Below are 72,089 nucleotides of genomic sequence, written 5' to 3' on the forward strand. Positions count from 1 at the left end.
CACTTGAAGTAGAAAAAAAGTTCTCTCCCTCATCAATTGATTTAAAAGCTTCCAGCAATCAGGTTCTATTACATCTATTACAAAGTGCATGATAAATAAAGATATTGTTTCTAAAAAGAAAGAGTCGACTCTGAACCGCTTTAACGAGTCATCTTATTTTTGAATCTTGTGCCTGTTACTTATATACGTCACAGGGTAACACATTTAAATATTAGATGCATTTATCCTGTTGTAGGGGACTCCAACACAACATTAGGACATTCTGCTCAGAACAGAACCTTTGATATGGATGAAGCTGCATGCATGTGCATTAACTGATCCAGGTTTTCTTGTAAACACTCTCTGATAATGCTGTAGATTCAGAGAGCTCATGATTACAGCTGATGAGACATGTACTGAATGAAAAGAGTATCAGAACATCCCACATATGCAGACAACAGATCCATAAATGCACCAAAAATGCATGCAACAACTCCACACATGCTTAATTCACAAATCTACACACCAGATGAATGCACTTTATTAGCTCCCAACAATACAGTCTTAAAATTCAAAAGCTATGTGTAATTCAATGTATGAATTAATGCAGCGCCATTTGTTTTTAACTCAAAATCAGCTAAAGGATGATTAAACTGAACGATTTCTTTTGAAAAAATTGAAGATATGAGTCAAGTTTTATCAACATTTTATTAAACTCTGATTAAAGCATTAATCTTTTGAACAAATGAGAACATTTTATTTTAAATAAAAATCTAAATTCAAGTTCAGTAGTTTATATTACATCAACATGTGAGAGTTTAATTAGACTATAGGGATTCATCACAAGCTCACTCACGTAACAGTTAATCTACTGCCAAAATTATAAAAAATTATAAAAAAATTTTTTTTAAATGTTAAGAAAGAAATATTTAAATTATTCACATTAGGAATGTCAGAATAAGAATGTGTAGTATGCACATAAAAAAATACTTGGTGAAACTCTGCTTCTCGTAAATATTACAGTGTATTGTGCACATTATTATTTGACAGTCATTGATGTGATATTCGAAATCTGAAAACAGATGGGTCGTAAGGTAATAATTATAATTATTTCATGGAAACGACACTATATGTAAAATTGATGCATACAGTTAAAAAATGAACCTCAGTCTTTTACCATTTTCTCTCTTGTAAATGTGTATCCATCAGCTGTAGTTTTGTTGAGAGTGAAGCGGGCTCCATGATATGGGCAAATGGTTTCTCTTTTTTTTCATCAGGCAAATGGGATTAACTGCTAAATGAATGAATGACTAAATGACAAAAAAATAGACATTAAAATTAACATCAGATATAATGATTCTCTAATGTAACTAATGCACTCCCAGTAATAATATCAGACAATGCTGTATCACATCAGATATGGTATCTACATTTTGTTTAAATTAAGTTCCACAAGTTTGTTAGCCCCAGAGAATGAATGTAAACCTGTGGATTTCTTTGCCAGCATATATTCAGTGAAGTGATTTATGTGTGTTATGGTGATGATTTCAGTTCAAATGTTCCCTCCGACAGTCAGCTTAGGTTTCTGACTCCCGTGATAACATGCATGTGTGAACTTGATTTTGGAGTATTGTTAAACAAGCTTTTTATATATATATATATATATATATATATAGAATTAAGTTTATTTCTTGTCTTAAATAAATTACTTTGCTTTTGACAGTCAAGTAAAATTTGTATTTATTTATTTATTTTTTTACCAGGAAAGGTTTTGTTGCACAAAGTTGTTTTTTATTAATTCTCATAACAATGTTTAGTATTTTAGTCCATTAAAAATGTAGATCCCATTGTAAATATTAGTGAAAAATCACTATTAATTTTCTTTTTTTTTTTTTTTCATTATTACCGCTTAGCAGATTTTTATATTTATGTTCTAAAATCTTGACATGTACATGCAAAGACCCATTTGTCAGATGCTGGGGTGTGAAAGCAAATGCTGGGATACAAAGTCAAAATGTAGATATTTTCAACTATATGCAGTGCTAAGCATCACAACCAGTGTCTGTCCTGAAGTAGCGTGTGTTTGTTAGAAATTCTGTCCGTCCTGAAACAGTGTCAGTGCTGAGTCACTAGCTATGTTGCATGCAACCAAATAATTTTTTAATAATCATGTTTATCAATGGCTTAACCGAAAAGCCTTCATGCAAACACCTCAGTTGGTCTGACTCATGTTGATCTGATGTGGTCTGATTGAAACAGCTGCTGTAGATATGAAATAATCTGTTCAAGAGGAAATCATTATCAATGTAAATCTTTGAATCGGATTATTTTCTCAGTCAGACTCAAATATACCTCGCAGTACTTGCTATAACGTTTTTCAGATATATATTTTTACAAATGTCAGCAAGGGAAAATGCAGATTATGCGCATTATAGCAAATGTGATGTCATCAAAGTACTGCAAGAGCGATTCAAGAGCATGAGGTTCAGAAACTGTTGTGCAAAAAATACTAATGTTATTAACTAAGGCTTCGGTGACATGAGAATAAAGGATGCTGTCTATGTATGGTCTGACTTTATAAAGTGGATGGCAAACATCATCCTAAAATACACAGTAAAATACAAAAGAACTACAAAATAAATTATTAATCACAAAATTGATGCAACCCGGCAACTTACAATGTCAGCTCAGTGACTGTTTCCCAGGATGCAGCCTGGCTGTAAGTGACTTGGTCGTCATGGAAACGACACTATATGTAAAATTGATGCATACAGTTGAGAGTGAAGTGGGCTCGATGATGTGGGCAAATGTTTTTTTTTTTTTTTTTCATCAGGCAAATGGGAGAAATTTCTCACTCTTAAGTCTCGTTGGATAAAAGCATCTGCGAAACGAAGGAATGACTAAATGACTTAAACAATAGACATTCAAATTAACTTCGAAATAATGATAATCTAAAGTAATCATATCAGACAATGCTGTATCACATCAGATTTGGTATCTACATTTTGTTTTAAATTAAACAAAAAATTAAACTTTAAAAAATTAAAGTTTCACAAGTTTGTTAGCCCCAAAGAATGAATGTAAAATGAGTTTTTTTTTTTTTAGGGCTCCATGAAATGCATTTAATTTTCCCCAAATTCTGTGTAAAAAAAAAAAAAAAAAAAAAAGTGATTCTGTGTTTTATAATTTAATTATTGTGCCGTCAATCGATTTATTTATTGTTTTTACAAATGAATCACACATTTTCCCCCCTGAAATGAATCACGATTAATAATTTAATCGTGATTAATGCTACCTAACATCAACAATTTTAAATATATATTTCATCATTTCATTCAGGATTTAGATTGGAATTAAAAACATTGTAAGATTAGATAATTTGGGACTCTTTTAGATGCCACTGGTCCTAACCTGTCCCTAATGAGGCACTTTGGATAAACTGTGTATCATTTCTTCTCTATTATTCCATGAATATAGAGAATAAGACAGACATCATTAAATCCACAAGCAGAGGAATTCCTACTAATAGCAATAGAAGGCCATCTCAGTATCTATATACATAAAAACGCTGCAATACTTGCATTTGAACGAATGGATTTCAACTGAATGCAAATAAAAAGAAGTACTATAGGCATGGTTTTATCTGAGAGTATTTAAAATAGCTATTTTTGACATCTCTTCATGCAGTATCTGCAGACTGCTGTGAAGTAACAGTGTGATGCACACTGAAGGTGTGTGGGTGTGTTTTACTGTCTGCATGGCTTCATGTGTGTGAGCATGTGAGGAGAGGAGGAGGATGCGGCTGCCATGGTAACGAGGGCTGTGTATGGAGGACAGCAACCAGTCGCAGACAGCCACAAAAAGAGCTATCCTTTTTTCCTCATTCCACTTCCACTTTTCCGATATAGAAAACGATCTCCGGAGCAAGCGTTCGATCGCGCTCCTGTCCCTCCTGCCTGACGTTTCAAACGCTTCACCTCACAACACTCTCATCAGACGCTGGAAACGCACACACTTCCAGAATGGCAACCATCACCTGCACGCGCTTCACAGAGGAATACCAGCTGTTTGAGGAACTGGGAAAGTAAGTTCTAATAGCTGCATTTCTTTGAATTGATGTGAAGGTATGTTTGAGCTGCACAATGGACCGAGATTTTATTTTCATCACAATGCAATGCTTTTTTAAGATATCAGCTCATGTTAAGAGTGTTAACTGTCAGACAGCTTGTTCATTAAAGAACAACGTAGCTGGAAAACATCCCCGAAAGACAGAACCGCAAATCCACTTTGAGTTTCGTTTGAAACAGGGTGCGAGGCAAATCTGGTAGTGGTTGGTTTGAATGTAGCATATTATGAAATCACTGCAATCAGGATGTGTAGAAGGATCAGTATGTACTAACTTGAGAATGCACAGAACGCATCTCGCATTACATAAGAAGCAGATACTGGGTGGAGGAGATCCACAGAGGAAACCACTTAAAAGTTAAGTGGCGAGATCTGAAGAGTGTTTCCAACATTATGCCATTAACGGTGCATTAAAATGATCTCAGGCTTTCAGAGCAATAATTAAAAAAAAAAAAACACAATGTTAAGTGTTAACACAATAATGTTGTAATTTAAATATAGTCTAAGCTTAGTTTGCAGACAACGACCCAAATGGATTTTGCTAAATTCCCTGTAAGAAGATACATTAGATATGTGTGTGTGTGTGTGTGTGTGTGTGTGTGTGTGTGTGTGTGTGTGTGTGTGTGTGTGTGTGTATATATATATATATATATATATATATATATATATATATATATATATATATATATATATACATATACAGTATATGCATCACAAGACACCTTACAGTACAATACAATGAAATGAGCCAGCTTATAATTACATTCATGAACATTAATGAGTGTAATTTAGATACCTGTACGTTGATGCATATAGTGCCAGTAACAATGCTGTGAAATGTTGAGGCAGAAGTAAAAAAAAAAATCAGCTTGCTTCCCTCTTTCCATCCACCCACTCTGTACTACAGCAGTTTTTTTCTTTTTTTCGAGCGAGTGCACTGTATACTTGTTTTCTTGATTTGAGAGCATGTAACACCTCTACAGAGATGGGTCTTCAACTCCATCTGGCCTTGTGCCCACTGCTGTACTCCCACACACACCCTCATACTGAACACACACACACACACACACATATACAAGTCTTTTTCTGTGGGCAGTCAAACCGCTTACATAATTGCATTTGTGGGTGGCAATTCAATTCAGACATTGAAATATTGCATAATCCAATGTATTACTGCCTGCCTAGCAGGTAAACCTCCATCTTTTTCTTGAAGTTTATATTCACAGTGCAATTCTACACTGAATGTCCCACATTACAGACATTGCTTCCATGTTCTTCTGGTTTTTAGGGGAGCCTTTTCTGTGGTGCGGAGATGTGTGAAAGTTCTCTCAGGGCAGGAGTATGCTGCAAAGATCATCAACACAAAGAAGCTGTCTACTCGGGGTAGGTGCACGGATCAGTCCAACAAACAGTTCACATGCTATAACAGCATCAAAGTTCAGGATCTGAAGCAATCATTAGGAACGACAGAAGATCAGCAGTGGACTGATGTTCATACTTTTAACATCATTTTTACCTTATAACAATCACTCACTCTCATTTGTGACAAATACCTGGACACTTTTAGATATGACATTCACTTGTGACGACTAGGGAATGCTGTGTAGGGTCAAGTGCAAAATCAGTATTAAACCCCTAAGTGGCCAAATACATCCGTCATGCCATTATAACATCTGACATATTAGATTATATAATCAGGAACAGTCAGGGACGAGGCTGAATTTCAATTTTTCATCAGTTTAATCAAACGTTAGAAAATTGTTATTTTTGCTATATGCTGTTTCATTTCTTATTGTGATTGGAAAATAACAGAACTGGATTGTTCATATATGTGTATATATATGATTTAATTATGATGGACTGTAGTTCCTGGATTACTATATATGCATTTATCTTCTTTTATATTTTATTATTTTAAGAAATGTCCTTACAATTGGTGATTGTGGTATGATTATCATAGCTGAAAAAGGAAGGCTTTTTTCCTGGAAGCTGATACTGTAAAAGCTGAAAGTCAAGTAGAGCAGTAGGAGGCAGTGATATACCCTGAAGGCAGCCGCACACCTCCTACACCGTGTTGCCAAGCACACACCATGTTATATGCTTCAAATAGTAGCTACTGTACTTGCATTGTTGTTTTAATGGGTTTTTAGACAATGCAGTGTGCATGCGATCCATCATCGCAGCTAACACTTTTTCTATCAGTCTCCAAGAGCCAACCAATTCAAACACATTAAATGTATTATATTACTTCATAATGCAGTAATAAAATAAGTGAAAAAAAAGTGATGCACATTCTGAGAGAAGACATTCTATTCTATTCTATTCTATTCTATTCTATTCTAATAGATCAGTTTGTGTGTGTGTGAAAACAGAGGAAGTAACATTTGGTGAGAAAATTATGTGAGATTTCCTTTTGTTTTTCTGTTCAGTACATGGCAGTGGTGGCTAAAGATATTGACATTTTTCAAATAATACACAATTTCTTCCAAAATAATGTTGGAATAAAAACTGTATGGGAAAATATTTTTTTATATGTGCAGATGAACACAGCAAAATGATCTCTTTCCAAAGAGAAATCCTAAAGTGGCATGGTCAATATTACTGACACCTTCTAGAGATAGTTAAAAAAAGTTTTTCTATTTATTTATTTACTTTGCAACTGAACCTTCTTATGGTGAGATGAAAGTGCCTGCAGTATAATAATCATGCATTCAACCAGTTTGATTAGAGAAAATGACTCATTCTCCTGTTTGTGTTACAGAAGGTCCAGAAAAGTATGAAAATCATCGTCAGAATAGTCCATCTGCGATCAGTGATTCAACCGTAACGTTATGAAGCGATGAGAATACGTTTTGTACTCGGATAAAACAAAAATAACAACTTTATTCAACAATATGTCTCTCGTCTGTGTCTCTACACATCACCATAGCGCCGTTTTGAAGAATATTTGCAAAGACTATAAAATACCTAATATTCTCCAAAACGGCGCAACAGTGATGTGGAGTGACACAGAGGAGACAAATTATTGAATAAAGTCGTTATTTTTCTTTTATTCATGTACAAAAATCACTGTTTGCACAAGAGGAGTGGGTCAAACTTACAGTACAGAGGCACAGAAAGCATGTTGATGGTTTTAGGTAGTGCCTGACTGTATTTAAATTGCTGTTCTATCAGTTAATATAACATAATATAAGTCTACAGTGTCAATCATTTTCTCAATGCCATTTATGTTCTTTTTATTATTTTTTATTTTTTTAACAGATATATCAAGTTCTGAACTAAAAACAGTTCCTGTAATATTGACAGTGAAATAAAAAGCTAATATTTTTTCAAATTTCAAATAATTTTTAGGTAAAAATGTGGGTTATTGGGAAAAAAAGTGCAAGGGTGACAATATTTCAGTACATTTTTCTAATTTTTCTAATTTTTCTATTTTGACCACAATGCTCTGTGGTCTGGTCATACATTGATCGGCACCCTGTATCGTGGCCTTTAGTTGTTCTTCTACTTTTGTTAGGTGGAAGGAATGCTACCATGACTGTCCATATCCAGTTATGCAGTCAATGCATTTCTCAATGAACATCAGTCTCCCGAACAAAGCCAAAACAAGGAAATTCTAGGTTAATGGGGGTCTAATATTGGAAGCAACTGGCATATTTGATGGTGTCCCTTCATTCTCTGAAGAGGCTGCTACAAATGGAAAATGGATCACTGGGGTGCAGGTTTTCCTGAGATGAGCCACTTCTTATTCTAAATGTTCTATTCTAAAAACTCCTTGCTCTAATTTGACCAATGATCTGTGCTTAAATGTTTTCTGACTTTTAGGGTCCAAGATAGCACAACACTGCACAGGACAAGCGGCTCAGATAATGGATGGATTTAATTGTAATTAATATTGGAATGGTATAATCATGAGACTGTACAACATATGGCAATCAACTCTAAAAGGTTTTTGTGTAGCACTTTATTTTGATAGTTCACTTTAGATACTCAACTAACTAACGGTAACTTTGCAACTCCATGTCGACTAGCAGTCATAAGAGTATTAGTATTATTTTGATGGTTCCCAACACAGTCTACTGACTATAAGTAACTTTGCAAGTACATGTCAACTTATTCTCCTAATAAGTCTACTAGTACTCTAATAAGTGTTAGATGCAAAGTTACTTATAGTTAGGAGAATGTCTGAATTCTTGAATTAGGTGTAACCGATTTTTGTACTTGTAGATTATTCTGATAGAGGATCAGTGAAAATGTTGCATCTGACTGACCGTGTAATTTTGAGAGGATATAGATAGATAGCAAATTTATTTTCAAGTGACTGAGAGCTATAGTCACACTTTATTTTGGGGACCAGTTCTCACTGTTAACTAACTATTAACTATGACTTTTGCCTCAGTAAACTAATAATTTGCTAATAATTTTTTATAAAGTGTGTTTTATATGCAACAGAATGGAGTTGAGTCAAAAGTTTATGTTGGAATGTATTCTAACTATTCTAACTCTGTCTACTGTCACATCATATCAAAAGCAAATAGAGCCCATTGAAATCAAAAGACACCGTCTACACCGATTAATTCACATCAAACTGTTGACAGTAAACCGGAAGCTGTGTATCTGGCACAGAAATACTCTAGCATATATCGAACTAGCTCTTTGAAACTTTGGCCATGATTAGCATGAGAATCCAATTCTTGAACAGTGTAAATAACTCAGAATGCACAAAATTCTGGCTAAATTTAATTCTCCAGAGAGTTTTGCATTTGTGCATCATCCAAATGAGTGGGCCGACTGAAAGCTGGGATTTCAGCATGCTCAGGGTGCATCAAAATGAGAGGAAATTACCTTAACAAGCCCACCCAAAACAAAGTTTGGTTCCGGAGTAGAGATATCAGAATAGTCTTCCAAAAAGCTGGTATTATTAATCTAAGCACTCATATTATGGTTTTACCTAAACTGAAAAGTGTGAAAAGTACTGTAAACTACAATCATCCACTTCCAAATAACCGGAAATCCCACACATTCGAGCAACTCCAAATAAAAAGTAAAATAACTATAACAAACATGCATGCATACAGTACATTTGCTTTATTTCAGAAGATATGTAATTGGAGAAAATAACAGAGAAAATACAGATTGCCAGAAAATTCCATCAATACTAAGAAAAGTGTTAAAGTCGGCATGAACAGAAAGTAGCGTTTGTCTATTTTTCCCTACTGTGACGTCTATCCGAGAGAAACTGCATATGAAATGAGAGGGTGGGGCTTGAGTTCATCCTTCAGAAATTGATAGGATCATTGGAAGTTGGGGCATTACTTACCAAATGGAGGGAGATCTGAATGCCAGTTTGCAGTTAGTTGTGAGGGAATTTCTCTCCACTGGATTCACCGGCGACACCCTAACATAAAGATTTTTATTATTATTATTAATTTTAATTTATTTTGAGGAAGACAACGACAATCAATGGTACAAAACATACCTAACAGCATGCGCAAAGAGTGAGAGAACGAGAGAAAGAGAGAGTGGCTGCCTCCATCAACTCATATTCAGAAACAAATAAGTTTGCAATGTCCTAAGAGTAATTTAGTGGTAATATCGTAATATCATAATATCATTTTGGATATCCCTTTGTGGCTTTTGTCAGCACTGGTCAATGCATTTATTTCTCTAAAGTGAAGCATCAGCTTCAGCTTTTCACTCTGTTGTTTATCCGAGCGTTTACCCCTCACGTCACTAGCTGTGGAAGAGAAGATGAGTCGTTTTGAGGAGAGAGGGGAGGTTAACATTTTTTTATTTAAGATTACTAGGGCACATGAATAAAAAAAAATAATGAAGTGAACTGATAAATTATTTTTACTAAACACTACAGTATTCCATAATTATTTTTTTTTAATCATTTTTGATTGGTGACTTTAAGGCCAGGACACACCAAGCCGATTTCAAAGATCTAGCGGTGCCGAAAGCATTGTTATCGTGTATGAAAGGTGTTGTTTGGTCGGTTGCATCTGGACCAAGCGGCAACCTCCCGCTTTCTCTCATGAAGCCCATAAGGAAGTGATTTAAACTGTAATTCATAGACTGAACGCTAGTGGCTGGCTGCAAAAGGGAGTCAATCCCATAGACTCCCTATGTTAAAACGGTCAACTTTACAGAAAAAAAAAAAACAAAAAAAAAAAAACGTTTACAGCCTGGTTCAATAAATTATTTTGGTCTATATAGCTTATTTTGACCATTCATGACAACTGTGAGGGGTAAATTTTCCATTTTCCGAACTCATCCGTTTAAATTATATTAAGCCTTAAAGTTTTGCATAATTAAGGGCGTGGCCACTTGAGTGACATGTGGATTGCTCTGCTGTCACCGCCGTCAAACTAGGTGGCCGTGGTTTCAATAAACCAGCTCCAGCCTTTTTGCTCAATTTCGATTATCCGGTAGTGACATACTGCCAAGATGGCGACGGCAGCCTCCACCCGCTTTTGGCTTCAAAAATGCTCTTCAGAAACCAATGGGTGACAACACAGAAACTATGTCCATGTTTTCATAAAGTCTATGGTCTGGACCAAACATCAGGACTTGAACACACTGCACAGACTACAGCTGATTGCAAAATAGCATGTGCGTTCTGCGCCTGCAACATAACTGTCTTTATTAGCAGCTATCAGTAGTGTATATTAGTCATTCAAGGGAGAAACCAAAATAAGGATATAGGAGATATATGAAACTTAAACAAAATAGCACTTGCTTACCGATTGGACTATCAGTTATGTTGATAACTTTCTTCATTTTAAGCAGCTCATGTTGTTTTAAAAATATTCATGTATTGGAACGCTCCAGTAAGATAACGTAACATTAGAACAGCTTTCTGTCTGTGCCGTCTTTCGCTTTAATTCTCCCGCACTGACTCATTCACTAAACTGAACATCCAATCAGAGTTCTCACACGTGAACAGTGTCACCATGTTACATGTCCGCGGGTTTAAGTGACCCTAATAACGTGATATTTAGACCCTAAAATGTGAATTTTACATAGACTGTATAAAAACATGGACGTAGTGTCCATGAGCATTTTTGAAGCTATAAGTGGGTAGAGGTGGCCATTGCTATCTTGGCAGCGGGTCAACGTGCATCACTCCCAGATAATCAAAAATGGGTAAAGAGGCAGGAGCTGGTTGCTGAAACCACGCCCACCTAGCTAGACGGCAGTGTCACTCAAGTGGCCACGCCCTTACTTATACAGAACTTTAAGGCTTAATATAATTTAAACAGATGAGTAATACCCCCCACACACACATACACACATTTTTCATGAAGGGCGAAATTATATATATAGACCAAAATATATATATTTTTTTACCAGGCTGTAATGTTTTTATATTTTCTGTTGTTAAAATTTTCTGCAATTTAACATGGGGCGTCTATGGGATTGACTCCCTTTTGCAGCCAGCCTCTAGCGGCCAGTTGTTGAGTTACAGTACAGCACTTCCTTGTTGGCTTCACGAGAGAGAGCAGGAGATTACCGCTTGTAATTTTACCAGTGCAACCCCACCAAAACGTGTATTTTGTGTATTATAGAGGATCCCCCTCAAAACATAATTGGGCCAGTTCTGGGCTAGTTTTGAGTAGCGATTGGGCAGGTTTTGTTGTGGAAACCTGGCAACCCTGCACAAGAACCAACACGTGGAACACACAATGAAGACTAGACTGAAAGACGGTCGCTGACGACCGGCGACTGACAATATCTTTGCGTGTCCTGTCCTTTAAGGGTCACTTACCCTAATAAAAATATGACACAAGGTCACTGGTCCAGGGTTAATATCTAATGTTATGTTGACCCAAATTATTCAGGGGTGTGTTTCCCAAAAGCGTTCGCCAACTATGTTTTATCACCACCAACATAATTGTATTATTTCTTTCCTTTAAAACAAAACATTCACAAATAGTCTGCCAGAGGGAAAGAAAGTGTCACGATATGTCAGTGAGAAACGATGAACAATGGACTTGGAAGTTTGAACAATGGAAGTTTGTACTGATGTAACAATACTGTATACTGGTGCTAAATGTCATGTGAAAAAACATTCAGCCTGTTAAATTCTGAGTGAGAGTTTGAGTGGTAAAATGTGACGTTGTGAAGTCCTGGTGGTCATTTAGATTGCTTGGCCAAATTCTAGTGAGCACAACATGCAAAGGATGTTTGTACACATTCCCAGTGTAAGTCATCTGTGAACAAAGTGTGAATAACTTGCTAAACTGAGCCACAGCATCCACAACGGAGCTTGTTAAATGCAATTTGGTGAGCCCAGAGCTCTTAAAACAGAGCCAGTTAAAGGAAAGCGCACGGCCATATGCGCTGCACAGACTCCCTACAGGCTGGCACACACAAATGATGCCACAGCCAAAACACTGCAGGTTTGAAGTTAAATTAAACACTTCACTACTGTAAGTTCTTCCGAACACTGAGAAAAATAATAGACAAGCTAACTGGTGCAGCACTGTTTTGATGCTGCCTCAGGTATTTGACACACTCCTTTTAAATGAGCAAGATTTTCTATTGTTTTAGTGAGGACATTTGGCCTTTATAAGTACACACCTGTTTACTTAGAGGAATAGTTTTGAGGTATACAAGTGTGGGTATACAATTACAGTTTTTTATTATTATTATTATTATTCCAGAAATTCCAGCAAGTCTAGCAAAACATTTTTGGACATTTTAAGAATTGGCTTATATATGATTCTGGTGGTGATTCTGATGCCCAAGGAAAGATAACATGACTTAAAAATTATCTTCTGAAATCATTCTATGATTATATACGGCGCCGTAAAAACAGTTAGCATACCTCATGGAACCTTTTGACCGTCAACTGCATATTTTGATACTGAAACCAACACATTAAAAAAAAATGCATAATATTAGACAGGTTATCTCCTAGCTGTAAACAAGCAAGCTCATAGATTATAATGGGAAAGAAATACAATTTGAACGGTTAAGTTTATAGCTTGAAAACTTCAGACACAAGATGATGGGTCAGGTAAATATAGTAAAAGGCATATGAAGAAACATTGCTCTCCGCATGCATCCTGTTTATTCCCTTAATAGACTTGACATTCTGATGGCAGAAGCTCTGTGGCTATAATGAATAGCAAAGGGCTTACGGGACATCCTCCATGTTTTATTCATGGCTGCAGATGTGGAAGAATACAGTGGGAGAATCCTGGAATTAAAATTTGGGCCAAAACCAAATAAAACTCTATTATATGTTGTATTTGATAGATTTGAGAATATATATGTTTTGACATTTAATAGAGAAATAGGTCTTAGGAGATTCAATCTAGTTCATCTTTGCCTGGCTTCAGGAAAAGTGTAATGAGAGGCTTGATAGCAATTCTGATTGTTCATAAAAATAATTAAACGATAATAAGCCGTGAGGTCATTTGTGATGAGAACATTTTGTAGAACTCGACATAGAAACGTCTGACCCTGGGGCCTAGTTATTCTGCATATAGCTATAATCAGATTATAGTCAATTTTTATAGATTACATTATTACATATTATTCACAAAATAGCAGTAAACTGATTGATTCACTCCATTTTTTTTTTTTTTTTTTACATTTTAATTGTTAATAAACCTACCATATACTTGAGACTAATAATTAAGCAAGTTACTAAACATTGCCAATGCGTAGCTGTGAAATACTAAGTTTTCATTATATACACCAACTCCACTAATTATTCATATTGGACATCCTGACAAAAAAAATAACTTTCAAACCTGGAAGATTTTGGCCATGTAATGTCGAGTTTTCATGCTTATTAATGTTTGTTCATTTAATGTAAGGATCCCTGAGCTTTTTTGTTAGCCGTACCTCATTGATCTACAATATTTATTCAAAGTCTCACTGAGATTTCAACAACAGAACAACATAACTGCATGCTTACATTGTCACAATGGTCACATTGACAATGTTTAATTCATTTTAATTTGGCATATTTATGATTATATTTCATTAATTATAAACTTTTCATCAACACCTTACAATTTTTATTAATGAACCCCAATATGATACCATTCAGATCTAAATGATAAATGAGTTATGTCAAAACTAAGTAATCTAAAAGTAATCAAAATGTAGTCTAAATTAATAAGTAACATTTTTGTCATGTAATTTGTAATCAGTAACGGACTACAATATGTAAGTAATCTACCCAGCACTGACCCCCTTAAATAAATGTGTTTTTCTCTATGTACCAAGCGTGTTTCAGTACATATAAGCTGTGAATGCTCTGCAATAACAATCCATTTAGGAGAATGAGTTCGCAGACTGGCTAATTATTATTAACTTTAATTTCCCATGTCATTTGAGGTGTTACATAATAAAACATTAAAACTATGAATGTAACTGTAAACGTAAATTGGGTCAGTTGATCCACAAGAGCCCTGGGCGCCTGTGCTGTGTTGCAATTATTTTGTCATTATTGCTCCGCGTTATTATTGGTTTGTTGGCCACATTTAATGGATAGGATCTGTGAACTGCTCGTCCCTAGTAGAAGAATGTGCAGCTGCTGGCAGATCTCCATTACTGAAAATCACATTTGGCATAAGCAAAGAAATGTTTTCGATAATGTTGAAACCTGTGCTGCATTTAAGATGTTTCGATTTTATTTTACATATTGTGATATGGATTTTAAAGCTTAAAAAGGGGCTTTGATATGAAATAAGTCATAGTGGAAGCGGGGAAGTATGTCATTTCTGCCATACTAGTGTAATTATTAAAATAAATAAATGGTGTGCACTTGGTGATTTTAAACAAGAATTTCTGATCATTTAAGCAGAGAACATTACAAAAGAGACATTTCCAACTGTCATTTGTTTACTTATTTTGCCTTTTATCTGTTGATATTGGTGAAGGCCATAGCCTTGTGGTCAGTAATCCAAAAAAGTAACTTTTAAAATTAAGAAACTGCATTTTGATGGGTTGTACTTTTTTCCACAGCATAGTAAAAATAGCTGTTTGCTCATGTACCATCTGTATTTTCCATTTTGGATGTTGAAAAATCTGTTATTTTATATATTCTAGATCACCAGAAGCTGGACAGGGAGGCTAGGATCTGCAGACTGCTGAAGCACTCCAATATTGGTAAGTTCACTACACACACACACACACACACACACACACACACACACACACACACACACACACACACAATGTTTACTTAGCTGTCTAAATGAGGTGAACTTGTGTTTATATAAAGCTAATTATAAATATAACTGTCATTAAGGAACAAAGCAATCTAGTGACTAGTTGTATTATTTTATGCCAAACTATTTAGACATTATAAGCCATTTTTCTGGTTTAATTTCACTAGACTAAAAAGGCTCAGATACTCTCTGGGTATGGCCAAGTTTCAATATGCCAAAGTCTTGCCAAACTTGGATTGGTGTGCCCACCATCTAGAAATTGAGGAAATATACAAAACCAGCGTGTGTTTGAATGTAACTCACTGATTAACCATAATATGATGCATCGTTGAAGAAACTAACCAACTAGTCACAACTGTCTCCTGAAACCATTTAGTAACATGACTGCACTCGCTCCACACTGGTTCAATTATAAAGGATGATCGTCAATGACGCCACACGCAGGTTGTGAAGTAATAACTTTATTAACTATTTACTATTAACTTATCGATTCATTACCTCTGATATGCTGCTGTATTGAACATGACACACGATGACTACTTCATTTTTTTTGGTGCCCTGTCATTATGCTTTATTTAATGTTTGATTCATTAATTGAAATATATATACAGTATATTCAAATGTAAAGAAGGATAAAGATGGTACTGCATGTTAGTTTGTTCACTGAGCCCAAGAGCATGATCTTTGTAAGTCTACATGTTTTACTATCAAGAAACTAATCGCAGGTCAAAATATTTAGCTCCAACCTTGTATGCTTGTGATGCTGTTCGCGAATGTGCAGTTTCAGGAAACACAGAATTGTTCAATTATGTTAGCAACAATGGAACTTCCAACCATAGTTAGCTATCAATGCTTTTGGGAAACATAGCCCTGTTTGGTAAATTATAAAAGCTTTTGATATCTTTTGGTCAGCATGGTCTGAACCATATTCAGTTTTGAGCCAAAGCTGTTGACAATCTGAGGAATTCTCTAGGAGGAAAATGACAATGTGCTGTAGTAGCATCAACAACATCAACCCCACCTTTTGACACTAAAATTGATCAAGTTCAAAGAAACCCTCCTTAATCAATGTGCCAAGCTTTTACCATACATTTCAGTGGACTACCATATATTGCAATGCACAAATAATGGGATAATAATAACAACAACTAGATACAGCAAAGGAAGAAATTGTGAGTTGTGCATGACAGAATTTGCTTCAAATTCATACTATATAGAATTTTTTAATGGTCACGAAGTAAATTCAGATTCAAATCAGAGAGTACATGATTTTGGACACACAGCATGCTTCTATGATATTCGGTTGCCGAGATATAGCTGGGTCATGTTATGCAGTTGCTAGTGTGCTCTGAATGGTTGCTAGAGCGTAGCTATGCAGTTTCCATGGTGATACTGGCTACTTGCTTACTTGAGTGAATAGAGTGAAATCTAGTCTCCATGGCACCGTAATCTGAAGATATTTCTCTGATCCATTTTCAGTGGATGAATGTATAGGGAAACAGTTGCTATAGGTGTAGCAGCCATGTTCCCACCTCTTAAAAAACATACACTTTTTTCAGCCCATATCTGTTAAAGCCCATTTCCACCACAGAAAAATAATAATAATAATAAAATAAAGATAAAATAAATAAAGGTAATTGTGACTTTTTATCTCACAATTCTGACTTTTTTCCTCGGAATTGCATGAAATACAATTGGTATTGTGAGAAAAGAAATAAAAATTGTGATATATAAATTCACAGGTCTTAGGGAAAAAAAGTAATCACAACTGGATTTTATATCTCACAATTGCGATGAAAAAAGAAATGAAAAAGTCAGAATTGTGAGATATAAACACAATTGCAAGCAAAAAAAGAACTGTGAGATTTTTATTCAGTGGCGGAAATGGTCTTTGATATATATCTGATCATCTATTAAATTAATAATATTTATTTAGCAATTTTTTTCCCATGAGCCTTTTGAGGTTCATACTAATCAGGCAAATGACTTAAAGCTTAAAGCTCTGTTCTCAGGCCAGAGGTGAATCTGTGCTCTTATTTGAAACATTTTGGAAAAAAAGTTTGTAGCAAATCTGTTGGGAATAACAATCCCAGAAACAATTAAAATGTATACTTGTACAATTACAATGGACTGTAAGTGTAAGAAAACATTTTTAATAATCATGTTATCTCTTTGTTTCTTCTCCATCCAGTGCGTCTGCATGACAGCATCTCTGAGGAAGGTCACCATTACCTCATCTTTGACTTGTAAGTTTCTCTGAACAACCAGACCAGATAAAAAGCAACTTACTGTACTGTACTATATTACTGTACAAACCATAAACTGAAATACTGCTCTAGGTTAACAAAGGCCCGAGTGATTGAAAAACATGATTTGGTTTAGAAATGGATAAATATTTTAGCTTTTCTGCTAATGTCAGGTTTTGTGGGGGAAAGGATAATAAAGGGTAATTTTTGTGCAATAGTGTGGGTGGATACAATAGATATCTTCTTATTGAAATAATTAAAGTACCTACTGTATGACACCTTCATAAAACCACTGTCTTCTTAAAATTGCTAGATGTTGAAAAGAAGTATAAGTATAAGTATAAGTATAAGTATAAGTATAAGTATAAGTATAAGTACAACTTCAAGCATTTTAGTCTCCAAGGGATTTTTATTAAAACTAATAGATTTCTGCTTCTGGTGAAACTTTATTTTAATGTGTATTTGCTACAGATAAGGTTAAGAGTTTTTAGCCTTGGAATAACACAATTCACTGTTAATACTGTAGTAAATATATTTAATATATTTAACAAAGATGCATTAAAATAAAGTGTTAGGTGTTGAAATGAATTTACTTTCATTGTATGAATAAAAAGATACACTGAGACATTAATGCATTAACAAGTCTCATGATTTAGTTATATTGCCACTTATTTGTCGAAAGTAGCAATAATAATTGTAAGTAATTCTGCTTCTGTTTTATTTATTTCTGTACTATCAATTTTTTTTGGGAGGCACTGCCTCCCTTGCCTCCTCACAGAAAACACTCTTGCTATGTACTGTTGGAAATTGTTAGGGGACAGACAACTAGTGAGACGGAAAGTGAAAAGTTCACAGAAACGGAAGTGCCTACAGTTGAAGAAACTCCCATAAATAGACTGCTGTCTCAAGTCAATTAATACTTTAATTAGTGCCATTACTTGCTCATTCTTGCTTATCCGTGTGGTTCAGAGTAACAGGTGGTGAGCTGTTTGAAGACATTGTTGCCAGGGAATATTACAGCGAAGCAGATGCCAGGTAGGTGGGCTATCAGCACAACACAAATGGACTGTATGTATACAAGCATAACACAAATAATGGACAATATGCAAATACATAAAAGCACACTAAATTAAATAGTCCAAAGTTAAGTTTCTATGCTTTGACAAGAGCCAGATAACTCACTAATTTGCCAAAACTAGGCAAAACTTTCATTTTTAATTTTAATCAGACTGCTTAACATTCACTTTAGTGATGCAGATAATAGTTTTTATTAATATTATTATTATTCTACAGCAAGCAAAGGAAAAAAAATGGAATGCTTACAACTGACGTTAAAATGTGTTTAAATCCTGTGTCATGTGTTGAAATTGTGTGGATACTGGACAGTATATTCCAATGTATTTGAGTAAAAGTTTGTTTTTTGTTTGTTTGTTTGTTTGCTTTTCTTCCCATGAAGCCATTGCATCCAGCAGATTTTGGAGGCAGTACTTCATTGCCATCAGATGGGCGTCGTGCACAGAGACTTAAAGGTATTTCATTATAATTGTTGTTAAATCTCTGTCTCTCTATATATAATGCAATGCTGAAATATCCAATTATTGTAAATGCATCCAGCTTGCCGTAGGGAGAAGTGCACCAGACTGTTATTTTTTACATGTACTGTGTGAGCAGCATTTTTTAGTGTCCTTATTAACAGTTTACCACATTCAAACTGGAAGAGAGCTACACAATGAGAGCCCACAAGTGGCGGAGTTTTGGTGTAGAGTATTATTTTTTGCGATACAACTTATGCCAAATCCAGCCACTCAAAACACTGTAGAACAAAATCCAGGAAACGACAATAGATGCAAAAGTAATTCGAAAACATTTTAACTCTGAATATAAAATGTAGAATCAATACTGCAGATTGGTGGTCTCTGTAGCAAGGACTATATTTCTGAAAAGTGGTAAAAAACCAATTACTTATGTAATAAAATGCAATACAATGCATTTGTAATACTAATACAATTAAATTTGCAATAAAAAAATGAACAAACTTGCGTAATCTTGCAAGAAAATGATAATGAGTTTCTCATATGCACATCTTTGATGTGTTCTTCTGAAATGAGAAGAGATAATAGTTAGTGTTAAGAAAGGGCAACACATGTAGCTTTTGTGGAATTTCTTAAAAGCCTCAACAGAAGCATTTTGGCCAGTCCTGTATTTTGGTACTCTGCTCAAGTACAGGGCATTTCAGTATCAGATAGAATGAAATGAAATGCATGTATACTTTTCTCCAAATTGTTAAAAGGAAGGACAGATTTCAGTTTTGATATTTTGAAAAAATTTTAACACTGGAGTGCTTATTACCACTGGAGAGACCCAAAACTCTCAGTAACACCGTTGTTACCACATAGATTTCAACCAAAAATATTGTCTTCTACTCATTTAGCCAAATGGTCAAAAAGGGATTAAACAAAACATGATCATTATGCGTCATTTTTTTTTAAATTATTGCCTCAAATTACAGCATAAATAAAAAGAATACAACAGGTCCTAAAACAGAGCCTTGGGGCACCCCATATCTGACATGGTCAGGACAATATTTGTGTTGTAATATGATGGGAAAAAAACAACAACAAAATGATCATTAACATTTTATCCATGCATCTTTTTTCCTTTTTTGTCCCGTTTGCTTCCATGTTTCTAGCCAGAAAACCTGCTTCTGGCTTCAAAGTCCAAAGGTGCAGCTGTAAAGTTAGCAGACTTTGGGCTTGCCATTGAGGTTGAAGGGGAACAACAGGCTTGGTTTGGTAATGACCCATTTATTATACCACCAACTATCATTGATATAGAATTGCACAAATCGTAGATTTACAGTCGAAATATATTTTCACATAATATTAAGGGTAACACTTTAGTTTGGGAAACAAAATTATTAGTACTATTTACTAACTAATAACTTTTGGCTCAATAAACTCCTAATTTGCTGCTTAATAATAGTTAGTAAGGAAGTTGTTAAGTTTAGGTATGAGGTAGGATTAAGGGATCGCCCTTATGGTCATGCAGATTAAGACATTAATATGTGCTTTATAAGTACTAATGAACAGCCAATATGCTAGTAATATGCATGCTAATAATCAACTTGATTCCTAAACTAAAGTATTACAATATTTAGTATATTAAATGCAGTGCTGTTGATTCTTAATATTTTAATATTTGTTTTGGTTCTGATTTTAATCTTTATGCATTTGTCAAACAAACACACACACACACACACGCACACACACAACATATGAATTTATGTTCTCTTCCATATTAGTCACTTCAGTGCTGTATCAACAGATAGGGTATGTGAACTTAAGCTCTGCCCCTCTGGATGTATTTTGTTGTACATACCGTTGGGCCTTAGTGCCATCTTGTTCAGATTTCAGTGGGTTTCAACATGCCTCACACACTTTCACACATAATGGGCAAAAAACATCCCTCAAGCAATATATTAACTTTCATGTTCTGAATAGGTTCATTTCTGAATAAGTTCACATATGAGCTAGGCTAAGGGGTAACCCCACTAGACCAGCGATTCCATCACTCATGCTGTCAAATGTTCGCTCTTTGGAAAATAAACTCGACTCGAAAGGGATAGCTCACTCAAAAATGAAAATTTTATGTTTATCTGTTCAGTAGAACACAAACAAAGATTTTGAACTCAAACCATTGCAGTATGTCAGTCTTATAATGGAGGTAAATGGGAATCATGGCTAAAACATACAATAATAGAAAAAAAAACATACATACACAAACAAAACCTAATTAAACCCTGCTGTTCGTGACAGACATTAATGGGTAAAGACACAAAACAATCGGCCTGTGCAAGAAACTGAACAGTATTTATATAGTTGTTTTACCTCTGAAGCACTGCAATGCCTGAACTATATGAGCAGCTCCTCAAAACACAGCCTGCGCGTGAGGCATCTTCTTCTTCTTGCTGATTCGCCTTAAAGCGAGTGTTTTGAGGGTTTAATTTGGTTTTGTTTGTGTATGTTTTTGTTTTTATTTTTTTATTTTAGTGTATGTTTTAGCAGTGATTCCCATCCACTTACATTATAAGAGTGATAGACTACAACAGTTTGACTTAAAAATATTGATTTGTGTTCTACTAAAGAAACAAATTCACCTACATCTTGGATGCCCTGGGGGTAAGCTGATGAACAACACATTTTCATTTTTGGGTGAATTATTCCTTTAAAGGGGTGATTGATTGCGATTTCACTTTTTAAATGTTAGTTAGTTTGTAATGTTGCTGTTTGGGCATAAACAATATCTCCAAAGTTGCAGCGCTGAAAGTTCAATGCAAATGGAGGTATCGTCTTTTACAATTCTGGCAGTTTAATGCCTACAAAAAAACAGCTGGTAAGGGACTACAATGAGCTTCTTCCCAGGTCCGTTACATCATGAAACCAGATTAACCCTGCCCTTGCCATGTTGTGCTGCTTTAGAGAAGAGGAAGAGAAAACTAGGGATGCACATAAAAATCTTTTCATATATAAATCGAGATTCTGTCTTCTACGATTTTAATGGATTCACAAGTTTCAAAACCAATGTTCTAAATCAGCGGTTCTCAATCCTGTTCCTCGCGTCACCACGCTCTGCATTTCTCTCTCTCTCTCTCTCTCTCTCATTCAGATCGTCAGATCAGCTCCAACAAACTGTTCCTTTATACACTTATTTTCACATAGCAATGAGAAACGTTATACATGGAAGCGCATACGGTTGCTGTGCTGTATTAAAGCTTTAATTAGAATAAAACCGTATATTAAAAGCTAACAGAAGCAGTAGCATTTTCAAACAACAGCGTATCTAGAAGTATGAGATGACCACAAACAAACATAGCATTAAGAGCCGTGCTTGCACAGGTTCTGTGCGATCCTCTTCATTAATATTCTCTGCATCTCATCTCAATTAATAAGCAATATAGAGAATATCATTGTTTACAATACAACCAAAGGACATTCTATGCTTGAGAGGTGAGATGTTCAGACGAGCTATAGATGCGGTTTAGCAAATCACAACACACTGAGCTAGCTGACCAATCTCAGCCCATCATGTTTTTCTGAGGGAGGGGCTTCATAATAACAGGAAATAATCAAGGCCTTTGTCAGAGAAGGGACAGATCAGTGTGGAATATGGGTAAATTATGTGATTTTATTTTCATAAAAGGAAGCATGAACACATGTTCGACTGCACCATATGAACACAATCAAGCCTAGAAAAAAACTGTCAACCACCCCTTTAATTCAACTCAGTCGGCCTACACAGCATGAGACAAGGGATTGTTGTTTTTATTTTCTGAAACATGGCTGAACGACAATATCCTGGACTTTTCCGCTGCACGGTTTAACCTGCTACTGAGTGAACAGAGATACAGCACTGTCTGGTAAAGCAGCCGCTGGGGGTGGCTCATGTGTGTACGTCAACAAAGAGTAGTGCTGTGGTAGTGACAAAACACTGTTCATCGCTGGTGGAGCTCATGTTTGTAAAGTGTCGACTGTTCTATCTGCCACGGGAGTTCACAGCCATTGTTATTGCCGCAGTTTACATTACCCCATGTGCAAACGCCAAGGACGCACTTTGGGAGCTGTACAGTGCCATCAGCGAACAACAAATAATCCTGACGGTTTTTCAGAAAAGCCAGTGACTTCAACCTAGCTAACTTAAAGACAGTTCTGCCAATGTTCTACCAACATATGAACTTTGCAACTAGGGGAAAAAAGACACTGTACTTTGCCTACACAACAGAAAAGAATGCATACAAGGCGGTACCCCACCCCCACCTTGGGTACTCAGATCACATCTCTGTTATGCTAATTCCAGCATACACACTACTTCTGAAACTCGCTTCCGAAAACCGGTTCACAATACTCATCACAATATGGCCAGATTATGCTTCTTCAACACTACAGGACTGCTTTCAACGCATAGACTGGAACATGTGTAAAAGGCAGCCACCTGCAACAACCACACAGACCTGCAGGAGTACACTGAAACAGTGAGTGCTTATGTCAAAAAGTCAACCTGTCTTCCAACCAATAGGCCGGTAAAGGTTGTTTGTCCAAATCCCTGAAAAACCACCCATCAGAGTGTATACTTTTTCATATTAATGTTTTGTATTCTTTTATTTGTGCTGTATTTGGGTTTTCTGTTGCTCCGTTTGTCTCTGTCCCAAATGGCACACTCCAGACTTGTTGACTTCCTCAGAGTCCACATTTGGATGATGTCATGTAGTGCAGACCTATAGGGCCCTTGGTGCGAGTCCACGAGGGCGCATTGAGAGGTATTTTTGGGACAGACTCGATCGGCAAGCCGGAAATAACGGTCTGGTCTGGTTGTTTTTGCCTATGCCACCTGGGCATTAGACAATATTTACATGCTTATTTAAATAATGTATACAGTTTTAATAATACATAATGTTCCATTTGACCTAAGATTAAAATTTTAACACATAATAAACGTGTGTGAGTTTCAGATAATTTTACAGGTTTAAATATAAATACTAGGTTTACATATGACTCAGTAAAGCCCTGACATTTGGTTCTATTTATTAATTATTTATAATGAATCATAATGCGATCATATTATTCAACACGCTATTATTATGTTTGAGATATCAACCACCTGTCGATGACCATAATGTTTGTATAAACTGTAGGTAACAACTGGTAAAATGTACACCTAGGTCATTAAAAACCGTAATGATACCTACACTTAAATATTTTCTTCTCAGCCATGTCGTCAATTGCTCTTGAGCGAAATCCTCCCATCTGTTGTCTGATTGGCATTTCGCAAGGATTCCTGGGTAGTTAAAGTGTGCGTAGCATGCATTTATGCAGGCTTCGCGGAAGACCGATTCAAGGGTACAAAGAGGGCGCTGCTGAGCACACTTCAGAGCGTTAAAATGCTGAATGGGACGGCCTACTTACTCGTAGTCTCGGTGAGCACTCGCAATTTAAGTCCACAAGACAGAAAGTCCACATGAAGTGCACCATTTGGGACAGGGCCTTCGTAGAGCATTGCATTATACAATTATATGTAATCATATGTTCGATCCCAGAGAATGCACATGCTCATAAAATGTATATGCTCCATAAATCATAACTTTGCATGATTTCTGTAAGGGGTAGGTTTAGGCCTGGGGTTGGGTATGGTCATTCGAATGAATAAACCACCTTATAAAATATGTGTGCTGTGTATGCTGTGAGATTGGTGTAAAACGTCCACACACTGCATTTAAATAAACACGTATTTTGATTGGTATTATTTTTATGCCCGCTAAAAGGCGCTTAACTTTAAAATGCAAATATAGGTTGTAATAAGGTGCTTGCACAAACAACCTATATGGTCGTTTTTTGTTGGAAAACAGGCTCCAAAATTTGCATTGATGATGTGACAGTCACCAAGACCGTCACTGCACATGCAAACCAGAAGCCGTGGATGTCAGATGAGGTTCGTGGGCTGCTAAAGACCAGAGATGAAGAATTCAGATCAGGAGATAGAGCAGGCCTCAAAACAGCAAGAGCCAATCTGTCCTGTGGCATCAAAAATGCAAAACGGTCATATGCTCAAAAAATCAACAATCACTTCACAGACAGCAGAAACACATGGAGCCTGTGGCAAGCCATTCAGACCATCACTGACTACAAGCCCCCACCACAGGCCTGAGATATTGACACATCCCTCCCGACACTACCGACAATCTTGACACTGCTGACCGATGACTGCACTGCCAAGTGCAGCTCCAACAACATCATCAAGTTTGCAGATTACACAACTGTGGTCAGTCTCATCAGCAACAGCGATGAAATGCACTACAGCGAGGAAGTGGCTGAATGGTGTGACACTAACAACCTGTCCCTCAATGTGAGAAAAACAAAGAAGGTTATGAACAACTTCAGGAGAAACTCTTGACCATCGACAACTCGACTGTGAAGAGAGTCAGCTGCATTAAGTTCCTAGGGGTGCACATCACATAGGATCTCACCTGGACCACCAACACTATGTCACTCTCCAAGAAGCCACAACAGTACATACATTTTCTTCGCTGGTTGAAAAGGAAAAGTGATCACAGCTGCAAAAAAAAAAAAAAAAAGACTCTCATGCTCATGAACTACAAATCATCTTGCACTGTTCCCCAGCCAGTTGCTTTACTTACAATGTTTCTTTTTGCGCATGTACCGTATTATGTGAAGCATAGTTTGTATTTGTTTAGTTTATGTATAGACAAACATTTATATATAGTATATTTATAGTCAAAATCTGTCAGTAGGTTAGTTGTGTAAAGGTACATTATTTATGTGACGCATTCATATAGTTTGTATTATTATTATTTTTGTTCATGTATAGGCAAACTTTATATGTAGTATATTTATAGTCAAAATCTGTCAGTAGGTTAGATGTGTATAGGTTTATACTGTTTTACGTCATTGTTGTATGTCTGTATTTATGTAGCACTGTGGTTCTGTGAGGCACGCCATTTCATTCCACTGTATGTCCACACATGTAGCGCAATGACAATAAAGCTCGACTTGATCTTGAACTGAATCAGTTCTACAGAACTACCTAAGTAGTCTTCATTTGATAGTGTTTTACTGTTACTCAAGTAATTATTATCATCATAACTTTTACTTCTACTTACGGAAGTTCTAAGCGGCCATGCATTATAATTTTTTCCTTTTTGTTTTCTCGTTATAACGACTTATTTTTCTCGTTATCTCGACATAATGAAAGTTTGTTTTCTCGTTATAACGACATGACAGTTTTACTGTTGCTATAATAACGAACTCAACTTTGACAGGCATCTGATGGACAACCATGCAGATGCTCTTACTGTAGCCTTTCAGCAAATTTTGCTTCGCCTAGGTAATAACGTCTACAATACTGTATATAAATAAAGGCTGATCAATCACTGTCGATTTTTCCAGAGACAGTACAACGAACATTTTGTTTTTTGTAATTAACATGTTTAAATGGCAATACCGCAAAATTAGAGCTGCTTGGATTAAACTCACTTTTCATTTTCCCTTTATTTGAAATAAAATTATATATAATTTGTAATTTGTAGTAGTCATTATATGATGTGGCAGATATCAGGTGTGTTACAAGCTTCTGTTTGAAAAGAGCGTTCATGTGTACGTGTAGTGTATGTGTGTGTGTGCGTGTGTAGAAAAAAAACATTACAACATTACAGAACAAAACTGAATTAAATTAGCCTATGGATTTTACATATACATCACATTTCTAATCAATATGGTTAACAATAAAGATTAGTAATAAGGAAAAGAAGCACATCAGCCTACATCGTTAAATCCCGTCCTACTGTAGATAAACAGAATACAGTGATGTCAACCTTGGTTTTAATAAGCAGTTATTTTATGACACAGAACGCGTTGGTGAAACTCATGCATCTAGGAACTTAATACACAAAATATTCATATTGATTCAAGCATTTAACATTTATGAATTAATTAAATGTCAGCACTGAACAAGACTGCACAAATTATAGCGATCATGAGGAAGGTCCGCTTACAGTAAAGTGGATAGTATACAACACCCCATCAGTTATATTCAGGTCTATAGTGCCACCTGCTGGCGCAGTTTTGTAACTTATTAGAGAAAACGAAGTCGTTATAACGAGAAAACGAACTTTGTTATGTCGAGAAAACGAGAAAATTAAGTCGTTATAATGAGAAAACGAACTTCGTTATGTCGAGATAACAAGAAAATTAAGTCGTTATAACGAGAAAACGACCTTCGCTATGTCGAGATAACGACAAAATGAAGTCGTTATAATAATAAAACAAGAAGAAAAAAAATTATAATGCATGGCCGCTTAGAACTTCCGTATCTACTTGTAATTGAGTTCAGTATTTGGTTACTCTACCCACATCTGTGCACATAAGATGACTAATTTTATGTGGCTCAGAAACATTTTTCTGAAAGTGAGGCAAAACATTACATAATTCGGGGCCAGGATCCTTTTTATCAAGAGGAGTTTTCCTTATCAGCAAGCTGATCAGCTTGTGTGACAGTTGTTTGTGTATGCTTCCTAGCTGGAAGAGTGCATATATGCAATTTATATACAATTCTCAATTATTTTAAAGAAATTAAAGTGTTTGGTGTTGTCTGATTACACATGTAATAAAGTCAAAAACTCCTTGATCACGGGAAGAAGGAGGCGGGACTGTGGACATTCAAATCAAGACTTTAATACCAAAATAAACCGAAACAGCGTGACAGCCCCTCGCGGACGACTGTCGCTCACAAACACAAAACAAATCCCAGGCCTGGTCCTCTCTCGTCCTTCATTGTCGTCGCTCCTCCTTTGTATCCTTCCGATCTCCTCAGTGGGACTCGAGACCAGTGAGGACAGCAGGAATCGCTCATTTCCAATCACTCCACCGGCTTCGCTCAAACAAAGTTCCCACGGCTTTCGGCCCCACCCCACTCGTCACGATACACTAACTGGCCGCTGTATTAGGTACACTTTATTAGGTGCTTGTACCGGGTTGGACCCTCTTTTGAATTTAGAACTGTCACACAGTAGATTCAACAAGGTGCTGGAAACATTCCTCATAGATGTTGGTCCATATTGACATGATAACATTGCACAGTTCCTGTAGATTTGTCCATCCATGATGCAAATCTCCCATTCCATCACATCCAAAAAGTGCTATATTGGACTGAGATCTGGTGACTATGGAGGCCATTTGAGTAACGTGAACTAACTGTCATGTTCAAGAAACCAGTCTGAGATGATCTGAGCTTTGTGACATGGTGCATTATCCTGCTGGAAGTAGCCAACACAAGATGGGTACACTGTAGTCATAAAGGGATGGACATGGTCTGCAACAATACTCAGGCTGTGGCATTTAAACAATGCACATTTGGTATTAAGTGGCCCAAATTATACCAAAAAAAATCCCTCACACCATTACACGAGCACCAGAAACCTGATCCATTGATACAACGCAAAATGGATCCATCCTTTCATGTTTTTTATGAAAAATTCTGCCCCTACCATCTGAATGTCACAACAGAAATCGAGACTCATCAACCCAGACAACGTTTTTGAAATCTTCTGTTCTCCAGTTTTGGTGAGCTTTTGTGAACAGGATCCTCAGTTTCCTGTTCTTAGCTGTCAGGAGCGGCACCGGTATCTTCTGTAGCTCATCTGCTTCAGGGTTTGATATGATGTGCATTCAGAGATGCTCCTCTTCATACCTTGATTGTGAACAGTGGTTATTTGAGTTACTGTTACCTTCCTATAAGTTTGAACCATCAACGAGGCATTTTTGCCCACAGAACTGCCTTTTGATGGATATCTTCTCTTTTTCAGACCATTCTCTGCAAACCCTAGAGATGGTTTATGTGTAAAAAATATCAGACACTGCTGCTTTCACAAACGTCTAAGAAGGCAACTAGTATTTTTATAGATCTTAGACCTTACTATTTGTGAATATGTGAATAGTTTTATTAATTTAAATGTAAAGCTTGTGATAAAAATATATTCCTATATAATATAAACACAATAAAAAATCATCTGCAAAAGTCAGGCAATTTTGTCAATACATTTTTTTAACAGTGAACAGCTTTAACACCATAAAGTTACTCCCCCTGTGTCTCTGGCTCAAGAAATGTAAACTTGCTCACAGATGATTGTTTCATTTCAGTCTGTGATCTCTAACCCTGATCAAAACTAGCTCCCAACCAGGTATTGATTTCATGGGGTCCAAGTGTGTCAAATGTAATGTAATTATCTCTTTAAATGTTCTTTTTTCATGTAGCTAATTTTCAGTTTCCTAAATACATGCTTAAACAAATGTTATGAATGCTTTCTTCTTCTTCACATCAGGGTTTGCTGGCACTCCCGGTTACCTGTCCCCTGAAGTCTTACGGAAAGACCCCTATGGAAAAGCTGTAGACCTGTGGGCATGTGGTTAGTTTTTTCATATTTCTGCATCAAACATTGATACATATCAGTGTTGTATGTGTGTTAAGTTGTGCCTTTAACCCCGTTAAGCTATGATTTTGTTCTTTAATACAACCAGAGCGATTTCCCGTATTCTGTAGTTGCATTCACATAAATGCCAGATAGCTCCGGAAAAGATAACACAAATGAGTTATCATCAGAAATGTGATTGCTATTGTACTCATCATAAAGCACCAGTCTTTCATCTTGTGAAGCAACATTATACAGTTACATTTTAGAGAATAGTATTTTCCTAATTTGTGACAACAGTTTGAGGAGTTCCTTTTCTGTTCTGGGATGACAACAGCCGTGTGCACAAAGTGAGATCCGTTAAGAAATGGTTTACTGAGTCTGGTGTGGAACACTTTTGTTTTTTGCCTTCATCAAGTCAAACCACATAAACCCAGCATTAGAGCCTTGATCCTCTAAATGGGAGCAAATCTCTGCAGTCATATTATATATTTAGAAGAGCAGATTGGAAGCTGTTAGGACAGACCAGCTCTCTATTAATGCACATGTTAAATGCAGGGTTGCTACTGTAGCTCCCAGAAAAAAATTAAATTCCAACCCAAAGTCTACTGACTGAGCTCACTGTAGTTTGAGGGTTACAAATAGGGATGAGACTGTAACAGTTTGACAAAAACCATGATAAAATTAACAGAAGTTAGTATTACCATTTAATGTTTTAATTATCATTAAAACTGTATTAGATTACTGAGATTTTGAAAAAAAAAGTTAGCAGCAGTCTCAAGCAAGTATTTTGTGTGAAACTATGGTGGAATGGAGTGACGAGTTTTACAGAGGGAAATTATATTAATTAAAGTATGAATTAATTATATGAATGTATCTCTGAAGGGAACCAAATGCCTTCAGAAAAGTGTATATGCCATTACCTTTTCATCTTCCCCCTGTATATATATGTGTTTAATAGTGCAGCAGTTTATAGCGGTTAGTGTGGAAAAGGTTCTATTACTGCTGTTCCATAAGCGCCACCTGTTGGCATACAGTGGATTTACATTTTCAGTTGGCCTGTCTGCAGTATTTGTTCAGAAAAATGCAAAAATCTGAACAAATTGTTAAGTACTTTTGTTCGTTTGATGAAAAATAAGCTAGTGTGCATTCTAATGATCTATATTTGCACTGAGTGGCGTCTGTACTGCCCGGTCAGAGAACACCTGTCAAAAGCTCACTATCCAATCAGAGGAGATCACTGTTAAGCCCGCCCCCACGAGAGGTTTGTGTTAAAAAAACCAAACGAAAAACTGTAAAACGTAAGCGAAATCTGTGGCAATTAATTCAGAATCCACGATTAGCGGAAACAAATCTTTGAATAACATTAACAAAGAATGAAGCATATTTGAAGAGACTTTTCAATTTGTGCGTCTGAGTTCATTTTTTTTTTTTTTTTCGTTTTCATTGTTTTTTTTCTTCTTTTGTAATGGCATATTTTTGATAGTTTCTGAAAAAGTTACATTCAGTTTTATAAAGTTTCGTTCATTATTATTGAAACAAATGTAATTCCATACTTACACATTAACATATCATAATATATATATATATATATATATATATATATATATATATATATATATATATATATATAGGCTATATTACATATTGTAATATTATATAATGTTGTGCGCTATCTGAAGGCTCGCTGAAGTGAACTAACCCTGTAACAGAAGCTGCTCCGGAGCAGGTTATGTTCAGAGAGTGAGTTGCTATGACAACTAACATACCCTGAAAGTTACCTTCATTTTTGGAACTGAAATTTGAGGTTATCCGCATACTTACTCTTAAACATACCCGGGTATGTCACATAACCTGCTTTCTGGAATACCCCCCTGATGTGTTTTATTTGTTGTTGTTGTTGTTGTTATTATTGGGGTCGTTACCAATTTTGAATGTTAAAATAGGGGGTCGTCTAAAAAAAAAAAGAAAAAAAAAAAGTTGGGAACCACAGCAATAAAGGGCCATAAAATAAAAGTTTTTATACATTTATGTTTTTTATTTTAAAGATCAAAACACATTAGTAAAAAGGATCTATTTTTATTTTCATCTCTGCTTACAGAGAAATGTTATAGCAGCCATGGAACATTATGAAAGTAGCCCAACCTTCAACTCTGTAATCTTTCCTGTGAATGCATTTTCAAAACGTCTTTCTTTATTTGTACAACCCCAATTGTACACGTAAGTAAATAAAAAAAAAATTAAAAAAAATCCTAACCCATCCATCTCAATTCCCCTTTAGGTGTGATTCTCTACATCCTGCTGGTTGGATACCCACCTTTTTGGGATGAAGACCAACATAGACTCTATCAGCAAATTAAAGCTGGTGCCTATGATGTTAGTTTAAACATCCTTCATATAATATTGATGATAATGCCAGAAGTGCCGATAGATCTCTGATTCACACTTGGATCGCTATGTTGCACCCATTAGTTTCCTTCACCTGAGTGGGACACAGTCACCCCTGAGGCGAAGGATCTGATTAATAAGATGCTGACCATCAACCCATCTAAACGCATCACTGCTGCGGAGGCACTCAAGCACCCATGGATCTCAGTGAGTTTACAACTGAAATGTCATTTCTATCCTTCCATCAGTACTCAGAACATATATACATGTTTTGTCTTAGGACCTTGAATTCAGTTAATTTAGACAGCAAATGAATAAGTACATCAAGTTCAGAGCAAGAAATCAGGTATCATCGATTAACTATGAACGGAACTGAACAATAGATTGCAAAAAGTTTACAGCACAGCTATAATGATAATGAAACAATAACATTCGAAATGATTTTTCCCATCCGATGAACATTAAAAGCAGTAAAAGTCTATTAGAATCCATCCTGCTTTTATAGAGCTCAAACATTTAAAGCAGCAAACGACAAAACTGCAGAGCTCGCTTATAATACACAGAACATTATCGTGCATTGGCTTGGACGCTAATATAGTTATCATTATAATTATCTTTATCATTTCATTCTTTGTATGAACAGGCCTTTTCTGTACACATTAATTTACTTCATGTTTCATAAACCATGTACTTAAGTAAATATTTTCAGACCTTTTTTTAGCATTTTGACAGAAAGGAAGATCTAAAGGGAATGTTTATTCGATTATTAATTCCATGTTCTTTTATTATAAAGATTTTTGATGTTTTCGGAAATGGCTGCAGATTCTCCAAATTCTCCAAATAACATTTGGTTTCAACTCTGTTTGCTTTTAGCATCGCTCCACTGTTGCATCCTGCATGCACAGACAGGAGACTGTTGAATGCTTGAAGAAGTTCAATGCTAGAAGAAAGCTCAAGGTAAGTTTGTATAAGGCTGTGATAAGCTCTCATGTGTGTTGCACACTTTACTTTTTATAAATGATGGGTGAAAATCAGGCTATTCGGAGTCCTTAACAATCACAGTTATAAACCATTCTGAACTGAAAACAGGAATGCATTTTGAATTATAATTCAGTTCCGGAATTTGAATTGAGGTAGCAAACAAAACTCATTTTGAATTTGAGTGTTTGAAGTAGAAATAAAAATGTATTATTTCTTTTAAACTAGAAAAGACCAACTTTGAGTGTTGGTTTTATTCAACGCTATCTCACGACTAATTTGTACGTATTTTACGAGGTGGCTTATCCGTACTAATTTGTAAGACCTCATTCGTACGATTTTATATGACCCCAGTGACGGTTAGGTTTAGGAGCGGGGTTAGGTTTAGGTCATTCGTACAAATTAATACGAATTGTGTACCTCGTAAAATACGTACGATTTGGCAACAATCGTATGAATTTGTACGAGTGTGGTCGTACGAATTCGTACGAATAAGCCACCTTGTGAAAAATGTACGACTTGCTGTGAGATCGGGTTGGTTTTATTAGTGAAATAAAACATTTATGGATCAAGGTTAAAGAATACATAATTTTCCTGAATGAATTACCAGTGTTAAATGTTTTTAATTGCAGTTGTTTAATTCCTTTTCCTGTCATTCCATTTAAACTTCCTGTGGAGCAAATTCAATTCAAATTCCAACTAATAATCTAAAAGGGAGCCAGTTCATAAATTCTGTATTTTGCATAACAATACACCATTGTTACTGAGAAAAACTGGCTAAAAACATCTTCTACGTGTTTTATTTTTTATTTTTCAGGGTGCTATTCTCACTACCATGCTGGTCACCAGAAACTTCTCAGGTAACTCTATTCTATTTATATTTTCTGCTGTATCTTTTTCAACCCGATGTGAAAATCTGCACGAGTACAGTATGTCTTGATCAGGACCCACAGATTATTTTACACTGGAGCTGTTTGGATTCATGGTGTTTGAGGCGTGAAGTTTCTGAAAAGTTGTCGTTGACGGCTCTAATGAAAGATGATTAAAGCTTGAGTCTGGCATTTGCAAGCATTTGGAAATTTGATCAAATTCAAATTCAAATCATTGGCATGGCTATGTCATCCTACCAAATTTAGCCCAAGAAGAGTTGGGCAAAATAATGTGAACATTCATTATTCTAGGGGTTAATATTATTTGTAGGCTATGATTAAAAAAACAAACATTGTTATTATCTTTTATACAGATTAGTTTATGTTGTGTTTAGTACAAGTGGCCTGTCAAATTTTGTCAGAACAAATCATGAAAGCCTGTTTAGACCGAGAGTTTTAACCCTTAAAGCCCTGTTGTTTAGAGTTAAGAACAACAATCTTGATGATTATGACTGCAGACAAAAATCATTGCAAGACTTCAACAGCGAAGAAGAATAGAGGGCGAAAACTGAACTGAATGATCGTCAAACACTAAGATGGATTGTGTCTAAATAACACTGCAAACGTCAAAATTCACTGTGAAGACCACAACAACTGTCCACAGAGAAAAGAAAGAGCTGCAATTGTTAAAAAATTTTTTCTCAGAAACCAAGGCTAATGTGTGAAAAACATGGAACCTGGACTGCCAGAACACCAAAAACAAATCAGCTGACTTGAATATTATATATTCACATATAGAAGAATGAGAAGCTGATGCTACGCGATGGATTAGGGTTGTGGGGTAGATGCACGCGAATCCTGCATATAATATGCATGCTAAAGTCCATTTTTGTGTATCAGTACCACAAGGTTTCTTGTGTTGTTTTTTTTTTTTTTTTTTTTCTATTTATATGCTTTTTTTTATTAGACTGGGCTTACAGTTGATACAGGTGACCTCTGGTGGTGATATGACAGTTCAACAGTTATAACTCACAACAGATCCTAGATGGAGCTGTATAATAAGTTGTATAATAAGCAAGAATGGACATGAGTTGATCAATTAAATATAACTATTAAATTATTAATAATGAAAATAACAATATTAACAATAAAATAAAATAAAAATACATATATAATTGTATTCTCATTTTTTTACAATTTAGCATAATTGTATTATTATCCTATGATGAATGAACTCTTTCAGCGCCCCAGTTGCTCCAGAAGACACTGAACTGAGCATGTGTGAACCAAGCTCTTGAAAGAAGGGGCCAAATTAACATTTGTATGGTTCCTCATGGTTTATGTAAATTAGTTTACTCACTTAATATGCATTACATAAGTAAAACGTCCATGTTTCCCATCATTTTTAAGTGCTTTAATAATGTAATTGTGTATATGTGATGTTATTGCGAAATTATCCTACATAAATCGACTAGTGAATCGGTTAGAACCAGTTTGAAGAACCAGTCTGTTTGAGTCTTAAAGGGAAGATTGTTGTAAATAATGTTCAGTTTCTCATAGGCAGATCCTTTCATGTCACAAGGTCTCAATATATAATCAAGGACCATGGTTTCAACAAAAAATCATCATCATCAAAAAAAAAAAAGAGTTAGAAAATTAACTTTCCCAAAGATACAAACTCACAACAATGATTCCTTAATCCGAGCCTATTTGGAAACTATTTTCTTTTTTAAGAATTTGGTTGCTTGTGTATATGTCATGTGGGTGGGGGTCTGTAAAAGGTCAGATTAAAATAGATTGCTCCACCTGTTCAAGTGTAGCAGCCGTAGATTTTGCACAGGCCATTCTATCACTCCCAAAAACTCTTGATCATTTATCACATCCTGACTATTTTTACCCGCTGCGGTAACTCTCCACTAACTACTCTAAGATAATGTCCAGCGGAAACATTCTGGCTTGAGTCAACAGTGCACTTTTAGGTTTTAGTGCTGTCTCTGTCCATTATTATAGGAAGGTTTAAATTGTGATACAGGTCAAGTGTAATACTTAGATCAAGACTTCACACTGTTTAGAGTGCCTGCACTTTTTACACACATGAAGTAGCAAAGTAAAAAAAATAAATAAACAAAAGTAAGGAAATATTCATTCCGTAATAGGTTTTTTTATTTTATTTTGTGTGTTTTATTTTTATGTATTGTCAAAAAATAACTTATTTTGGCTATCATGAGTCTTTTATTTTTGGACTAAATCATATTTGTGTGCTTTTTTTTTTCCATTTCGTTAAAACACTTTATATTAAGTGGCTTTAACTACTATGTACTTAAATTAATAAGTTGGTGCAATGCCCCTATTGTGTACATTTACATGCTTTTACATTGTACTTTGTACGTCTGTAATTAATTTCTGTAATTACATTTATAATTACACTGTTAACCCATCCCTCACACCTTAACCCACCCTTAACCTTACCCATACCACCAAACCGGTCCCTAACCTTACCCCTATCCCACCTCAATAGCAGAAAAAGTGTTTTTTTTTGCAAGACAATATGAACACAATAAGTACATAATAGTTAAGGCCAGTTAATATAAAGTGGGACGCATATTTTTAAATATTTGATATTCTCTCCCTGTTCCTGCTTGTTGGTTTAGAGAAGCTTTTAAGAGTGAAGCGTTCCCGGAGTGTGGGAGTATGTGATTATGTATGCTGGAAACTCCCAGGACCTATTTTAGAAAGTCAAAAGATCCTCCAGAGCCAAAATCCATCTGGAGAGCTGAGCTGTGCTATGCCCCTCACTGTGCTTTTCTGGGCTTTTGTGCCCTTTCTTATAGCAATTTCACTCTTTTTCTTCATCTCTCATTCAGGAGGAAAGAGTGGGGTCAGCAAGAAGACAGATGGTGTGAAGGTAGGATGGAAATCAGATATTCACTGTTTAGATAATTGATACAAATAATGATTTTAATTGATCCTGTTTGAATTTAAGTCTATAATTTGCACACTGCAAACTTTATTTTGTATATTATGTTATATTAAGGTCTGTCAAGTGATCAAAATTATATTTTTCTAATTAATTACATGATGTGCCAGTTAATTAAATTAATTGCACATCAATTTTAGCTGGGAAATTGCCCTCCAAAAAATAGTAATTATTGTTTTAGATGAGTAAAGCATTGAATATGCATTACAAAAAGTAACTTTAGAAAGAAATGTTTTGATTCAACATTGTATAAATAATGATAATAAATGTCAATGTTTTAATGAATATTTTAATATTAAATGATTTTATAAAAAATTATGAAACTTAAACTACCACTAGGTAGCCGCAAGTCACAGACTTAATAAACGAGTCATTAATTCAACCGATTCGTTTAAACATTTGATTAGTTTACAAATTAAGCAAGTGAACGTCTTTAAGAATGGCACGTGAATCATTAGCTCACTTGATTCTTTCAGAAACATGGATTCATTCAGTAAGTAAACGTTGTTGCGTGTTGCTCAGAGAACCAACAATTTTACTGTTACTTCATTTGGAACAATTTTCCTTAGCAGAATTTAACAAAATATTATATAAATGCATAGACATATATAAGCTACAAAAGTTAATCAGTGAGTGAGTGCTTGCTCTTTTTCTTTTGTGATTTACATCATTGACGGACTGCAGCATGTTTCACTTTAAAAGCAGCGCTGTCTCTTTAAAGCCTGATCTGATCCACTTCCGGTTTTCTCCCAACTCTTTTAGGTCATTTAGGACTGTCTAACTCGAACTGTAACAAAAACGGGCATTTTGGCATAATTGTCTGTGTTTTTGTCATAGACTGTATAAAACCGCGTCAAAAAGAACTCACTGCGCTTCTCACGCTACTGGCTCGCTGTCTGAAGCTGCTTTCTGTGCGCATGCTACTGAGCTTTTTCTGACAAATAATAATTATATTAAAGGGGGGGTAAAATGATCGTTTTCACTCAATATCCTGTTAATCTTGAGTACCTATAGAGTAGTACTGCATCCTTCATAACTCCAAAAAGTCTTTTTATATTATTAAGTTTTATTATATTCATAAGAGAAAGATAGTCTGTACCGATTTTTCCCGGAAAAACACGACCGGCTGGAGGCGTGACGTGTGGGCGGAGCTAAAGAATCACGAGCGCCAGTAGGCTTTTGCGTTGAGAGCGTTTGGAAGCTGTGACACCGTGAGGACAAAACCAACCAAAACAAACCATGGCTTACAGTCAGATTCAGCGTATATTTATGATCCAGAATCAGATCCAGAGGCTGAAATTTAACAAGAGCAGCATCAGCAATCAGTCTCTATGTGGTATGTACTGAAACTGTATATATTTGCTTAGCGGTTTTGGAAAGTTCCACTTTGTCGTCTTTTTTTTTTTTTTTTTTTTTAAGCTGTACATGTGGAAAGTGCAGTTTGATGACAACATCACATGTTGTTTACTTGATGTGCTTACGCGCTGATAGCTAAGTTAACAACACAGAGATATTTTAAGCAGTTTTACTCACCGTCTGCGGTTCCAACACACGATTGTGACCCTTTTTCGTTGGGATTGCATCATCCTTAAGAAATAAACGATGTGCAAATCCGGCGTCAAACTGGGCCTTGTTTGTAAAACAAGCATCTTCGAAATGCAGGGAACAAACACAAACACTTGCACAACTCCATTGATGCTCTGTAAAAATAAACTCCATCCACTGGTCCCTTAATGCTGTTTCTCTTTTGGTAATCTGTGCAGGGTTGTCTTGCCCTGGCAACCAAAAACACACTTCTTTTGTGACATTTCGCGACGCTCTCGCTCTGCCTCTGATCAGTGAATGTCTGTGCTCTCAGTGCTCTGCTATACAGGAGCGTGTGCTCTTCCGGGAGAAGTGCCCTCAGGACCCATATAAGGAAATTCCGCTCCATCTAACGTCACACAGAGTCATACTCGAAAAAAACTTTCCGAAACTTGTGACAAACCGGAAGGAGTATTTTTGGAACAGAAATACTCCTTCAAACGTACAACTTAATTTTTGAAACTTTGTCCATGTTTAGCATGGGAATATAACTCTTTAACAGTGTAAAAAACTCATGAAATAGCATTTCACCCCCCCTTTAAGCACAAACACTGAAACTGATTGAGAACTTCAAATATCAGACTCGCAGTAAACAAATCAAATGTAATTAAATGGACATAGCAGAAGATCAAAGAAAGAATTATAACCACTCAGACTCGTTGCTTATTAAGCAAGAAACTAACACCAACAATAACATCAAAATCATTTAATACAATGTATAACATGGAATATACTGCAGTAGATGTTGATTTCATATGCTGGAAATTGTAATATTTGGGATAAATATTGGTATAGTTCTTGCAAAATGTATAATTATATAAATTCTCCATACAGCTTGTGCTATATTAAGTATTCTAAATCCATACAATCATCCCCGGAACAGACTGAAATATAAGTCATTAGTCACTGAAAATCTCCAGAATTACTGATCTGATTTGTCTCGATCGGTGGTCAGTAAACTACTGTGAAACTAGTTTTTCTTGAGACAGGTAGGTTTGTACAATAAGTGCTTTCTGAAGTCTTATAAGCCATGCAAGGAATAAAACACAAAATTTAAGGAGGATTGTATTTGAGAAGGACTGTAGACTGTTGATGCAGGAACTCTTCCACAACACACACAGTGTTCAGAATCCCAGCTGTTCCTCTCATCGCCCTCTGTCCATCTCACAATGTTTGTTCCTGTCTAACCTCTTCTCATTTTTCTTCTAGAAAAGGAAGTCCAGTTCCAGCACCCAGCTGATGGTGAGTGTGAAACAGGCTCCATCCTGTTGACAATCTGCCACAAACTGGCAACCCAACAATGAGTAAAACATGGCTGCCATGGAGCTGGACTTTCTTTTTGCTGTTGTTGATGTTACATCACATTTGTAAAGTTGATAGAAATCTGACTCCTTTATTGTTGCAGGACCGAAACTGCTGACTTAAAGTCCTCTGATTTTCACCAATTCTTTCTTTCTCAAAGGCACAGGAGAAAATAGCCGGTCAACTCTGATCACGCTTTCTGTGATCTTGGCTTTGAAACTAACAATACAAATCCTGAATCTCAATGTGTCATTTACAGGAATCATCAGAGAGTACCAACACCACAATTGAGGATGAGGACACTAGAGGTGAGACTGATTTCTGATTCTAGGGATTCAGAGCACTTCACATTTCCTCCTGACACAACTTAGCAGTAGCTCCCTGTCAACAATGTGTTCATCTGAATTAAAGGGATGGAAATTTGCTGTTAATTTACTCATTTCCACAGAAATTAAAAGTGACACCTGTATAGTCAAATCTACCACAGTCTATGTGTATCTAAAGAGTATTAAATGTGTATCTCTCTGCTTTGCAGCAAGGAAGCAAGAAATCATCAAAGTAACTGAGCAACTCATTGAAGCCATCAGCAATGGAGATTTTGAGAATTACACGTGAGTTTGGGGACCATTTTATTTTCATCCAGTCTTTCACCTCCCACATTTGCTAAATATGAATGTACTGTAGTGGACTGGCGACGGTTTTGACACTTTTTTGCTTTATCATCTGTAAAGGCCTGTTCAAGGATGATAACTTTTACTAATTGTTCTTGTTATATGAGAATAGGGGAGTCCACACCACAACGATTACACAAATAATGACAGACAGGCATTATATCATTGGAATCATTTTCAGAGCAATTGTTTTCCAGCTAATGAGTGATAAAAACATTGACAGCCAACCTACGTATAAAGAGTTCAAGCATTTAAAGCAGCAGACAACATAACTGCAGTGCCTGCTTATAATAAACAGAATGTTATGTGTGGATGCAGATATTGTTACTGTTCTTTGTATGAACAGGCATTACTTCAATAGATTTTTTGCACACCAAGTTAATGGTGAAGTGACTAAATGGCTGATAGTCATTATAATGATCTGATTCAGCATGATCCAAGAAATCCATTGAGCCATTGTGATTTTAGGACAAACAGTCTTTTGAACAGTAGATGACGCTGTCATAAAACTTGCAGATGGAGCAAATGGCCTCCTGTCATGTCTATCAGGGAACGAGTTATCATTCCAGATATTCCTCATAGGAAGCTTGTTCATTTCGGCTTCTCCTCTCAATCTGAATGCTGGTGTCTCCTATAGGCTGATTATAAAATGACATTTTAAAGAGCTCCTCAACCAGTTATCATCATAAGAATTCATATTTCCTAGGATCAATAATACGATTAAAGCATGTATATATCACCATCCTGGAATGCAATAAAGAATTTATCTCTGGAAAACAACATGTCAAGGTATTTGAAGACAAATTAGTTAATGTCAAGACTACATTAAATATGATATACTATGTTTGTGTGCAGGAAGATGTGTGATCCCAGTGTTACAGCGTTTGAGCCTGAGGCCCTGGGAAACCTGGTAGAGGGGCTGGATTTCCATCGCTTCTACTTTGAAAACTGTAAGATGCAACTTGTACCTGTATTCTAAATCAGAAACATTCTGCCTAGTTCAATTTTACCTCAAGATTTTTATCATGCTGATTGAAAAAGAGCATGCATGGTTTACAATACGTGCATATTGTCTGATCCATAATATGTGGTGTTTCTAATTTGTCAAAGCAGAATGTTATGTGGTTTAATTGTGACATCCAGACAAAGATTTAGAATCAGTTTGTTCAAAGTACAAAAATACCCACCCCTGTATCTTGGCAACTGTACACTTTGACTGCGACCTTGTATTTTGGACATATTAAACCATGCAAATCATTTAGCGTAATATAATCCTAAATTGGTAAGACAATACTGTGGGGTAAATTGAGCCAGCATTTTAACTTATCCGACCATAAACACTGAGGTTAAGTGAAATCTCTGAAGTATAAACTGGTACTTTAATGTGATATTACACAGCTGGTAAATAAGTCATATTGAAGCCTATTTTTCCACTTGAGAGTCCATTTTTATTAGCCTAAGAAAAAAACTGATTACTCAATTGTCAAAATAATCACTTGATTACCTGATCACCAAAATAATCTTTAGTTACAGCCCTAGATTAGTTAAAACACTTCAAATTACAGCTGCAATGTTTTGCATTTTGTGATTAAAACGCAAATAATTTCTTAAAAATAGTATTCAAATATTGCCTCATTCTAGTGTTTTGGCATATCCCTTGTGTCCATGTGTGATGTAGCTCATAATTTTCCAAGTGTATGTTATAGCTTTTATTCTTCAGGTCGATCATTTAGGCCCGATCCATGAAAAAAATAAAAATAAATAAACAAAAAAAATTAGTTTGAATAAGGAAAGCGATAACTTTGCCATAGTATCCTTTCAAATGTTTAAGTTGCCACGGTCATTGCATGATTTGCATGTGCTGCAGTCCCTGAAAACAAAAAAGGAGCACTTGAAAAGTCCTTGAAAGTCATAGAATTTCACTTTGTTTTATCTGTACGAACACGGTTTAAAATTTCACATGGGTTTGAATCAGATTCAGTAAGATGCTCAGTTAACAGCCAGATGCTACGGCTTACCCTTTGACTCGGGTCAACTTACCCCTAACCTGGGGCAAATTGCTCCATGGGAACACTTTTTTTAATAAGCCATATTTTAGAACCCTTTGTCATACTGTAGATGCGTTCTGATCATTAAAAATGTTTCCTGAAATAATTTTTTATAATTTCATTGGCCTCATTTTCCCTCATCTTAAGGACTACATTATAAAAAAATGGCTCTTTTTACCCCACTCTGCCATAATGCATCACCATTTGTTGAGTCATAGTAGCCATTTATTTCTTGGATTAAACTCACCACATCTAAACCAAAGATATTTGTTAAATTACACATTTTTTTTAAAATAGACATTTATTATAACTAACATAAATGACTGTTATGCACTCTTAGAAAAGTAAAAAAAATATATAAATAATAAAGCTCAGTGTGCAGTTAATGTGTAGGAGTTTCTTTTTTTCACTATTTTTTACTGCATTAAATTGTATTGTATTCAATTATTTATTGCATTTTGTTTTAGCATCTGCCTTTTTTATTATTGTGCTGATGATTCTGTAGTTTTAGAGTTAATGGAAAACATGCTGAAAAAAATTGCAGTAGAAATAATTTTCACTTAGAAAACGTTAATAAACATCAATTAATTAAAAATAAAATGCAAGTAACATTTAATCATTGACCTATAGATATTTTGAAGTAACAAGACTGTAATACCGTTGTTTTCTTGTAAAAAGCTCTTCAATAACCTTTTTATCTGTGTACTGGTAATTTGTCTGGTTAATGGAAGATGACTTCAGAGTCCTTTTAGGCAAGCTGTATTCTTTCAATCTTTTCCCACATCAAAGTTCTGCGTTGAAAGGTAGCGCATTGTACCACTATCCCAAATAATAAAAATGTATTCTAAGAATGTTTTGCTGATGTTCCCATAATTTTTTTTTCTTCAAATGCTTTAAAAACTTTTTTTTTTTCTAGGTTATCTGAATGTAAGAGGAAACATTATCAGAATGTTCAATTTTTGTTCATTTTGCAAACGTTATTGGAACATTACTTTGAATTGTTTTTCGAAATAAGTAGTAAATAGTGCACCATTTAAAAAACATTAGATACAAATTTTATTTAAAAAGTGTTTCATTAACTCTTTCCCCACAAGCTTTTTTTTTTTTATTTGCCAGCCACCGCCAGCGATTTTGATGATTTTCACAAAAATGTGATGGCCTACAGTATATTTTGCTGTGTGAATATTTGAATATGCAATACACCAAAATAAAGATCAGAGCCTATACTTTTAAACAAAAATAATGTGCTTTATTCTAGCTTAAAGTATTATTTTTTTATTATTATAATATATTCAGTATGATTATCAAAGCATAAATCCACGTGTGTTTTTGTTCGGGAGGTTTTGTACTCGTTCAGGAGGTGTGTTATAGTGCCCCCGAGTGTATAACAGTGAAAACACAAACGAAAACGTTGTCTTCTAAAAGATGACATCAATGGTGGGTAAAGAGTTAATGATGTTTTGTGCTAACATTATGAGAACATTATTCAAGACCCGCTAATGGTGAACAAATGCTCTGTTAACGTTACTGCAAGGACGTTTGCTCCTTACATTGAGAGAACCATGCCAGACCTTCCCTGTCTGCTAGGATTGCGACACCTCTCTAGCAACCTAAATATTTGTGAAAATGTGAATTTTGTGTTTTATAAATTTTTTTGACAGTGTGGTCAAAGAACAGCAAGCCGGTTCACACCACCATTCTGAACCCTCATATCCACCTGATCGGCGAGGACGCCGCCTGCATTGCCTACATTCGTATCACGCAGTATCTGGACACAAATGGAATGCCATGCACTGCCCAGTCAGAGGAGACACGGATCTGGTATCGTAAAGACGGCAAGTGGCAGATAGTCCACTTCCATCGCTCAGGCTCTCCATCTGCCATCACTAAATAAGAGACTCAGGTAATAAATCGAAAAATGAATGATCATTTATTATTATGCACAAATATGATGTATGCAGAGACAGATTAAACGAGTTATAAATGTAACCATATTTCTTAAAACTTTATATTATTTAAAAAAAAAATTAAACTTTAAGATGACAGTATTTTGTAATTTACTTTATTCAGAACTCTTCATACAGTGTCAGCTAAACTGTAGATATATTTTTTTTTTTCAGTACAAAATGCATTTAAGATATTTCAAATGACATGAATTATTTTCTCACTCAAACACAACCACTGCCAAACCTCTACAGGTCCATTTGGACATACATACTGCTAAGCTTAAGTTCAAAACCTTACATAGCAATTTGCTACAATTCTACAGTAACATATACAATGCAAATCTTTGCCCTTAGCTACTTATAGTTCATGCTATCAAACAGATCTTCTACACACTCGAGCTCTGAGAATCATTTAACTCAGACATGACGAATTCAGTGAGAACAGCTACACAAAGACCAGTCCAATTTGTGAATTAACCATTCAGTGCAATTTGTGAACATACAAATGTGTTCCCACTAAGGGCACACGGTAATGAAGAAGAAAAAATAGGATAAAGATTATTGTGCTCTCTGTGTTGCACTCTCCTGAAAAACATTTACCCTCTCCTGTCAGAGTTCTGACAAACTGTACTTTGAGTTCAATTTTAGTAAAGTCAGATAAAAAAAATAAATAAAAAAAAAAGTAAAAACTTTTTTTATTTTTATCTGTACTTTATCATAGTAAAAAATTATATTTGGCTGACCAATAAAAGGTGTATTTATTTAATCAGGGACAGTACACATTAATGATACATAATTAATGTACAGTAAAATGTGAAAGATTTATCTGAGGTGGCTAATTTTCATGCATAGTCCCTCTCCCGGGACAGATTGATATTTAAAGAAAAGAATTGTATAGTGCTACGTGAATACAACATTTTTAACACTAAAATCCCTTAAAAAAATAAATAAATAAAAGTTAGAAAAGTTTTAGAAAAACCACAGTGACGTTTTGTATCATTTAATTCTGGTGGGAGTCTATTCCAGTCGAAAGATAACATACCCTTTGCCCACCAAAGCCGATGTTGTTCTGAGTGGCTTTGAGGGCAATGCCGGGGCCTTCAGAGACGCGCGCCGGGGGACATATAGCTCGCGAGCGTCTGTTCTACCCGGGGCATCGCTCTGTAACCATGCTCTCCCATCCCCACCACATTTCCATAATAGTCAGATGAGGGGATGTAGAGGCGGGCCGAGAATAGAAAAATCAACCTCCTCGGAGGAAGAGAGGCGGAGTGTCGACCCCTCTCCCTGAGTGGAAGGAACCGCTGAGCATGCTTCCGACTCTAGGGATTGGGTGCCGGATCTGGCGGAAGTGGAAGGAGATAGGGAATCGCCTGTCTCCATTACCTCCACCAAATCCACTTGTGAACCCCACGAGCGCAGCCGCCGGTCTGCCTTGGCAGAAGCGAGACCAGCACCGCGGGGAACGCTGGCGAAGGCCCCCTCCTCGAAGAGGGCCCTCCGGGAACGAAGCAGCCGCACCGACATACGCTCACAGTGCGGGCAGTCGCCCCCCTCGAGAGCCGACTCAGCATGCTTCGAACCCAGGCAAACCAGGCACAGGCTGTGTGTATCCCCACCCATTATATATTGCGGACAGGGAGGAAAACACAACCTATAACGCGATTTGGAATCACCATCAGAATGCTTAACTTTCGCCTTGCTCTTTGGCATGTCTAGGATCTCTAACTGGACAGACAACAGTTTATAAGACTCACAAGACAAACAAATGACATTCACACACACAGAGTGCTTGCTGAAAGACGCGAAGCTGATGCCAGCTGCGCGGCACGTGCTCTTATAGCTTCCTGGTCGCTTACATCACCCCGCCTGTGACGTCACGCTCTTCCATTGGACTGATTACAAATGATATTCAGAGTCGCTCACGCTGGGCGCGTTCCCCAAAGCGCATTTGACGCAGCTTGAGTTCCTGAAGAGGAACCAATAAAATCCATTACAAATAAGGCATTTGTTGCATCCAGTGGGGATATAATTACTGATTATAATGATTTATACTGTGTTTTTAAGCGTTGTGTTGTGTATCACGCTGCATAAACAAAACCATGTCTGCATTTGTGATCTGAGAATCAACAAACAAGCCTTTTCTACTGCTCAAAACTCGCATTTGAATCATCATTGGCAAATTATTTAAATATAAATGATGTACTTACAGGCTGTGAGTCAGAAGCGAAAGACTGTCCTTGCAATGTTTGAACTGCCCAACTTTACAAAATTAGCATTTGTGCCACAGACGCATTGCAGGCTACTAGTTCAGGAAACAGTCCTCATCCTCATCCATAGTTTCGATTTCGCATTGAAACACAGAGACAACAGAGAGAATAAGTTGGCTTGTTTCTTTGTGTTAACATTTGGGCAGTGTTATGCAATTCTTCCCACATAGTAATGCAACCTTTGGCTAAAAGTTTTTAAAATGAAAAAAAAAAAATTGACTACGCCACCTGGGTAATTTCTTCACCCAGGAAAATAGGCTAAACCCAAAAGAAGAATTAAACCAAAAGAAATTACAATAATATGAAAGACCCTGCTGGTTCGGATGGGATTAAAGACAGAGACGTGACTTTCCAAAAATAGTACAATTTTTTTTTTGCCAAAAACTATTTACTCTTAAAAGGTTCTAAAATACCATTTACAGCTTACCAGTTATTTACCCACAATTGTTAAGAGACTAGATTAAATCCACTTTAATAGAAGGTACAAACCACAGAAAAATCAATTATCTCCTTTTTTATATCAATCATAAAGCTGACGGACTGTCCTGTATCAGCATATTTCTGCCCTCAGTTAGTTGCACGCTGTCCGCCAATTTCTCGTAAACTATGCAGGCGTTTTATAAATGGATGTAAACGTGAACATAAGAGTCTTCATTTTTTCCCAACATTGAGACATAGCACGCAGTGGATTAGCTAAGATTTTTAATAGCAATGCACCACCGAATACACAGAAACCAAAAGAAGGGGGCGGGATGAACAGTAACTCATTATCATTTAAAGAGAAATGCACCGAAACAGGTCCCTGTGAACAGAGCTGTTTTTGACAAGGTATAACGGGTGTTGTTTTACATTACATTTATTCAGTTAGCTGACGCTTTTATCCAAAGCGACTTATGTCAGAGGTCACACACCTCTGGAGCAACTAGAATTTAAGTGTCTTGCTCAGGGACACATTGGTGTCAACCAGTGGATTCAAACCCAGGTCTCTCCGACCAATGGCATGTGTCGTATCCACTGCGCCATCACCACCCCTAAACCCCATAAATAGGAATTTTAATTAAAGTATCTTGCAGACCCTAAAGAATCATACCAACTTATGGAAAATGGGCATCTAATGTCCCCTTTAAGCCATTTTAAGTGTTAATGGTTTTCTACGACAGGCTTTGCGAATTGCGTTCATATTCTGTTGTTCTGTGGCCACAGATTTGTGGGTCTTGTCTTTTTCTCCTACAGGTGACTTATAGTACTAAATTACATTTAATCGTTTAATCGTTTAAACATTATTGTCTTGACCAAATCGATAATGTTGAAAAATGTTGAGAGATTAAAATAACGCGGAGACACATTTAGCTGTATACCCAAAAATTTTGTATCAAATAGGTGTTTCGTCCACACGGATCCGGCGTTTTGGGAGAGTGAAACCGATATATTTTTTAAACCAGGATAAATCTGAAAACGCAGCCCTTGAGTATTTGTGTAGATAGCGATTCCATATATTTTCTGAAACGATGGCGTCATCAGCCTACGTCTCACCCCTAATCAGACACTGAACAAATACTGAACGATTGTCTTTTTATTAACTAACAGTAACACATATTAAGAAATGTATTGTTCCATGTTCGTTTGTATTACTGCACGCAAGTATAATGTGTATAATCCAAGCTTTCTCAGTTTTTAGTGCATCTCATGTATACTACATCATTTTGTATCGATTTCGTGGTTTCGTCTGGACACAGATATTTCTTGAGTCGAGGAGAAAAAAAAGATTGGAAAGGAAAAGCTCTGGCTTTGTTTTGACTTGCTCTGTAACATTTTGCATTCTGAACTTGCTTTCTTTTTCTGTCTTAGTTGAAAATACCAGAGCTGCAGGATCACTGGCTTGAGGATGTACAAGCTCCCGGCTTCTCATCTCATTCCTTGAACTTCATTGGCCCTCTGCTTTACAGTGTCATCACATTCACATTAGCATTTATTCTCATTGCTCAGAACACTTCTTTATGGATAACTATGATGAAGCCACTTTGCTGTTGCAACCCTGCTGTGTGGAATGTAATTTTTTTGTTTTGTTTTTAGTATCTTGGTTATATTTACAAAATTACCCACCATGTTTTTAACCATAAGTGCTACATTTGCAGATATTTGACACAAATTAGACATTCGGGACAACTACTACATTCCAAAAGAGATCCCGTTTCCTGTGTTTAATAAAAACCACAAGGATACCAGTTAGACATAGTCTTTCGAGCTCTATCTTGCGCCTGTTTGAAATCTGATTGAAATGGATCTCTGTTATTTTATTGTCTACCACTAAACAGAAATATTGTTTATAAATCTGAAATACTGTAGAACTCCTAGGTAAGAATACAGTAATGACGTTTCCTGTGAATGTCATCGGACAGATATCAACACAACTTGTCGTCCACTGCCCGATTTCCAGACAATCACCATTGAACATTTTCTAGAAAAAGCACAATGAGCAAAAGTGAATTTCACTTAGCCCTTGAAATCAAAGCTACATCGATGGCTCAAAACACACACACAATCTAATAAACCCACATGATCCGCACTGCAAGAACAGATGGATCAAGGGGGCTGAGCAACCCACTCAATGAACAGTTGCTTAAAGTTAAAGCTGGCGCTGCTGGTGGCAGTGGAAGAGTAAATGCATGCGAGAGCGTCTTTCTTTCTGCCGTACAGGGTTTTCAGATCCGGGTCTGGTGTGGTGTGCTCAGAGCACTTTGATAAAGTTCTTCCAGTAGAGCTGGTGTATTTGTTCTTCCTTTTGTATTTAGGATTCAGGGATTTTTTCTTTTTATTACAAAAGGAAGTCTCTGGAAGCAGCTCTTAAGGGTGTGTTTGATGTCCGGGCTTATCTTCTAATCAAATTCAATGGAAGCATGTTTTGCTGGAGAGGGAGCTTTCAATAATCAGTGTTGATGTGTTTATCTACTGATGTCTTTTTAAAATGCTCTATTTGCTTGATCAGTCTTACTGTGACGGTCAACAAATGTACATTCATAATTATTAACATGAACAATCAAAATAATTCAAACGAGAAAGTGGACATTGCTGACTCTACATCGTGATGCTCAAAACGATTTGAACTTGTTGATATTGTATTCAGACTATTGCTGGTGAATGTTTGTTATCTGCAGAGCAACTGCATCTCTGTATTATCTAAACATTTGTAAGGTATATTAAAATGTTTTTCGTATCTAATATGCACGGGTTAATAACGTGTGTTCATATTTACTAAACCAGTTACGTTTTTATTAGTAAAACTGTATGAGCTTAGTCAGATTTGTCAAAAATTGCTTCTCGATTATTAATTTGTAAAGCAGGAATGTTAATGTGATGGCTGTATGCACGAATTTTATGTTGATTCATTTTATCAAACATTTTGCCATGGCTGTATAAAAGCTGCTATTCATCCGGTTGGATCGACAGACAACAAACTGTAATCTTTACTATTCTTTTTTTTTTTTGTTATATCTAAATACTTTTAGGCTACTTGTGGCACATTTAACAAATATCCATTCTTAATATTGAATTATTATTCAATTGTCATTACAGATCCAAAGTTTTCCTCTTCATTTTCACATTATTTAACTCTTTAGACATTTGAAATTGAAAGAAATAAAATGCATGTCTTCTAGTTACGTGGTTGATTGTAAACGGCTACTGAAAGAGAGTTGCTTTCTGGCCTCTTTGATGTTTTTGTCTTCTTTATGGTTTCAACACGGTTTATGAAAGGCCTAATAGCATCTTTTGATAGTTTTTGACGTATATATATATACTGTGTTTTGTTGAGGCATGCTATTTTTATTGTTAAAAAGTGGGTGGGTATGATATTGTTTTCTGAGTAAGATGTACTTTTTGCAGTTTGGCTCTAATGCAACCGGGCTTATAAATAAAAGTGCTTTACAAAGTGTTGTAGCTGTCATTGCGTATTTGTTGCAGATCATCTTTAAAATTCTCTGTTGGTGACACATTGTGAGAAGTGCGAGTTGTTATCAAAGTCAGCATGAAACGGGGTTACACTTAATGATGGGAGACACACAAAGATGTTTAATGTCAATGCAGTGAATGTGGGCTTCTATATTTTATTTAATTTAATATTTTGTATCTGTAGAGGATTTATGGTACTAAATTATATATATGGAATAGATATAATCCATTTATTACCTGTAATCACGTTTTGAGCATAGACCTGATAATTAAATTTCCAAATGAAACGTTGAATGCTTTAAGTTCAGTCTCTTTTTGAAGAAGACACCTCACAGATTATTGCTGAAATGAGTTTAAAAAAAAACTAATGTGAAGAAGAAAAAAGTTCTAGAAATTTAGTTTCTTTTTTTATTATGAAGAATGCAAACATTTTTTATTAAATATATATTTTCCAAAACATGTTTTATTCTAAAAACCGTGTAAAATTCAAAACCATGCTGTAAATCTAATCTAGTCTTGTTCTAAATTTGAGGTTTATCTAAAAAAAATTGCTTTCAGCAATATTGTTTGGGCGCAGTACCAAATGTTTAAAATATAGTTGAAAGTTAATTTCCTGTTTGCTTTCAATGTGTTCACATAGCAAGTGCCAAAACCTTAGTACCACTCAGATGAAGTTAAAAATTCTTAAAGAAAAAATATATATGATCTAGTAGGCCTAATATTATCAAAAGACTGTAATACCTGAATGAAACAAAAACAATTTTCACAAAACTTCAGGTGCTGTGAGAAAAATGTGTTTCCAAACAGAGTACAGTAGGCACTATTAGTGAGGTTAGCAGTGAAAATTATGCATTTCCATAGCCCTGAAATGTAGGATGCATTGTCTCATATTAGTGCTTACTGTCTGTATAAAGCTTAACCCTCTGGTGTTTTTTTGATATAACAAAAAAAAAACACACCGGAAGGTTAAGCATTATACAGACAGCAAGCACTAATATGAGATAATGCACTCTCTCTCTCTCTCTCTCTCTCTCTCTCTCTCTCTCTCTATATATATATATATATATATATATATATATAAATTTGATTTTAAAGGCAGAATTCAGGAGTCAGTCCCTTTAGACACGTGAACAACACAAGTGTGACTCCCAAATGAGCAATACCAGAGGGTTAATATATTACAAAACATACAATACAGTGCTCAGACCCCAACAACTGCTGCTCATCTGTGTGCTATGGCTTCCCTGACATGCCTAGCTCTGAATATAGCTGTATATCGCACATTTGTACATGCAATATACGGTTTACTGTCTCTTTGTCTTTTGGGTATTGTTTTTAGAATTTTTATTTTTTTTTAATCCATGTCTTGTCCCTTGTCAACCTCTCTGTTTACTGGAAGCTTCTGTCACCAAGCCAAAGTTATTGTGTGTGTAAGCAAGCACACTTGCCAATAAAGCTCTTTCTGATTTTGATGTACCAATGCAGTTTAGGAACAGTGCCACCTACTGGTTAGGAAATAGTATTCTTTGTTTTAATATAATACCAATAATTAAATATTTTTAGTAAAATGCATCATGAAATGCATTTACATCTAAAAAGGCTTTGCTGTTTTGAGCTATGCAGGTTATAAAGGCTACAACAGTTTGGGACTATAGGTTCATAATGGACAGCTTTTTCAAGAGAATATTTGAAGATAGCCAGTGACATTATACATACATATACACATGTGTGTGTGTGTGTGTGTTTGTGACATATCAGGACACAACTCTGTATAATGTCATGGGTATGACACAGGTATTACAAGGAGAGGGAGACTTATGAGGACATAACCCATGTCCCCATTTTTCAAAACACTTATAAATCATACAGAATGAGTATTTATTTATTTTTTTATTTTTTTTTGAGGAAGTAAAAATGCACAAAGTTTCCTGTGAGGGTTAGGTGTAGGGTTGGTGTAGGGCCATTGAATATACAGTTTGTACAGTATAAAAACCATTACGCCTATGGGATGGACCCACTTTTCACAAAAACAAACGTGTGTGTGTGTGTGTGTGTGTGTGTGTGATTGGCATAAGTGTTGACAATCACACCCTTTTTAAAATTAGTTTTTTATATACACTATTAATACTTAATACCTACATTATTTTCAATTTATCATGAGGAAAAATAACAAAGACGGTTCTCCAGCACCACTCTCGAAAAAAAAGGGAACATTAGAGGATACAGATGAGAATGGGTGCATTTTTAAAGGTGGATTATTCAAAACTTAACATACGTTAATAAATCAGTTTGATAACTTATATAAAGCGTCATGGGTTTTCAAAGGACTGGACATCACACAGTCCTCCTCAGTAGCCTGGATGGGTCTTGATTTGTTCTGGGTTCAGGCTCCGAGCTTCAGCGATGAGCCGCTTGACTCCCACCATCCACTGACTGACTTCAGCAACATGATCCACCATCAGGCCTCGGTGGATCTCATCAGCGGCGTCCCAATTTTTTCTTTTCACGTCTGAAACAAAGGACATCTAGCTTGTTTTTCCTTCTTCTGTCAACTTTGATCAAGACCACAGCAGTCTAAACAAATGAATGAGTTTCAGAAATGTCCTTAAACAGGGGCGAAATTAAAATTATGTATACATTTATGTGCTGATTAAACATGTCATCTGGAAAAAAAAAAAAATCTCATGCAATGTCATTACAAATAAAGTTCAGCCATGCATTTCTAAAACTTGGTTTCTTTAAGATGGCTATTTAAAGTTTTTGGAGGTGCAGATTATTATTATTATTATTATTTTTACATCCACGGAGTGTCTAACTGAAGCATGGCTCTTGTGATTGAAGGACAGACGAGAGTTGATCAGAAATCGGGATTCTCTAGATTTCAGAAGGATAGAAAAGAATAACTCATAGTTTAAACAGGGAGATTTAAGTTCTGAAACTTGCCATGTGTTTTTATTTTAGAGTAACCTCTCGTGTAAATATCAAGAACATTGTCATTCTCCATTTCATTACCCCTTTAAAAACTAAGTTTTCATTATAACAGAACCAATGTGTGAAGGTGAAAAAGACTCGCTTTGGGACAATCGATGCATCCTGTGTTTGACCAAAGGAGACAGTTTTCCACTTCTCCATATGTCCTCAAAAACTTCAGACGTCTCTCCACATCATCACAAATTTATTTCTAAAAAACAGTAACAACAGGAAAATGAATTTCCATTTCTCCACTCTAACAAGTAATAATAAATTAAATGGCTAGAGGAATTGTTTTTCTCGAAGATCTATAATATTCTTAATAGGGTTTGGAATTGCATAAGAACCCCTTACAAGTTGTGAGATTCACTTTCCTTGAAACAACTTTAAATATTTGTTGTATGTTATGTGATCCATTAGTTCCATTAAGTGTTATTTTATTATGGAGATACTATTATGGTTTTTGAATTAATTTAATTTTATAATTTCTGTTTGATCATTTTAGTTAAAATCTTGTTGAAGTGGTGTGTTTTTGTCATTTTTATTAGTTTTTGTTGTTTTTTAATACATCTTATTTAATACAGACTTTTTTTTGCATCAATTTAAATTAAATGAAAATGAGAAATGCATAGATAACTAGCTGAAATATTATTATATATATTTTTTTAATTATGGTTGCAGTTAAACTATTATAACCCTGGTGCCATTTATTCACAATAATAATAAAAAAGTTTTATATTGTTAAAACTTTAACAAAAAATATATATATATTTTACTTTGAAACTTTGCAAAACAATAAACATTTCCAAGCTGTTTAATGTCTTAAAATATTTTTTTTTTTCATTATGTGTGTTTCCCACTGGTTTAACCTTACAGGCTCTTGAACTCGGGAGCACTCTGTCCTTAAGAGAGCTGTCGTTGCTCGGCAAGGTTCGCGTGTACGGCAGGCACGACCTGGTCGTCATCTTGCAACTGTTGTGTACACTTTCATCGCATGCTGGAATGTGCATTCTCTTGGTGTTAGTTCTGACATGGACTGCATCTCAACTCATAAATCAGTTCTGAGTGACGCAGAACTAGGGCTGTCACTTTTAGTTTGAAAATCGATTGCACAATCGATTGGACCTACTAAAAAAAGTTTCGAAAATGAAAATAGGGAATCGATTTTAACCAAATATGTACACTATTAATTTTAAAATAATTCAACGATAAAAAATATAGATGTAACAAAACTCACAAACAAGCAGAAAAAGAAAATAAAGAATTCCGAAAGTGCAGTATGCCTTTCGAAAGCTAGACAGAAAATACCAGCAATTTTACGCGCCTATAAGACCCAGTGATGTCGAAAGCGACCTCTTATGCTGCGTTCACACCAAACACGAATAGAGCGTCTGACGCAAATGATTTCAATGTTAAGTCAATGTAAAGACATGTTTACGCGCGTCTGGAGGTCTCGGGCATCTAGTTACAGGAGATTTTGAGTTATGAAAGTTTGTGGTGGAAAATTGGCTGTAATACCCCCACCTTGCGCAAAGTGTCCCTGGGACATCAGTGCTATTGGGGCGTGTCTTCTCAACAGCTGGACATATAGTGAATAAAAAACGCTCTGCTCTGGACTGCGAAAATGTTGATCGACTTGTTTGTCCAATAGTTTGTAATGGGTATAGCCTTTTTGGACATTTCATTATGCCTGTGACGTTCGGAGTCCCAGTGAAACACAGGGAAAGAGAGATCCAATTGCAGTAATGTTTATTTAGGGTAATCCAAATCATAATCCAACAAGCCGGGGTCAAAACCAGAAAACATTCCAAATAAACGAACAAAGAAAGAACAGGAAGGGAACAGGAACGGAAACAGAAACAGGAACTTGGAATGCGAGGAACTCGGAAGACGAGAAGACTGGGTACGGAAGGAAAGGACTCCATGCAGACAACAGGAAAAGACTAGTTAATATAGGGAGGCTAATGACTAATAAGTGAAGGCACCTGGTGCAATTAACAGGAGTGCAATTACTGTGATGAAGGGACAAGACTAGTGGGAATTGTAGTGCCTACGGTGAGGTGCCTAAGGAACGGATACCCAGATGGTGACAGACCAATGCACGGTGTTGGCTTTGCAATCCAAAACCAGCTACTGTCCTCAGTGGAAAAAACTTGTGCTCATCTCCTCACGTCTCTCCTTACTGCGCCTGCACACAAACTGTGGCTCTGTTACAATCATAGCCACTTATGCCCCTACACTAACTTCTGATCTAAATGTAAAGGAATCATTCTTCAATCAACTTAGCGGCATTGTTCAGAAGACCCCCTCAATCGAACGTTTGATAATCCTTGGTGACTTTAATGCCCGAGTGTCTGCTAACTCTAGTGCATGGCCACTCAAATAAGGCAGCCTTAAAGCAGGCATGCCGCAATGTTCAATGGATCACTCGCATAGCCATGCAGACTTACTGGAGCACACTGTGTGACCGTATTGAGTCAAGTGCATCCATTGGAAACATCCGAGGAGTCTTTGAAGGTCTGAAAGAAGACTTTTGGCCCAGTCCCTAAAAAATCCTCTCCACTCTTTTCCCTATCAGGTGAACTTCTGACTGATTTGGAATCTCAATTGGTGAGATTGGCAGAGCACTACAGCCTTCTCTATGCTCAGCTTGTCACAGCCAACACACTGGCAGTAACTGCTGCTGTTCCTGAACTCCCCCTATGTCTGACCTGGATGCAGATATTGACATTGAGGAAGTCAAATTTGCAATTAAAGCACTGAAAAATTATAAGTCTGCCGGAGCTGACGGCCTCCCCCCTGAGGCTTATAAGGCAGGTGGTGATGTACTTGCCTCTGTCCTACATCATCTGGTTGTGATGTGCTGGAATAGTGGATATCTCATAGATGTCCTTAGAGATGCCAACATCATCACCATCTATAAGAACAAGGGGGGCCGTGCAGAATGTAACAACTTCAGAGGAATATCTTTGCTTAGTCTTGCTGGCAAGATATTTGTTCGCACTATTCTACCACGTCTACAAATCCTTGCTGACCGTATCCTCCCCGAAAGCCAGTGTGGGTTTTGTGCTGGCCGCTCCATAGCAGACATGGTGTTCTGTGTTCGACAACTACAAGAAAAGTGTATTGAACAGCATAAACCTCTGTTCTTGGTGTTTGTAGATTTGACCAAGGCCTTTGACTATGTTAGTCGATCTGGACTTTTCCTTATCCTACAAAGACTTGGTTGCCCTCCAAACTACTGAAGGTTGTCACTGAGTTTCATGAGGGCATGAAGGCAACCGTACAGTCTGAAGGCACTCGCTCTGAAGAGTTCCACATAAGGTGTGGGGTAAAGCATGGATGTATCCTTGCTCCTACCCTCTTTGGAATTTTCTTCTCTGCCCTACTACGCCGTGCCTTCCCTGATGACTCCGGTATCCTTCTACACACCCACAGCAAAGACCAAAGTACGCCATGTTCTGGTCTGGAGCTGCTGTATGCTGATGATGCTGCCTTTTTTGTTGCCCACTCAGAGGCATATCTACAACTACTCTGCTCATCTTTTGCCTCTGCATGTCTAGAGTTTGGTTTACAAATTAGTCTTAAAATGACAGTTATTCTTGCCCAACCTGCAACCCTGAACTCTACTCTCACAGTGTCTGGGTTGTGTTCCCTGGGTTTCCACTAGGTGTCCTCCGTTCCCACGGTGTCTGTCACCTTATCACTTCCTGTTCCCTTATTTGGTCACCTTCCTCCTTGTTTTAGTTAATTGATTGTTCCCCACCTGTCTCCAGTTCCCTCATTATCCTTCTGTGTATTTATACCCGGTCTGTCTGAGTCTGTGTCATGGAGTCCTTGTCTTATGTGTGATACTTTCCTGAGTCTGCTCTTGCCGTGTGTTCTTGTTTTTGTTTGTTATGTTATTGGATATTCTGGTTTTGAACCTGCCTGGACTGTTTCCTTTTGGATTTGCCCTTTAATAAAACCACCTGCATTTGGATCTCTCTGTGTTTCCTGTATCACCAAACGTGACAGAAGGACTCCGTCATGCCTAGATCCAGCGGTGTGGGATTTCGAATCTGTTCCACAGCCCCCATGGAGGAACAGAGTTGGAGATTCCGGAACTTAACCACCCTTTGTCAAAGGAGGAGTGAGGTGGGTGGTCTGGTGCAATTATTTTGGACCATGGCAGTCGGGTTAGGTTATAATGACGCAGCACTAAAAGACTTGTTTAATAACTGCCTGGATGACCCTTTGCCTCAATGGGAGATGAAGGGGTTGGAGATCCTGGACTTTTGGGCGTTTACCCATTACCTGCGCCATCGTGCTCAGTGGGATGCACCAACCACACCTGAGTCTCCAGACAAGACTGCACCAGCCCAGCGCCACAGCACAAGATGGCCGCCAGCCCAGCGCCACAGCACCAGATGGCCGCCAGGCCAGCACCACAGCACAAGAGGGCCACCAGCCCAGTGCCACAGCACCAGATGGCCGCCAGCCCAGCACCACAGCACAAGATGGCCGCCAGCCCAGGAGGAGGAGATAAGCGTCTACCGTTCCTCAAAGCCCGGAGGACATTCCTGAGCAGCCCACTGTCATCCCAGAGGACGTTCCCGAGCGGGCCGCTGCCGTCCAGGAGGACGTTCCCGAGTAGGCCGCCGCCGCCCCCGAGGCGGTGACCGATGCTGTTCCAGAGGCCGAGGCGGTGCCCGATGCTGTTCCGGAGGTCGAGGCGGTGCCCGATGCTGTTCCAGAGGCCGAGGTGGTGGTCGATGCCGAGGCGGTGCCCGATGCTGTTCCGGAGGCCGAGGTGGTGCCTGATGCTGTTCCGGAGGCTGAGGCGGTGCCCGATGCTGTTCTGGAGGCCGAGGTGGTGCCTGAGGCAGTGCCCATTGCTGTTCCAGAGGTCGAGGCGGTGCCCGATGCTGTTCCAGAGGCCAAGGTGGTTGTCGATGCCGAGGCGGTGCCCAATGCTGTTCCGGAGGCCGAGGTGGTGCCCGATGCTGTTCCGGAGGCTGAGGCGGTGCCCAATGCTGTTCCGGAGGCTGAGGTGGTGCCTGAGGCAGTGCCCATTGCTGTTTTGGAGGCCGAGGCGCTTCCGCCTTGACCACACTGCAGTGCTGGTCTTCTGCTCCGCCCTGGAGGACTCCGACGTCGACCACAAGGATGTGGTGGTCTTCCACTCCGCCCTGGGGGACTCTGGCATTGACCATGAGGACGTGGTGGTCTTCTGCTCCGCCCTGGGGGGGCTTCATGTTATTGTTTGTTTTTTTCTTTTTGTTTTGTGTGTTCACTCCTGTCCCTGTTCCCCTCTGTTAGTCTGGCCCTCCGTCCCTCCCCCTGAACCTCCTCCAGTCCTCCTGCCTCCTGGTCTCCCTGTGTTGTGTTTTCATTCAGGTACTTGTTCCCCATGTTTTTCTTTTCTGGCTCTCCATCCCTCCCCCTGAGCCTCCACCTGTCCGCCTCCTTCCTGGTCTCTGTCACAGTGTCTGGGTTGTGTTCCCTGGGTTTCCACTAGGTGTCCTACGTTCGCACGGTGTCTGTCACCTTATCACTTCCTGTTCCCTTATTTGGTCACCTTCCTCCTTGTTTTAGTTAATTGATTGTTCCCCACCTGTCTCCAGTTCCCTCATTATCCTTCTGTGTATTTATACCCGGTCTGTCTGAGTCTGTGTCATGGAGTCCTTGTCTTATGTGTGATACTTTCCTGAGTCTGCTCTTGCCGTGTGTTCTTGTTTTTGTTTGTTATGTTATTGGATATTTTGGTTTTGACCCTGCCTGAACTGTTTACCCTTTTGGATTTGCCCTTTAATAAAATCTCACACCTGCATTTGGATCTCTCTGTGTTTCCTGTATCACCAAACATGACACCTACAGTATACATTAATAATACATGTCTATTGTATTATTGGTTGTAGACAAATTCACCTACCTGGGTTCCACAGTATCAAGCAATAACCTTGACGCAGAGCTTGAAATACGCATTGGGAGTGCATCATCAATGTTTGGAAAATTGACCAAGCGTGTCTGGCACAACAAGTATCTCTCATTGCTCCTCAAAGTCCATGTATACCATGCATGTGTACTTAGCACCTTACTATATGCACGTGAGACATGGACAACATACAGGAGGCACGAACATTGCCTCAACACCTTCCATTTTTGCTGCCTTCACTCCATACTGGGTGTATGCTGGAAGGACCATGTGCCAAACCATGTGCTGATTCCACTGACCTGTACACCATTCTTTGTGAACGCCACCTCCGCTGGACTGGGCATATCTGTCAAATGAAAGACACCCACCTCCCAAAAATCTTGCTATATGGCAAGCTGGCAAATGCCCCCCGCAAACATGGTCGCCCCCATCTATGTTTTAAAGACATCATTAAAAGGGATCTTCAGGCCTTTTCCATCAACTTGGACAACTGGGAGGAACTTGCAAATGACAGACCCAACTGGCGCACAGCGATTGACAATGACAGCAGAGACTCTCAGGAGGCCTACAAGTCATTTCTGGAGGAGAGACTCTCAAAACGAGAAGCAGTTCGTCGTACTCGACATGAACGGCCATAATAGTAGTAATGGCTAGAATAAAATGCCCTCTGTCTTCTCCAAAGCTCAAATGTCAAATGCTTAAACATTTCAGCAAGAACAAATTTCCGCCACATTCATGTTTCTGAACTCATCTAAGGCCATCTGTTTTATTTGCACATATACATGTTTTTTTGTAAATAACTACGTTGACATATATTTTTTTTAAATAACAACAAGAAAAATGACTAAAACTATAATGAAATCAGAAAATATAAAAATAAAAACTAAATAAAAAAAGCGTTTTGAAATATCAATAAATAGAGGTAATCATTCCAATAAATCAATAAAGGACAACTTAAAATCATCATGCAGCCAACTTTAAAACAGAGATGCTTAACTCTGATATGATAAGATTCTGATATGATTAACTGCACCTAACAAGATTAATCATGAGCAACCGGAGAACTCTGTGATGAAACAGTTTCATTCAGTCTTTGAAAATACAGTCTATAAAGTTCCCTTTCAGTCGGTCACTCTCGACGCCACGTCGGTGACCGACGAATATGGGATCCCTATCAAAGCGCCATGGGTGCTGCCCCTTCCAGTGCCTTGTGCGAGCTGCCTGCACCCCAATAGGTGTAGGCCGGGGCTCAGAACAAGTAGCTCCACTTACCATTGTCAAAGCACTACCTCACTGGGTGAGATTGGATAACACTGGGAAAACGTACCCGGTCCGCTTGGAACTGAGATGCTGCGGAAGCCCCATCCTTCCAGAAGGAGGTCTCGGAGGCAAATACACATATAGCATCCGTTTAGGAGTATACTGAGAAATTTGAGGTGATTAAAAACCCTCTTGGGAAGGCAGAAGCCTACCAGGGAAACACGGGCTCCAAGGCTATACCGTGGACTATACACATATGAGTACCGCTTAGGTCTCAATATGGAACCCACCCTTCCATGGTTCTCATGGATACATCATGAAGGCCTGGCGCTGGATGTTCTGCCGCATCCAGCTGCTTAGGGTGATGGAGGATCTCAACAGGGTCTACAGTACGGACACTCTGGAGTAGTGGCTCTACACGAAGGCTATAGAACCTAGCGAACGGCTAGGGCACTTCCTGAGCCTGATAAGCCAGGGTTATGGCATCCACAATCCAGTGGGCCATCCTCTGTTTAGAGATGGCAATCCCCTTCTGCCGGCCTCCATAACAGACAAAGAGCTGGTCTGAGGTCCTGAAGCTTTGTGTCTGGTCTACGTAGCACCTTAATGCTCGGACGGAACAAAGCAAAGCCAGGGCTGGGTCTGCCTCCTCCAGGGGCAGTGCTTGCAGGTTCACCACTTGGTCTTTGAAGGGTGTAATGGGAACCTTGGGCACGTAGCCAGGCCGGGGCCTCAGGATTACCTGGGAGTTGGCCGGCCCGAACTCTAGGCACGAATCGTCGACCGAAAATACGTAACGACCGCACCCAGAAATGCACGGGTGAAACGGCATCCTTATAAGCACGATCCGTCGTCTTTACAAAGACGCACCCATTAAGCTCTTTTAGAGAAATTTGCTCTTTAGGAAATGCTCTTTTAGTGCTGAGGCACACAGGGGAATTGGCCGCTCGCAACATGACAGGGGTAGTGCAGCCTGAAGTGTGCAATCCACTCGACACAAGAACGACCGCCACTGAAGCGCCGTCTCGCCAACACACAAAGCTTCCGAGAGTGTGCTGAACTCGTAGTTCACAGCAGACACAGTTGAGCAGAGCGATACTAACGCTCGGCTCTGAAGCGAAAAGCTGGAATGCATTGCACCTGCTGCTTTCTTATACTCACGCAGTGATTAGTGGAAGCTGGATGCAATAATTGCATACCAGTGTGCATTGACTCATTTAGTTTACACTCTAAGTAGATTGGCCTATCGAAGCGATATCCCATATTCGTCGGTCACCGACGTGGCATCGAGAGTTACCGACTGAAAGGGAACAACAGTTGTGCAAAGATACAATCTGTCATTTGCTGAAGACATGTAAACAAGTGAATCAAGACAGACGATCACACTAACGGCAGGATGAGCCTGACCTGTGAACTGAGTTTTTCATTTTCTTTAGTCCACCCAAGTCCTTCTGTAAGCCGTATGAAAACTGAGGTGGGTAGTTTCATCCATGCTCCTGATTACCTGCACAGAAAGGAACACTATGAGTGAGCGCGGATCCTTGTATACCGTATTTAACCATCTATGTTTTCTAAAGGTGCACAAGGTCATTTTAAGGTGTTTAAGGTGATTTTTTTTCCCAATAACCGACCAGATCTCTAAATTATTTATCTTAATTTCTACGCCCAGGCCCAAACACCAGGGGTCTCATTCATAAAACACTCCATAGATTTCTTCCTAAAATTTTAAATAGGTACAAAAGCTAGATTTTGCATACGCCCAGAAGTTTTTAGATTTATAAAACCATGTGCACGCCAAAACCAGCAAAAAATCTCTATAAATCCCAGGAAGGGGAACATTGTGTGTGTATGTGCATTTCTACCTCCTCTCCTCCCTGAAATCACCATATATGGAGCTTACAACACCTTGTTTTATTATGCATAACCAAATCTGCATGTACAAATTCCCATGCACTTGACACCATGTGGTGCAGGAAGAACTGGAACATACTGGGATGCGGTGGGAGGAAACAAGGCAGGAAATAAATGCTGTTTTTTCAAATAAAAACAGCATGTTTTATATATATATATATATATATATATATATATATATATATATATATATATATATATATACCTGTATATATATATATATATATATATATATATATATATATATATATATATATATATATATATATATATATATATATACAGTACAGGCCAAAACTTAAAATAATAGTGTTCTATTTGAATATTCTTTAAAAATAATAATTTATTCCTGTGATGCAAAGCTGAATTTTCAGCATCATAACTCCAGCCTTCAGTGTCACATGTAACATCCAGTCTATCACATGATCATTTAGAAATCATTCTAATATTCTGATTTATTATGAGTGTTGGAAACAGTTCTGCTGTCTAATATATTTGATGACTAAAAGGTTAAAAAGAACTGCATTTATTTATTAAAAAAAAAGAAAAAAATTTAATAATATATATTCTAATAATGTATTTTCTTTACTATCACTTTTTATCAATTTAACACATCCTTGCTGAATAAAAGTATTGATTTTATTAAAAAAAAAGAAATAAAAAAATTACTGACCCCAAATTACTGACCAGTAGTGTACATTGTTATTATAAAAATATTTACATTTTAAAAACATAGCTTCTTTTTTTTTATTATTCATCAAAGTAACCTAAAAAAGTATCACATGTTCTGAAAAAATATTAAGCAGCAGAACTGTTTCCAACTTTGATAATAAATCATCATATTAGAATGATTTCTAAAGGATCATGTGATAATTATCCTAAAAATTCAGCTTTGCATCACAGAAATAAATTATAATTTAAAGATATAATACATTTAAAAACAATTATTTTAAATTGTAATAATATATCACAATATTACATTTTTTCTGTATTTTTGATCAAATAAATGCAGGCTTCATGAGCAGAAGAAACTTCTTTCAAAAACATAAAAAATAGTAATGTTTCCAAACTTTTGGTCTCTACTGTGTATATATATATATATAGACATAAGTCGTTCAAGTTACAATTTTACCCAGGTTTCCCGTGTTGTTGGATTATGCCACTATCTTACCAGTTATTCAGTGATGTTTCTTGTGAGTTCAGAACCATAATGTTGTAAATAATCTTCAGTTTCTTGCACAGACTAATCGACTCTTACAGCTGATGACTTTGCAGTTTTCTTCACAAATGAGACAAGAATCATCAGTGACCAATTTGCTACACGTCAGACTGATGATAACTTCATAATGACTAATACACACTCTCTCTTCTCTTTCTCTCCACTCTCAGAGATGGACATTTCCAAACATATCCTTTCCAATCATCCTACTACTTGTCCACCTGATCCCATCCCCACTCCCCTCCTTCCGGCCATTTCTTATTCAGTCATACCTTCACTTACTCACATTATTAAAACCTCTCTTTACTCTGGTACATTTCCCACAGCATTTAAGCAGGCTTGGGTAAGCCCACTGCTGAAGAAACCGTCTCTAAATCCAGCACTTTTAGAAAAGTACAGACCTTCTTCCATTCATTGCAAAGACACTTGAACAAGTTGTGTTCAGCCAACTCTCTATGTTTCTTGTACAGGACAACCTCCTGGACAGCAATCAATCTGGCTTCAGAAGTGACCACTCAACTGAAACTGCTCTGCTCTCGGTTACTGAAGCCCTACGACTTGCAAGAGCAGCTTCAAAATCCTCAGTACTAATCTTGCTGAATCTGTCTGCTGTTTTTGACATCATTAGTCACCAGATTCTACTGTCCACCATCAGAAAGATGGGCATCTCTGGAACCGCACTCCTGTGGTTGAAGTCCTACCTCTCTAATAGATCCTTCAGTGTGTCTTGGAGGAGTGATGTTTCAAAGTCACAACAACTTGCTACTGGGGTTCCTCAAGGTTCAATGCTTGGACCACTTCTCATCTCAATCTACATGATGTCATTAGTATCTGTCATTCAGAAGCATGGCTTTTCTCATCACTGCTACGCTGATGACACCCAACTCTACTTCTCATTCCAACCAGCTGATCTGATGGTAGCTGCTCGCATTGCAGCCTGTCTGAGTGACATTCCTAGCTGGATGAATGACCATCACCTTCAGCTCAACCTTACTAAGACAGCAAACCCATTGTTTCATCACAACTTCTCTATACAGCTGGGTTCATCAACCATAATTCCTTCAAGACAGCCAGAAATGTGCCAGATGTGATGGATCATCAGTTACGCTTCACAGACCATATAGCTACAACAACCCGGTCCTGCAGATTTGCCTTATACTACATTAGCAAGATTAGACCCTTCCTGTCACACAACGTCTTGTCCAAGCTCTTGTTCTCTCCAGACTGGACTATTGTAATGCTATTGTCAAGCCTCTGCAACTGATCCAGAATGCAGCAGCGAGGGTTGTCTTCAATGAGCCAAAAACAGCTCACATTACATCTCTTATCATCAAATTCACTGCGGTTACATCATATTCAAGGTACTGATGCTTGCCTACAAGACAACCACTTGCATGGCACAAACATACCTAAACTCACTAGTTCAATCTTATGTGCCCTCCAGAAGTTTGCCTTCTGCAAGTGGTGCCACCCCAAAGAGGTCCAAAATCACTATCACAGATCTTTAAAGATAAAAGCGTCTGCGTTGTTGTTTTTTTAGCTCCAAAAAAATATTATGACCAAAAACATTTTAATTATTGAGCTGCACTAATATAACTAACAACTAAAAAAGTAAAAAAGGGAGTTATGGGGGAAAAAAATATTTTTCATTGCTCATATTGTTTTCATTATGTGGCAAAGTACCTACATTTAACATCCTGAATTGTGACGCATTCTGTTTGTGAGCGTTTTATTGAGGTCTTGAATGCTTCCAGTTGAGCAGGATGCACCTTATTCCTTTGAAGCAGAGTAAATCAATTGCTCAGAATAACACAACAAAGTCCTGCATAGTGACCACCGTAAACAAGACAGAGTACTTTTGGCACTTCTCCAGAGGTTTTCTGGACTTCTTTTGAGATTTAGATGTTTTTGTTTTTCACTTCTCTTTCATCTCTTCTTTGGCTTCGAAACTGCAAACAAAAGAAAGGTAAAGTACTGCTTTGGCTTGTGCATAAAATGATCAAAATGAATGGGGAAAAAAGTGACAGATGTTAAAAAAAACATCATAAGAAGTTAATAAGATATGACACCACCATTATTTATTTACTATGTGAACTCCAGGAATTTTGTTTCCTCATTCCAGTCGAATATCTTGATGTCTTTTGTGGTATTGTAGCTACTAATTGACAAAAAAAAAAAAACGGGAATACACATAAAAAAATAAGCTAATTTACATTTAATTTGAAACTGCAGCAGTCACTGTAAATATTTGATTAGACATCAACATATTCTTTTTAAAGCAGTTTATTTTAAAGTTACGCAAGCATTGAGTCAGAGGATCATTTTATCAAGATCATAGTAATACTGTGACACTTTTAGCATGATCAAATTCAACAACAGTATAACAATTTTCATTGTGATGATGATGATTGTGTGCTTTTGCACTGAAAAATCAGACCACTTTTACCGTAAATAGACTAAGCATTCTTGAGATAAGCCTGTATGTACCAAACATGTGCTTTTTCTTAAAATGGAGCATTAACAACATTTATGGGACAGTTTGTGTCAGTTTTTGTTGCTGATTTGAAATATCTTTGTCTGGTGTTTTTGATATTTAAGTATTTCCTTATTTAAATTGATAGAGTTGGTCGAGTGAAATGACGCTTCTTGGAAGAGACTTTAAAACATTTTCTTTTGGTTCTTGTTGCTAAAAGAAACCAGCATTTGCACGATGTTTCAGAGTGCAGCTTTCTTCAAAAACCCTCTGTTTTCCTTAAGTGTACAGTATATAAACATAAGTATTGTAATGAATAAGTATATTTAAATGTTTACATGAAATAGACAAACCTCTTCAGTGCTAATTACATACTTCTTGCCATTGCTTTGATGTTTCCAGGAAAACAGCCTTTTTCATCTGAACATAGAAGTGAAAATGTGAAAGAAACACAGAGAGAGAGAGAGAGAGAGAGAAGTGGGCACCAAACTGTTGCCTTAAAGAGACAGTAAGGTTTGGTAATATTATGTGCTTGAGCTTGTTGTTTGAGGACAACTTTGTCTAACACTTTTAAACCTCAGTTAAAGTCTGAAATTATCCAGTCAATATAGATACATGTCCGCTTCCAGACTGATTCCAGACTGAGTCTCCACAACTAAATATTAAACTAATAAATGAGTTTAAGCCATTTCCTGTTTTGTGCAGCTCAACAGCCTTGGATTGCACATCATTTGCTACTCTACACTCAGGTTTTCCTATAAGATGAATGAGTCTAGAAAAGTAGCCTGTGTCACCTCATATTTATCCAAGTGAAATCATTCTATTTGATGTTTAAAAACTTCATGTACAACATGGAAAGACTTCAGTTACTCACATGGGACTACCAAAATAGTGGCACACTTATGATTATATATTTTTTCCAGATTTATTTAGAAATGTTTAAACACACACTGTATTTACAGTTTGAAAGACAAATGAATGTAATGTTATTGTAGGTTACTTATGTTTTACTGGTTCCAGATATACATTACAATCAGTGACATGCATACAAAAAAACAACAACAACACCGCTGCTGCATCTACAAAGCAAACAAAAAAATAAATGTTACAAAGAAAGAATAAACATATTTGAAAAAATAAGTAATGTAGAAAATATGGTCGATAAAGTGTTGGCTGCCATAGTTTAAAAAGTTTGTAAAATACTAATCCAGACAGCACACGTACATCTTAAGGTGTCTGTTGAAGATCGCTTCATCTGGAAAGCATCTGCTGTGTACTAACATCTGATAGACGTCTTTAAGATTTCCGTTTTACATGCATTCTAAATCATAAACATAAATTTAATAGGAAACATCTTATAGACATACTTCAGCAAACAAAAACACATCTCGCAGATGTGAATGCAGATGTCTCTGTGGTGTACTGTGTGTGCTATCAGTGAAATGAAGAATCATAAAATGATACAGCATGATTTTACAGAGTCATCATTAAAAAGACAAGATACATAGCAGTATATAAAAATTCTGCTTATCTTGTTAGCTCTACTTCTAAATACAGATATGAAAAATAGGCCTTTGTTTGAGTTGCATATGTTAGGTCAAACTTCTCCTCATTAAAGGCTGGGCCTCGTCTCTGCAGACTGACTCTGTGTCACACTGTTTTCCCATCAGAAACTCTGGATACATGTCTTCATTGTTCTGCTGAAGAGAAGAAGCTTTTACGTCCTACATAAATACAGCATTTCAATTATGTGTTGCAGCTGTTCGTGTGTACTGATAAGGTATTGCTATGGTTGTATGATTGCACACAGCGCTGTGGGAAGTACAGCATAACTCATTTCAATTCATCTTCCAGTAAAGTTGTGTATGTACATTGTCTCTGGGTAGTAACTGATTACAAGAAAATCAAGAAAAAGAAAAGGTGCTTTTACAACAGAGGGAAGGGTTCTAACAGTGTGTCTCACCTCGCTGAGCTGATTTGGTAGTAACTTTGCGATGAGTTCTCTGATGTTGGCAAAAGTCGGACGCAGGGTTGGTTCCAGGCTCCAGCACATTTTCATTATTGTGTACCTAAAGGAGGTCAAGTCACTTGATGGATATAGATTTGCTTATTACTTATTATTTATTTCTCAGAACTTTATTAATGCTTTAAAACTCACATTTCTTGAGGGGCGAAATCTGGTTGTGGCATGTGATAACCATTTTTAATCATCTTATAGAACTGTGCATCAATCACAACGTTGGGATAAGGACTCATACCTAAAAACAGAAAACCCAGTAAGACCAACAAAATATTGAATATTTGAAGGTTTCTTTAAGTTTTACTGTTTTCTACGTTTTCTTCAGTTCATGTCTGCTTCATCTTCTTTGTTTTTTTTTTTTTTTTTTTACATGTTAAAAAAGACAATTCACCTACCCAGAGAAAAGATCTCCCACAAAAGCACCCCGTATGACCAGACATCGCTCTGTACGGTGTAAAGACACTCAAATATGCTTTCAGGTGACATCCATTTTACTGGCAGCCGTGCCTGAAGAAACCAATACAACACAGTGTACAAAAAAGGAGTAATATTTTTGATTAAATTACTTTTAGAGTAGATGTAAAAAAGGAAAAATATGTTTACCAACTACTACTCTAAAATCTGAACATAATGATGATGAGCAAACAATCCATGCTTCATTTCCAATGTTGGAATATTTTTGTTATATCTGTCAAGCTGTCATATCTTTTTTGTATGAAGTGAAGAGTATGGAAGCCTGTTCCCGCCACAGAAAAAAAAACACACTTCTGAAAAAATGCCAGAATTGTGAGTATAATTGTGTGTATAAACTCAGAATTGTGATTTTGCACAATTGCAAGTTAAAAACTAGAGTAGCAGGATATAATATTGCTTGTGTGTATATATATATTTATATGTAGAGAGAGAGAGAGAGAGAGAGAGAGAGATTCTGACATTTTTGTTGCAATTGTGAGTTTATATCACTTGATTCTGACTTCTAAAAAAAATAATTGTAAGAAAAATGTCAAAATAAAAAAAGAAAATAATAAAATAGAGAAAAGATTGGAGAAAATATAGAATAAAAAGTCAGAACAATTTTAATTGTTTTCTGCAATTTTTGTTACGTTTCAACTACACAAAGTATCTGAGTGGATTTGGTGTTTCATATTAATAATTTAATAATAAGGAATGTTTTTTTGTATTTGGTTTTAAATGACAATATTTATAAGTAAGTACTGTCAAAGACTATGGAATACTTTTAAGAGACTTTGGTACAGTGTGCTATATTTCAGAAAAAAATAAAAATAAAAGACTGCTGTGTATAATGTTATATGCTTATGTCTAGCCTCTCAATTACGAATTATGAAATAACTTTGAAATCCAATCTGGCCCCTCAGACTAAAACTAATTTTTAAAAGTCAGATTTTAATTAATAAAATTTAAGATTTTTATTTTCTTTCTGTGTGAACAACAGCTTGGGGTTTTACAGTAACTACTTTGGAATCTGTTCTTATTTAGATTTGTTGGGGATTTGTGGCGTGTTCACTCTTATAACATTAGCGTAGTGTCACAGTGTGCAGTGGCTCAAATCTAGGAAAAGATTGGTTTTTAATTCAAAACAGTGTGTGTTCTGGGATGTTTAGTGATGTATTGATTCAGAATGCACAATTACTGTACATACTAAACTGTAAATTTTTTCATAAAAACAATACATGAAAAAACAAATAACTTACATTCCCCTTTACTACATAATTCAAGTCATTCATGATGTCTCGTGCAAGTCCAAAATCACAGATCTTGACAACGCGGCAGTCGGACACAAGAACATTCCGTGCAGCCAAGTCTCTGTGAATACACTGAGCATAAAGAGCATCTCACTAATCTTCCTCAAAATGAGTCATACTGTAAGCTTTGGTATTCTTAAAGAAATTGTTAACCCAAAAAATTCTAATTTTTTTAGTGTAATAAAATTTGTATATACAACTTTGGCAATAAGTCAAATGATTACTTTATGTGAAGAACACATTAAATTCTGACTCCAAAAATCACATTGAGTACAAAAATGGCATATTAATGTCAACGATTATTTTGTCTAATAACCAAACATGCCGAAAGCAGTGCATCCAATGGTGGCCAATGTGCATTACAAGTAAGAAGAATGACATAATAAGATTAAGTTTTTCAAGTAACTAGTAAAGAAATCCATTACTTTTAAACTTGAAACTTCTAAATTACTTTTTCATATAAGTAATGTAGGGGTATTAAGTCTTTATTAAATTCATTTTTGGTGTGAAAGGGCCTTTACAGTTGCCAAAAACATAACCTTTGTGGGTTTTGATATTAAAAATAAATAACGATGCCCAACTCAGGTGACAAAAAGTATTGCAAAAGTAACGTCATGCATTACTTTCCATAAAAAAGTCTTAATTAGTTACTTTTTATGGAGTAATGCAATATTGTAAAGCATTACTTTTAAAAGTAACTTTCCTCAACACTGAGATGGCAATTAAAAAGGTATGTATATATAGTATATACCGTATAAATACACACACACACACACACACACTATAAATTACAACAAAATCTCTTAAAATAAATATAAAACATTTTTAACACTGTATATAGCCAAGAAATCTTACATTTTTGGAGGCTAGGAACTCCATTCCCTTTGCCACTTGATAGGAGAATGTCAGTAAATCAATGTTATCCAGTGACCATGGATCCTTCCCTCCTTCATTACAAGATTCTGTTGAAACAGACCAACTTTTTAAATGATTTCTTTACTGGAAATATTTCGAAGGCCATTACCTTTGTTACTTTACCTTGACAAATGTCTTTTGACATCTGTGTTGATTGTGCATCCTTGTAGCTCTCTGAGCCAGAGTTAGTCATCCTACAAGAAGAAGGTGTAAATGATTGACAATAAAAGAGACTCTACAAGCAAAGCACATTTAAACACCGGAAATACATATCTGCCAAGGTATAAGCCTGATGCTGACGTTAACATGTCATTACCCTGTCGAATGGTTCTGTTGAAGCGCCACATTCTTGTACAGGTTTGAGTTCTCTGGGAAGCTCTGAACACCAAGGTTATTGTTCACAAATGTTTCTGCTCGTTGACGCAGGAAGTTGAGGAGGTCACCTTGACAGCAGTACTCCGTGATCATCAGCATCGGTCCTACATCAGACCAAACTCAAAATCAGAGATCAACCAACATAGTTCTTTTCATTTCATATGCTACTGATATGCAATATGATTGTGTATGTATATATATATAGAGAGAGAGAGAGAGAGAGAGAGAGAGAACATATGGAATGACCCATTTCCACAACTAAATAAAAAAACATTTTACTTTGACATTATACAGTCTATGGTTAAAACTCAATGGGCTCAGGGGAGACTCCTGTTGTAATTTTACCTGCTGGTGTCGCCATTGGACAATGTTACATACATACATACATACATACATATTTATATATATATATAGTGCTGTCAAACTATTTAATCGTATCCAAAATAAAAGATTTTGTATGCATGACATATGTGTGTGTGTACTGTGTATATTTATTATGTATATGTACATATAATATATATATTTTAAAAAATTACATGTATTTGCATACATTATATGTAATTATAGATATAGAATTTACATATTCATATTATTTATAGTATAAATAAATATATTTAATAAATAAACATAACCTATTTTTCTGAGATATATACATGCATGTGTGTGTATTTATATATACATAATATAGACTGCACACATACATATATATTACATAAACAAAAACATAAACACATTTTTTTACGTAAACAAAAACGTTTTATATATA

The 72,089-nt window shown here is 36.8% G+C and overlaps 2 protein-coding genes across 7 annotated transcripts in view; one reads left to right on the top strand and one right to left on the bottom strand.

The window, feature by feature from the left end:
- The first annotated feature begins 3,765 nt into the window (after nt 1-3,765).
- Nucleotides 3,766-50,484, top strand: LOC127942234 (calcium/calmodulin-dependent protein kinase type II subunit alpha). Of its 2 annotated transcripts, XM_052537925.1 has the most exons (19): nt 3,766-4,063; nt 5,393-5,487; nt 15,178-15,237; nt 17,491-17,545; nt 18,515-18,580; nt 19,002-19,074; nt 20,235-20,337; nt 29,433-29,516; nt 31,801-31,895; nt 31,992-32,114; nt 32,781-32,864; nt 33,703-33,745; nt 36,619-36,659; nt 39,525-39,557; nt 39,877-39,925; nt 40,153-40,228; nt 41,144-41,238; nt 43,998-44,239; nt 48,401-50,484. In XM_052537925.1, exons 1-18 carry the CDS (start codon nt 4,002-4,004, stop codon nt 44,228-44,230), a joined length of 1,470 nt encoding a protein of 489 aa, XP_052393885.1. In that variant the 5' UTR covers nt 3,766-4,001; the 3' UTR covers nt 44,231-44,239; nt 48,401-50,484. The 2 variants fall into 2 exon arrangements, with proteins under 2 accessions (XP_052393885.1, XP_052393886.1); XM_052537926.1 differs by lacking the exon at nt 39,525-39,557 and having other exon boundaries at nt 3,768-4,063.
- A 16,673-nt stretch (nt 50,485-67,157) lies between these two features.
- csf1rb (colony stimulating factor 1 receptor, b) overlaps nt 67,158-72,089 on the bottom strand; it is a 17,140-nt gene continuing 12,208 nt past the window's right edge. For 2 of the 5 annotated variants that reach the window (XM_052537862.1, XM_052537865.1), the window contains exons 14-21: nt 71,265-71,427; nt 71,072-71,142; nt 70,889-70,995; nt 69,983-70,105; nt 68,666-68,777; nt 68,409-68,508; nt 68,214-68,319; nt 67,158-67,974 (exon numbers count right to left, since the gene is read on the bottom strand). In XM_052537862.1, the coding sequence (XP_052393822.1) occupies nt 67,843-67,974; nt 68,214-68,319; nt 68,409-68,508; nt 68,666-68,777; nt 69,983-70,105; nt 70,889-70,995; nt 71,072-71,142; nt 71,265-71,427 (914 nt within the window). In that variant the 3' untranslated portion in view covers nt 67,158-67,842. The remainder of the gene's footprint in view (nt 67,975-68,213; nt 68,320-68,408; nt 68,509-68,665; nt 68,778-69,982; nt 70,106-70,888; nt 70,996-71,071; nt 71,143-71,264; nt 71,428-72,089) is intronic. The other 3 variants (XR_008149282.1, XM_052537864.1, XM_052537863.1) reach the window with 3 other exon arrangements.

The sequence above is a fragment of the Carassius gibelio genome, chromosome A21, assembly GCF_023724105.1.
Source record: "Carassius gibelio isolate Cgi1373 ecotype wild population from Czech Republic chromosome A21, carGib1.2-hapl.c, whole genome shotgun sequence".
NCBI classification, from domain to species: domain Eukaryota; kingdom Metazoa; phylum Chordata; class Actinopteri; order Cypriniformes; family Cyprinidae; genus Carassius; species Carassius gibelio.

What these genes read in the sequence shown, in the direction of transcription:
- LOC127942234 (XM_052537925.1), top strand. Translation starts at nt 4,002, where the DNA reads ATGGCAACCATCACCTGCACGCGCTTCACAGAGGAATACCAGCTGTTT. An exon ending in CATTACCTCATCTTTGACTT is followed by an intron (nt 17,546 to 18,514) that starts GTAAGTTTCTCT and finishes CGTGTGGTTCAG; the next exon opens with AGTAACAGGTGGTGAGCTGT. An exon ending in TCGCTTCTACTTTGAAAACT is followed by an intron (nt 41,239 to 43,997) that starts GTAAGATGCAAC and finishes TTTTTTTGACAG; the next exon opens with TGTGGTCAAAGAACAGCAAG.